This window comes from Musa acuminata, chromosome BXJ3-7 (genome assembly GCF_036884655.1).
Source record: "Musa acuminata AAA Group cultivar baxijiao chromosome BXJ3-7, Cavendish_Baxijiao_AAA, whole genome shotgun sequence".
In the NCBI taxonomy this organism is placed as follows: Eukaryota; Viridiplantae; Streptophyta; class Magnoliopsida; order Zingiberales; family Musaceae; genus Musa; species Musa acuminata.
Genome location: NC_088355.1, coordinates 15,082,394 through 15,154,482, shown reverse-complemented (window position 1 = coordinate 15,154,482; position 72,089 = coordinate 15,082,394). Strand labels below are relative to the sequence as shown.

General features: G+C 38.1%; 2 protein-coding genes across 3 annotated transcripts; both read left to right on the top strand.

Annotated features, from left to right (window-relative positions):
• Positions 1–41,219: 41,219 nt before the first annotated feature.
• Positions 41,220–42,195, top strand: LOC135641988 (protein P21-like). The gene has a single exon (XM_065157718.1). It carries the CDS (start codon positions 41,235–41,237, stop codon positions 41,919–41,921), a length of 687 nt encoding a protein of 228 aa, XP_065013790.1. The 5' UTR covers positions 41,220–41,234; the 3' UTR covers positions 41,922–42,195.
• A 4,894-nt stretch (positions 42,196–47,089) lies between these two features.
• On the top strand, positions 47,090–70,992 carry LOC135643258 (SNARE-interacting protein KEULE-like). Of its 2 annotated transcripts, XM_065159997.1 has the most exons (22): positions 47,091–47,400; positions 49,832–49,890; positions 53,336–53,417; positions 53,829–53,907; positions 56,986–57,036; positions 57,127–57,223; positions 57,387–57,419; positions 57,596–57,724; positions 60,820–61,014; positions 61,107–61,190; positions 61,281–61,379; positions 61,467–61,543; positions 63,332–63,428; positions 65,788–65,913; positions 66,033–66,128; positions 66,459–66,575; positions 66,668–66,742; positions 68,970–69,172; positions 69,360–69,450; positions 69,535–69,624; positions 70,460–70,557; positions 70,635–70,992. In XM_065159997.1, exons 1-21 carry the CDS (start codon positions 47,328–47,330, stop codon positions 70,511–70,513), a joined length of 2,007 nt encoding a protein of 668 aa, XP_065016069.1. In that variant the 5' UTR covers positions 47,091–47,327; the 3' UTR covers positions 70,514–70,557; positions 70,635–70,992. The 2 variants fall into 2 exon arrangements, with proteins under 2 accessions (XP_065016070.1, XP_065016069.1); XM_065159998.1 differs by lacking the exon at positions 57,596–57,724 and having other exon boundaries at positions 47,090–47,400.
• The last annotated feature ends 1,097 nt before the right edge of the window (positions 70,993–72,089 follow it).

The following is a 72,089-nucleotide window of genomic DNA, read 5'->3' as shown; positions in this document are numbered from 1 at the left end:
GATCATCCCTTCCTATAAAAACACTAAAAGTCTAGGCCAGAGCAAGAAATAATATTCTGCTCCTTGACTCTCAATGGTCATAAACCAAGAATCAAAAAGGAACTCGCAACGCTTAAGTAACAAGTGGAAGTTGTGAAATCACAAAAACGATACAACCTTATTAGAAACATATGATATCCAAATTCACATACCCCCCTGATCTTCAAAATCCGTTCATCTACGAATTAATTCTTGTAGAAACTAAATATGTCATGATCTTAAAAGGGATACCAAACAAACATACGTATGCACGTTAAAAGATCTATCTTGATCGTACAAAGAGCTTCTTCCTTAAATAAAAACTCATACGAAATCATGTAACAAACATTAATTGCTCTGAAACTCTCCTCAAGGCAAAGGCTCACTAATCAAATCATCTTAGGTGCTCACCTGCTGCAGGCGGTGGCACCTCTCCAGCTGGCGGTGGCACCTCCAGCTATCACGGGTTGCCAGAGGTTGCACCGCTCCAGCCAGAGGTGCAACCGCCAGCAGCTCTGCCCCTTAAAACCACACTAGGGCCGGCTAAGGAACCGACCCCAACTCACCCCCATTTCCTCCTCTACTCTTCCAAGTCTCCTCCATTCCCATTTCACTCCTCTAAGCCTTCCAAATACCTCCCATTTCGGAGCAAAACATCAAGAATCCTTCCTTCTCTTGAAGATTTCACAAAGGTACTCTCTAAGAAGCTCTTAAAATTCTGTTTTGTTCTTCATTTACTTTAGCTCATCATCATCCCTCTAAACAGCAGTAGTAATGGGATCTAGAAGATCCTCAAGGGACAAGGGAAAGAGGAGAGTAGTAGAAGAGTTTGATCTCACTCTTTTTGATTCCAAAAACCATGCTGAAAAATTTCTCTCCTTCGAACTAAGAAGCATCAATAAGGGAAAATACGTAGATCTGAATGAACTAAGAGATGTAGAGACTATCCATTGGTTTGCAAACCTAAATCTACTTCCCATTTTGCATATCAACGAACCCATTTATCATAGACTAGTTAGATTGTTTTACAACAACATGCAAATAGATGATGAAGAAAGGATATCAACCTATCTCTTAGGACAACACATCTCAATCACTGATAGATTCATTTGTGATATGATAGGTATTCCCATGAAAAGCATAGGACTTTACTTTAAAGGATCATGGGATGAAAAAACTATTGAAACATCCTACGTTGAAGCCTTAGGAACAATCCTTGCCAATCCTAACATAGAATCTATTCCTAAAAGTTGTGAACATCTATTGCCCTTTAACACTAAGATACTTCATCATATCATGACTAGTATAATTCTTCCTAAACAATACCATCATGATGAAGTGAGTCAATTGGAATTAGGAATTATGTACCTAATCATGAAAGGACGTGACATTTGTCTTGGCTATCTGATCCAACAAAACATGTTAGAATTATCTACGAAAGATATGATGCTCCCATATGGTGGAATAATTACTAGAATAATGAAAGCTTACGACATTCAAATACCACTAGAAGAAGAAGTAATGAAAGCAGATAGATTAAGCATAATAAACAAAAATCTACTTCACCGACTAAGATGTCACTATAGAAACGGTAACTGGGTTAGAATGCCTAGAAGAACTGATCCCCCTCAGCCTGAACCTGAACCTGAACCAGAGCCGGAAACCCCAGTCTTTAGGAGTACCCACTCTCTTCCGATCTGTCCCTTTGAGGAAACACATCCGGTTGAGCAAACTCACACATCATCCATCGAAGATATCGGGATTCGGATGGACCGATTTGAACAAAGACAAGAACGGCTTGAACTTCGACAAGATCAAATCCTAACCGAGCTGCAGCAAATCCATCGACAATTTGACTCTTTACTTAGGCACTTTAATCTTCCACCTCATGAATAAGCTTGTATAAACATCTGATGTTTTTGATATGACATGTTGTAAACTCCCTATGTTATTCATGAAGGACTTTGTCTTTATGGTTACCTGATATGCTGTACATATGTTACCCTGATATGGTTATCTTTGCAAACATCTCTTGTTGTTTATCTCGGTTTTTGCACTGAAACTAAAAAGGTTTAAAAGCCTATGCCTTGAAAAATATGAAGCAACATACCAATGTAAGTTGATAAGTCAACAGTATGACATTGATATGGTTGCTATTAATATAATTGCTATGTATCAAGATATCAACAAAAATTTGCATCGTACGAGCTGATATCTTACCATGTGATGCAATGCTACACTTGCTGAAATAAAAATCTTGCTATGCAATATGATACAATGCTACACTTGCTGAAATAAAAATCTTACTATGCAATAGAATACTGCACTTGAAATAATTGTGTTACTACATCAAAAGCTTAACACTCAAGAACAAAACACATTGATATTAGACATCACTTTATACGAGATCATGTCACTAATCATGATGTAACTATAGAGTTTATTGATACCAAACATCAACTGGCTGATATCTTCACAAAACCCCTATGTGAAGAACAATTTGATTACATAAGAAGAGAATTAGGAATGTTGAATTGTCCGAATACTTTAACTAGTTAAAATTATTTTCGGATGTTATTACTATTACATGCCTTGACAACGCTTGATCAAATAACATGTTGCAAATTATGTGACAAATATTTTTAACCAAATGCATGTAAGAAGTTCATGTTTCGGTTTGTATGCTAAAAATGGGATGTTCCTGTACACTCTTATGAAAACTCTTTGAAAAATGACTTTCCTCCATCAAGCAAAAACAATAAAGAGATATATGTGTCATGACTTCCTTTATATGCTTGATAATGCTATCATGCTTTTTGTTGATGACAAAGGGGGAGAAACATATGAATTGATAAACACTGTGTCATAGCTGAACTGCCATAATCATGTCTATGTCATAGTTGCAAATACTTGAGTGATGCTATAAACAATGTTATGCCATCCTTGCATCACCAAGAGATATGTGAACATGTGCTATAGTTTGCATCATATCTTGATTTGATATTCTATAGAAAATGCAAACTTGCTAGAAAATCTCAAATGTGTGCATCATGTAAAAAGTCCTTCGTAGCTTTATATTATTACATGATGAATTGTTACAAACACTATCATACAAACTTGATGATGTATGTCATGCTTTGACATCATTCTTGAAGAGATACATCATGATGGGCATCATGATGAGAGTATTGATAAGTTTAACTGATCTAACTTATCAATACGTCACTTGAATTCTTTGGTCTTGAATTCAAGGTTGACTTATCTCAACTATGGCATATAGATAGGGGGAGTTAAGGACAACTCCTTTATCAATTGATTGTCATCATCAAAAAGGGGGAGATTGTTGAATCTCGGATTTTGATGATGAAGTCAATTGTCATTTGTTATCTAATCTATGTGTTAAGATAAGTGTGCAGGATTAACTACGATGAGAGTAAGACAAGCAGCAGGTGTTGCGCCGGAGTCAAGATCATGATCACGTTGGGAGTTCGAGAGTTCGACGGAAGTTCGGACGGTCATCGGAGGTTCAGCGAGAACAGATCCGAGAAGTCCCGAAGCTTGCCAAGCGAAGCTCGTCGGAACTCGCCAAGTGGATCGTCGCAAAGTCCAGGAGTATGCCGGATGTCCGCAGAAGGATCACCGAGGGTTTATCGGATGATCGACGGAAGTTGGCCGAAAACTCGCCGGAAGAAGCGATTGACGCATCGGAGCAAAGCTGCAGAAGTTGTCTTAGAGTTAATCGTAGTTAGCATGATGATTAAGCATGAAAATGGGAGTTGATCCCATTAGCTTAATCTTGGGGCAATTGGGCCCCTGAAAAGATTCAAATTGGGCCGAATGGAGTGAACCATTCGGACCCTGATTGCACCAGGAGGTGCAACCGCCCCAGCCAGGAGGTGCAACCGCCTGGGCTGTGAGGTTAGGAGGTGCTACCGCCCCAGCCAGGAGGTGCAACCGCCAGGGCTGCGAGGCTGGGAGGTGCAACCGCCCCAGCCAAGAGGTGCAACCGCCCAGAGCTCAGTCTTCGAGCTAGACTGGGCGGTGCAACCTCCTCTGCCAAGAGGTAGCACCGCCAGAGCTCAAGTTTCGAGCTCTGCCAGGCGATGCAACCACCGAGCTCAGTCTTCGAGCTCTGGCAGAGAGGTGCATCAGCCTGAGCTCAGTCTCGAGCTCTGCCAGGTGATGCAATCACCGAGCTCAGTCTTCGAGCTCTGGCAGAGAGGTGCATCAGCCTGAGCTCAGTTTCGAGCTCTGCCAGGTGATGCAACCATCGAGCTCAGTTTCGAGCTCTGCCAGGTGATGCAACCACCAAGCTCAGTCTTCGAGCTCTGCCAGGTGATGCAACCATCGAGCTCAGTCTTCGAGCTCTGGCAGAGAGAAGTAATCGCCTGAGCTCAGTCTTCGAGCTCTGCCAGGCGGTGCCACCTCTCCAGTCAAGAGGTGCAACCGCCTGATCCCAGAATTCTGGGATTTGATCGATTTGATCGTTTTGAGCTCGAATTTTGAATTGGGTTAGGGCCTATAAATACCCCACCCATTCAGCACTGAAAAGATACAGACCTACACCGAAATCTTGATCTTTTCTGTGATTCTAAGAGCTCAAAAGTGTTGTAAAGCCTTTAAGTCTCCTCCTTCTGTTCTTCAAGTTTTCAGTTGTAAAGTGAGGAGAGAAAGGTCTGTAAAGGTTGTCTCCTGAGCCTGTCAAAAGGAGAGAAATTGTAAAAGGGCAGTTTGGCCTTCGCCCATTGAAGGAAGGCACCTAGTTGACGTCGGCAACCTCATCGGTGGAGGAAGCCAAAAGTGGAGTAGGTCAAGGCTGACCGAACCACTCTAAATCTCTGGTTTGCGTTTATTTTCGAGCACTTTATCATTACTACAAACCTCCCTCATTACTACTGCTCTCTGCGCTTTCACGAACAAGTTCTAAGTGCTGTTCTTCCGAATCTGCATTCAGACATAAATTCGTATTTTCATACATTACAGTTTACGTTTACGTTTGATTCTGCAGAACTGTTTTCCGTGCTTTTACGAACGAGCTTCTTTGCAGTTTACACTTACATTTTAATCCTATTGATAACTGCAATCTGTCCTCTACGATTTTACGAACGAGTTTCATCATTTAGACGTAAAACTGCATTCAGACGTAAATCGGCTTTCCTCGCTCAATCATCAGATCTCAGTTCACGTTTATGTCTTGATTTCAACTGCATACTGCCTTCTGCGAGTATACAAACAAGTTTCAAAGTTTAGACGTAAATCTGCGTCTAGACGTAAAACTGCGTTTAGACGTAAATCTGCGTTTAGACGTAAATCTGAGTTTAAGACGTAAATCTGAGTTTAGACGTAAATCTGCGTTCAGACATAAATCTGCGTTTAGACGTAAATCTGCGTTTAGACGTAAAACTGTGTTTAGACGCAATCTGCGCTTAGACGCAAACTGCACTTAGATACAAACTGAGAATTTGCTTTTGCATCATAATAGTTTTTGAACGAACGCAGCTTTTGGTTTTTAATCGCTGTAAGATTTCCGCTGCACTAATTCACCCCCCCCCTCTTAGTGCTCTCGATCCTAACATTTGATGCTTGAATTCAAAAGGCATTGAATTCATTTCTTTCTCAAGTATGACATATAGATAGGGGGAGTTAAGGTTAACTCTGTCATCAATTGATTGTCATCATAAAAACGAAGGAGATTATTGAATCTCAGATTTTGATAATGAAATCAATTAGTAAATTGTTTGATCCAATCTATATGTTAAGAAAAGTGTGCAGGATTAACTACGATAGCGATTAAGGCATAAAGCAAAATGAAGTACTAGAGTCAATTCGAGAATTCTTTGGGAGTTCGAGAGTTCATCGAGGGTCCGGAGGTTCGTCGAAAGTGCCACTAGAATTGGCAGAGAAGAAGCTCGTCGGAACTCGCCAAGAAGATCATCGTGAAATCTAGGAGCTTGTCAGGAGTCTATTAGAAGATTGTCGAGAGATTGTCGGAAGATCGTCGGAAGAAACCTAGATATATTGAACTTGTTTTGTTTAGTGTATGCCTTAAAAATCATAATTAGTACAGGTTGCTAAACCCTGTTAATGTTAGGATCAAGAGCACTAAGAGGGTGAATTAGTGTAGCGGAAAACTTTCAACGTTTAAAACTGCGTTCGTATGACAAAGCCTATTCCAATAGAAAAGTTGATTCGTAAATTTCTTTGACTTAAGATCAGGTAAGAAGCAGTTAAAATAAATCTATAAAGGCAGTTTGCAGTTATGATGGAAATTAGAATGTAAGCGTAAACTGAAATACGATGTTCGTACGGTAAAAGTGATTTCAGTAGAAAAGCCGATTCGTAAATCACTTTAACTTGTGATTAGGCAAGAAGTAGTTAAGGCAGTTTGCTGTTGTGATGGAAATCAGAATGTAAGCGCAAACTGAAATACGATGTTCGTACGAGAAAAGTGATTTACGTCTAAACACGATTCGGAAAATATTGAGCTTGGAAATGCAATCGTAAAAACGCAATCGTTGCACCGCCCAACAAGAGCTCGGAGATCGAGCTCAGAGGCGGTTGCACCGCCGTCAGAGGCGGTTGCACCACCCAGCCAGAACTCGGAGACTGAGCCCTGGGCGATGCCACCGCCGACCCAGGCGGTGCCACCTCTGGGCGAGAGATCTGGGTCCGATTGGGTTGATCTATTCGACCCAATTTGGTTCTTTCAAGGGCCCAATTGCCCCCAGATTAAGTTAATAGGATCACCTCCCAATTCTAACTTAATCATCGTGCTTACTACGACAATTCTTAAGAGTTTTACTACAGCTTTCTCCGGTGCGTCAATCGCTTCTTTCGGCGAGCTTCCGACGAACTTCCGGCGAACATCCGACGGTCCTCCGACGATGCTCCTACGGACTTCCGGCAAACTCCTGGACTTGCGACGATCCACTTGGTGAGTTCTGACGAGCTTCTTTTGGCAAGCTTCTAGACTTCTTGGATTTGTTCCCGCAGAACCTCCGATGACCGTCCGGACTTCCGTCAAGCTCTCGAACTCCCAACGTGATCATAGTCCTGACTCCGGCGCAACTCCTGCTGCATGTCTTACTTTCATCGTAGTTAATCCTGCACACTTATCTCAACATATGGATTAGATAACAAATGACAATTGATGTCATCATCAAAATCCGAGATTTAACAATCTCCCCCTTTTTGATGATGACAATCAATTGATAACGGAGTTGACCTTAACTCCCCCTATCTATGTGCCATAATTGAGATAAGTCATTCTTGAATTCAAAGCCTTTGAATTCAAGAGACATATTGATAAGTTAAAGTCATTTAACCTTATCAATACTCCCATCATGATTCCTATCATGATGTATCTCTATGTATGATGTCAAGACTCGACATCCATTTTCAAAATTCAAATGTGAATTATTGTAATGATAGCAATTCATCATATGGAAAGATATCAACATGTAAAATTACAATGCAAGTTCTTGATATCTTAATATGATGCAAATATGGCAATCATAGCAAACATGGCATAGCATCAATAATCATATGTCTGTTTCTTTCAACATAATATGGCATTTATAGCATCAATTCATATACTTCTCCCCCTTTGTCATCAACAAAAAGGAGAACGATATAAGCATCTTTTGAATATACATGTGATGCCATAAGTAGGTACATGTCATTTATAGGATACAAACATCTCAAGAAGACCATGACATGGAGATTATAGAGTGAAAACTTCTTCATTTTTATTTGTTATTATTTTTTTTGCATGAAGGAGGAAAGCCATTTGTGTAGTTCAAATCGATAGCATGCTTTACAAGGATCAGGATATTTATGTGAGTAAAGTCCTTGCAAAAAAAGATCTTCCTTTTACAAGAAAGAATCATCAATTTATTTCTCAAAGGCAATATTTTTCACATGATAAGTCTAAAAGCCATAAATTTGCTAGATAATTTTTTTTTTTTGTCAAGAATTAATGATGTGAATTAAAATCTAAAAGAGAATAATGAAATCCGATTGGAACCGAAAATTTAATTTAACACTTTCATGCAAAACTATGAGGACATGCTCATCGTTTATGAAATTTTTTGTATTAATTTCCAACATGTTATTTTTGGCATGTAATGGCGATTAAATGATTTAATCATTCAATCAATAAAGTTCAAATAATAATTTTAACAAGTTTATGCATTCGGACACATCATCAGAGCAAGACATCAACATCATGGTAATATATCAATATTATTATGTCACATGACACATCAATTTCAAGGTTATATTAATATTACTTTCACATTCATCATGGAAACCATGACACAAGGTTTTCAAAGTTGGTATTATAGAAACATTTAATATCAATATGAAATCTGATAATGAGTAATGAGAATGAGCAACGTAACCCAGCATATTCTTACATCAAGTAACCATAAAGCATTGTGATCAAGGTAAGTAATATAAAGAGTTTACAACAACATAGTTGTTACAACAAGAGGTTATTCTATCCATATATACAAGTTTTATTCAGGAGGTGGAAAATTAAAGTGTCTAAATAAAGAGTCAAATTGTTGATGAATTAGCTGTAGTTCAGATAGGATTTGATCTTGCCGGTGTTCAAGCCGATCTTGTCTTTGTTCAAATTAGTCCATCCGAATCCCAATGTCTTCAATGGATGATGCATGAGCTTGCTCAAATGGAGCACTCGTTTTGACTGTTGTGTGGTCTATTTTGAATGTTTCTTACTTGAGAAGAGTTTTTATTTATGGAGCAGTCAACTTTACTTTCGTAACTATGTAAGAATTTTCATTTTAAGATAGACATTTACACGATCAAGATAGTGTTGAATCTCGGATTTTGATGATGAAGTCAATTGTCATTTGTTATCTAATCTATGTGTTGAGATAAGTGTGCAGGATTAACTACGATGAGAGTAAGACAAGCAGCAGGAGTTGCGCCGGAGTCAAGATCATGATCACGTTGGGAGTTCGAGAGTTCGACGGAAGTTCGGACGGTCGTCGGAGGTTCAGAGAGAACAGATCCGAGAAGTCCAGAAGCTTGCCAAGCGAAGCTCGTCGGAACTCGCCAAGTGGATCGTCGCAAAGTCCAGGAGTATGCCGGATGTCCGCAGAAGGATCACCGAGGGTCATCGGTTGATCGACGGAAGTTGGCCGGAAACTCACCGGAAGAAGCGATTGACGCATCGGAGCAAAGCTGCAGAAGTTGTCTTAGAGTTAATCGTAGTTAGCATGATGATTAAGCATGAAAATGGGAGGTGATCCCATTAGCTTAATCTTGGGGCAATTGGGCCCCTGAAAAGATTCAAAGTGGGCCGAATGGAGTGAACCATTAGGACCCTGATTGCACCAGGAGGTGCAACCGCCCCAGCCAGGAGGTGCAACCGCCTGGGCTGTGGGGTTGGGAGGTGCAACCGCCCCAGCCAGGAGGTGCAACCGCCTGGGCTGTGGGGTTGGGAGGTGCAACCGCCCCAGCCAGGAGGTGCAACCGCCAGGGCTGCGAGGCTGGGAGGTGCAACCGCTCCAGCCAAGAGGTTGCACCGCCAGAGCTCAAGTTCCGAGCTCTGCCAGGCGATGCAACCACCGAGCTCAGTCTTCGAGCTCTGGCAGATAGGTGCATCAGCCTGAGCTTAGTCTCGAGCTCTGCCAGGTGATGCATTCACCAAGCTCAGTCTTCGAGCTCTGGCAGAGAGGTGGATCAGCCTGAGCTCAGCTTGGAGCTCTGCCAGGTGATGCAACCACCGAGCTCAGTTTCGAGCTCTGCCAGGTGATGCAATCACCAAGCTCAGTCTTCGAGCTCTGCCAGGTGATGCAACCATCGAGCTCAGTCTTCGAGCTCTGGCAGAGAGAAGCAATCGGCAGAGCTCAGTCTTCGAGCTCTGCCAGGCGGTGCCACCTCTCCAGTCGAGAGGTGCAACCGCCTGATCCCAGAATTCTGGGATTTGATTGATTTGATCGTTTTGAGCTCGAATTTTGAATTGGTTTGGGGCCTATAAATACCCCACCCATTCAGCACTGAAAAGAAACAGACCTATACCGAAATCTTGATCTTTTCTGTGATTCTAAGAGCTCAAAAGTGTTGTAAAGCCTTTAAGTCTCCTCCTTCTGTTCTTCAAGTTTTCAATTGTAAAGTGAGGAGAGAAAGGTCTGTAAAGGTTGTCTCCTAAGCCTGTCAAAAGGAGAGAAACTGTAAGAGGGAAGTTTGGCCTTCGCCCATTGAAGGAAGGCACCTAGTTGACGTCGGCAACCTCATCGGTGGAGGAAGCCAAAAGTGGAGTAGGTCAAGGCTGACCGAACCACTCTAAATCTCTGGTTTGCGTTTATTTTCGAGCACTTTATCATTACTGCAAACCTCCCTCATCACTACTGCTCTCTGCACTTTCACGAACAAGTTCTAAGTGCTGCTCTTCCAAATCTGCATTCAGACGTAAATTCGTATTTTCATACATTACAGTTTACGTTTACGTTTGATTCTGCAGAACTGTTTTTTCGTGCTTTTACGAACGAGCTTCTTTGGAGTTTACGCTTACATTTTAATCCAATCTGTCCTCTACGATTTTACGAACGAGTTTCAACATTTAGACGTAAAACTGCATTCAGACGTAAATCGGCTTTCCTCGCTCAATCATCAGATTTCAGTTCACGTTTACGTCTTGTTTTCAACTGCATACTGCCTTCTGCGATTATACAAACGAGTTTCAAAGTTTAGACGTAAATCTGCGTCTAGACGTAAAACTGCGTTTAGACGTAAATCTGCGTTTAGACGTAAAACTGCGTTTAGACGTAAAACTGCGTTTAGACGTAAAACTGCATTTAGACGTAAATCTGCGTTTAGACGTAAATCTGCGTTTAGACGTAAAACTGCGTTTAGACGTAAATCTGCGTTTAGACGTAAAACTGCGTTTAGACGTAAATCTGCGTTTAGACGTAAATCTGCATTTAGACGTAAATCTGAGTTTAGACGCAAAACTGCGCTTAGACGCAAAACTGCGCTTAGACGCAAAACTGCGCTTAAACGCAATCTGCGCTTAGACGCAAACTGCACTTAGATACAAACTGAGAATTAGCTTTTGCATCATAATAGTTTTTGAACGAACGCAGCTTTTGGTTTTTAAATTATTATAAGATTTCCGCTGCACTAATTCACCCCCCCCCCCTCTTAGTGCTCTTGATCCTAACAATTGGTATCAGAGCAAGGTTAACTCTCTAAAGGATTAAAACCCAAGAGAGATGGCATACGCCAGAAACCAAGAGGGGCATTCGATTACACGTCCACCCATGTTCAGTGGAACGGACTACACTTACTGGAAGACCCGAATGAGGATCTTTCTTATTTCTATGGATTTTGAACTGTGGAACCTTGTTGAAAATGGATTTTCAAAATCTTCTCTTCCAATGATTGATTGGAACGATTTAGAAAAAAAGGCTTTCGCTCTTAATGCAAAGGCTATGAATGCCTTATTTTGCGCACTTGATAAAAACGAGTTTAATCGTGTTTCAACTTGCGAAACTGCTTTTGATATTTGGCACACACTTGAAGTGACCCACGAGGGCACAAGTAGAGTGAAGGAGTCAAAAATCAATCTGTTGCTGTATTCTTTTGAACTTTTCCGAATGAAACCGAGTGAAACCATTGGCGACATGTTTACCCGTTTCACGGATGTCGTTAACGGTCTAAAAGGACTCGGAAAGAGCTTTTCGGATTTTGAGCTTGTTAATAAGATACTAAGATCCCTTCCTAAAAGTTGGGATCCTAAAGTCACCGCCATTCAAGAGGCAAAAGATCTGCGAAATTTCCCTCTTGAAGAACTAATCGGGTCATTAATGACCTACGAAATGACCTGCAAAGCTCATGAAGAGCAAGAAGACATCCTTCCAAAGAACAGGAAGGATATGGCACTTAAAACTTCTGAATGCCACTTGAGAGAAAACTCAAGTGATGAGGATTGTGACGATGACTTGGCACTTTTGACAAGAAAGTTTAAGAAATTCTTCAAAAGAAACAAGTTTAAAAACGATGTGAAAAATAAACTTGAACCCAAGAAGGACCAAGTAATCTGCTACGAATGTAAAAAGCCGGGACACTACAAAAGTGATTGTCCCCAAGTCAAGAAAAGAACAACAAAGAAGAAGGCGCTCCAAGCAACATGGGATGATTCGAGCGCATCTGAGGAAGAAGAGTCCAACACCGAGCAAGTTGCTCATTACGCCTTTATGGCCATCGAAGAGGAGGTAACGAATTTATTAGATGCTGATTTATCTTTCGATGAACTATTAAATGCCTTCCATGATTTATTTGATGAATGCAAAGTTATAAATAGAAAATACAAGTTGCTAAAAAAGGTACATGATAATCTTACTTGTGAGTTTGATAAGTTAAAAGTCGAACATCATGATAGTTTAAATTCATGTATCAAATGTCATGATTTAGAAACTATACAAAAAGAAAACTTGCTACTTAAGGACACCTTGAAGAAATTCGAGGTTGGTAGCAAGTCATTAAACATGATCCTTACAAACAAGGGTCATGCTCCCAAAAGAAGTGGGATTGGATTTGTGAGGAGTCCTCACCGAAATCCAACTACCTTTGTAAAAGGCCCCATCTTACATGTTCAACACCAAACCAAGTGCAACTTTTGTTGCAAATCTGGACACAAGACACATTGTTGTCCATTTAAGAAAATAAGTCCAAACAAATTAATTTGGGTTCCTAGAGGAACCATGATAAACTCTATGCAACATGATAGAAAATGTAGATCTATTTATGAGGCACCCAAAAACAAATGGGTACCTAAACATCATCCTTTCTTGTAGAAAACTAAACAATCGCAAGCTAGGAGCAAGAAATGGTACCTTGATAGTGGATGCTCAAGGCATATGACCGGAGATCCATCTCAATTCTCTAAGCTCTCTAGCATAGACGAAGGATATGTCACCTTCGGAGACAACAACAAGGGTAAAATCATTGGCAAAGGAACCATAGGTAACAAATCCAACCTCTCTATTGAAGATGTTTTACTAGTTGATGGTTTAAAACATAACCTCTTGAGCATTAGTCAATTATGTGATAAAGGATATATTATAAGATTTGAATCTAATGCCTGCATCATTGAAAAACCACACAAAAATATATCTATGATTGCATTAAAACAAAACAACGTATACACTATTGACATCAATGACTTATGTAATGAAATGTGCTTTGCCGTTATGAATGAGGATGCTTGGCTATGGCATAGAAGATTAGGTCATGCTAGCATGAAACTAATCAATCAAGTATCATCTAGAGAACTTGTAAGAGGAATTCCTCATATCAAGTTCATCAAAGATAATGTATGTGATGCTTGCCAATTAGGTAAGCAAATTAAGGGTAGCTTCAAAGCTAAGAATCAAATAAGCACCTCTAGGCCCCTACAATTGATCCATATGGACTTGTTCGGACCAATCTCTACTTCGAGTCTAGGAGGTAGCAAATACGCCTTTGTCATTATTGATGACTACAGCAGATATACATGGACCTACTTCTTAAAACAAAAAAATGAATGCTTTAGACATTTTACCAAGTTTTGTAAACTTGTTCAAAATGAGAAGGAATCTATGATTTCGTCAATTAGAAGTGATCACGGTGGAGAATTTCAAAACCATGACTTCCAAGAATTCTGTGAACTCAACGGATACAACCATAACTTCTCTACTCCAAGAAATCCTCAACAAAATGGGGTAGTAGAAAGAAAAAATCGAAATTTACAAGAAATGGCAAGAACCATGTTGAATGAACATAGCCTACCCAAATATTTTTGGGCCGAAGCTGTAAACACTGCATGCTATATTTTAAATAGAGTCCTAGTAAGACCCTTACTCACCAAAACTCCTTATGAGTTATGGAATAACAAAAAACCCAATGTCTCATATTTTAAAGTCTTTGGGTGTAAGTGTTTTATCTTGAATGAAAAGGATAACTTAGGAAAATTCGATGCTAAATCTGATGAAGGAATCTTTCTTGGTTATTCTTCGGTTTCTAAAGCTTTTCGCATCTTCAATAAAAGAACCTTAATTATTGAAGAATCCATCCATGTTGTTTTCAATGAGATTTTAGAAATTAAGAAAAATGATCTTGATGATGATGTTAATTTTGATTCCTTGAATTTAAACGAAACCCCGTCTCCAACCAGCAACTTGGTTGCATCCACTTCCAAAACATCCTTACCCAAGGATTGGAAGTATATAGATGCTCATCCTAAGGAGCTAATCCTAGGAGACACATCAAAGGGGGTTCAAACACGATCTTCTTTTAAAAACTTTTGTGCCAATGCCGCTTTTCTCTCCCAAATTGAACCCAAATGTGTTGATGAAGCCATGAAAGATGATTCATGGTTTATCGCAATGCAAGATGAATTAAATCAATTTGAGAGAAATAAGGTGTGGACGCTTGTTCCTAGGCCAAATGACTATTTAGTAATTGGTACTAAATGGGTCTTTAGAAACAAGCAAGATGAAAATGGTATCGTGGTTAGAAACAAGGCTAGATTAGTGGCCAAAGGTTTCAACCAAGAAGAAGGTATCGATTACGAAGAAACCTTCGCACCTGTGGCTCGATTGGAAGCCATAAGGATGCTCCTTGCCTACGCTAGTTGCAATAATTTTAAGTTATTTCAAATGGATGTTAAAAGCGCTTTTCTAAATGGTTTCATTTCCGAAGAAATTTATGTTGAACAACCTCCTGGATTTGAAAATAATGGCTACCCTAATCATGTGTTTAGATTAACTAAAGCTCTCTATGGTTTAAAACAAGCCCCAAGGGCTTGGTATGAGAGACTTAGCTCTTTTCTCATTGAAAATAATTTCATAAAAGGCAAGGTTGATACTACATTGTTTATCAAAAATTTTGAAAATGATTTTCTCATTATTCAGATTTATGTTGATGATATTATCTTTGGTTCTACAAATGAATCTCTTTGTGAATCCTTTGCGAAAACTATGAGTCATGAATTCGAAATGAGTCTAATGGGAGAGTTAACATTCTTCTTAGGCCTACAAATTAAACAACTAAGCAATGGCATCTTTATTAGTCAAACCAAATATGCTGTGAGTTTGCTAAAGAAGTTCAAAATGAATAATTCAAAAGCCATTGACACTCCTATGAGCACCTCCACTAAGTTAGAAATTGATGAGAATGGAGAAAGCTTCGATCAAAAAACCTATAGGGGTATGATAGGAAGTTTACTTTACCTCACTGCCACCAGACCAGACATCATGTTCAGTGTAGGACTTTGTGCTAGATTTCAATCAGACCCTAAGATATCTCATCTCAAAGCAGTAAAAAGAATACTCAGATATCTTAATGGAACTACCAATCTAGGATTATGGTACCCAAAATCAGAAAATTTTGAATTAACAGCCTATGCTGATGCGGACTTCGCTGGCTGTAAACTAGACAGAAAAAGCACATCAGGATCATGTCAATTTTTAGGACATGCCCTTGTATCCTGGTCATCTAAGAAACAAAACTCGGTTGCCCTATCAACAACCGAAGCTGAATACATTGCAGCAAGTGCATGCTGTGCACAAGTTATATGGATGAAAAACACTTTAGAAGATTACAAAGTGAATCTTAAAGATATTCCCATTAAATGTGATAACACGAGTGCAATATGCTTAACTAAAAATCCTATACAACACTCAAGAACAAAACACATTGATATTAGACATCACTTTATACGAGATCATGTCTCTAATCATGATGTAACCATAGAGTTTATTGATACCAAACATCAACTGGCTGATATCTTCACAAAACCCCTATGTGAAGAACAATTTGATTACATAAGAAGAGAATTAGGAATGTTGAATTGTCCGAATACTTTAACTAGTTAAAATTATTTTTCGGATGTTATTACTATTACATGCCTTGACAAACGCTTGATCAAATAACATGTTGCAAATTATGTGACAAATATTTTTAACCAAATGCATGTAAAAAGTTCATTTTTCGGGTTGTATGCTAAAAATGGGATGTTCCCGTACACTCTTATGAAAACTCTTTGGAAAATGACTTTCCTCCGTCAAGCAAAAACAATAAAGAGATATATGTGTCATGACTTCCTTTATATGCTTGATAATGCTATCATGCTTTTTGTTGATGACAAAGGGGGAGAAAAATATGAATTGATAAACACTATGTCATAGCTGAACTGCCATAATCATATCTATGTCATAGTTGCAAATACTTGAGTGATGCTATAAACAATGTTATGCCATCCTTGCATCACCAAGAGATATGTGAACATGTACTATAGTTTGCATCATATCTTGATTTGATATTGTGAAGAAAATGCAAACTTACTAGAAAATCTCAAATGTGAGCATCATGTAAAAAAGTCCTTCGTAGCTTTATATGATTACATGATGAATGGTTACAAACACTATCATACAAACTTGATGATGTATGTCATGCCTTGACATAATTCTTGAAGAGATACATCATGATAGGCATCATGATGGGAGCATTGATAAGTTTAACTGATCTAACTTATCAATACGTCACTTGAATTCTTAGGTCTTGAATTCAAGGTTGACTTATCTCAACTATGGCATATAGATAGGGGGAGTTAAGGACAACTCCTTTATCAATTGATTGTCATCATCAAAAAGGGGGAGATTGTTGAATCTCGGATTTTGATGATGAAGTCAATTGTCATTTGTTATCTAATCTATGTGTTGAGATAAGTGTGCAGGATTAACTACGATGAGAGTAAGACAAGCAGCAGGAGTTGCGCCGGAGTCAAGATCATGATCACGTTGGGAGTTCGAGAGTTCGACGGAAGTTCGGACGGTCGTCGGTGTTAGGATCGAGAGCACTAAGAGGGGGGGGGGGTGAATTAGTGCAGCGGAAATCTTACAATAATTTAAAAACCAAAAGCTGCGTTTGTTCAAAAACTATTATGATGCAAACTAAAATTCTCAGTTTGTATGTAAGTGCAGTTTGCGTCTAAGCGCAGATTGCGTTTAAGCGCAGTTTTGCGTCTAAGCGCAGTTTTGCGTCTAAACTCAGATTTACGTCTAAACGCAGATTTACGTCTAAACGCAGATTTACGTCTAAACGCAGTTTTACGTCTAAACGCAGATTTACGTCTAAACGCAGTTTTACGTCTAAACGCAGATTTACGTCTAAACGCAGTTTTACGTCTAGACGCAGATTTACGTCTAAACTTTGAAACTCGTTTGTATAATCGCAGAAGGCAGTATGCAGTTGAAAACAAGACGTAAACGTGAACTGAAATCTGATGATTGAGCGAGGAAAGCCGATTTACGTCTGAATGCAGTTTTACGTCTAAATGTTGAAACTTGTTCGTAAAATCGTAGAGAACAGATTGCAGTTATTAATAGGATTAAAATGTAAGCATAAACTGCAAAGAAACTCATTCGTAAAAGCACGGAAAACAGTTCTGCAGAATCAAACGTAAACGTAAACTGTAATGTATGAAAATACGAATTTACGTCTGAATGCAGATTTGGAAGAACAGCACTTAGAACTTGTACGTGAAAGCACAGAGAGCAGTAGTGATGAGGGAGGTTTGCAGTAATGATAAAGTGCTCGAAAATAAACGCAAACCAGAGATTTAGAGTGGTTCGGTCAGCCTTGACCTACTCCACTTTTGGCTTCCTCCACCGATGAGGTTGCCGACGTCAACTAGGTGCCTTCCTTCAATGGGCGAAGGCCAAACTTCCCTCTTACAGTTTCTCTCCTTTTGACAGGCTTAGGAGACAACCTTTACAGACCTTTCTCTCCTCACTTTACAATTGAAAACTTGAAGAACAGAAGGAGGAGACTTAAAGGCTTTACAACACTTTTGAGCTCTTAGAATCACAGAAAAGATCAAGATTTCGGTATAGGTCTGTATCTTTTCAGTGCTGAATGGGTGGGGTATTTATAGGCCCCAAACCAATTCAAAATTCGAGCTCAAAACGATCAAATCGATCAAATCCCAGAATTCTGGGATCAGGCGGTTGCACCTCTCGACTGGAGAGGTGGCACCGCCTGGCAGAGCTCGAAGACTGAGCTCTGCCGATTGCTTCTCTCTGCCAGAGCTCGAAGACTGAGCTCGATGGTTGCATCACCTGGCAGAGCTCGAAGACTGAGCTTGGTGATTGCATCACCTGGCAGAGCTCGAAACTGAGCTCGGTGGTTGCATCACCTGGCAGAGCTCCAAGCTGAGCTCAGGCTGATCCACCTCTCTGCCAAAGCTCGAAGACTGAGCTTGGTGAATGCATCACCTGGCAGAGCTCGAGACTGAGCTCAGGCTGATGCACCTCTCTGCCAGAGCTCGAAGACTGAGCTCGGTGGTTGCATCGCCTGGCAGAGCTCGGAACTTGAGCTCTGGCGGTGCAACCTCTTGGCTGGGGCGGTTGCACCTCCCAGCCTCGCAGCCCTGGCGGTTGCACCTCCTGGCTGGGGCGGTTGCACCTCCCAACCCCACAGCCCAGGCGGTTGCACCTCCTGGCTGGGGCGGTTGCACCTCCCAACCCCACAGCCCAGGCGGTTGCACCTCCTGGCTGGGGCGGTTGCACCTCCCAACCCCACAACCCAGGCGGTTGCACCTCCTGGCTGGGGCGGTTGCACCTCCTGGTGCAATCAGGGTCCGAATGGTTCACTCCATTCGGCCCACTTTGAATCTTTTCAGGGGCCCAATTGCCCCAAGATTAAGCTAATGGGATCACCTCCCATTTTCATGCTTAATCATCATGCTAACTACGATTAACTCTAAGACAACTTCTGCAGCTTTGCTCCGATGCGTCAATCGCTTCTTCCGGCGAGTTTTCGGCCAACTTTCGTCGATCAACCGATGACCCTCGGTGATCCTTCTGCGGACATCCGGCATACTCCTGGACTTTGCGACGATCCACTTGGCGAGTTCCGACGAGCTTCGCTTGGCAAGCTTCTGGACTTCTCGGATCTGTTCTCTCTGAACCTCCGACGACCGTCCGAACTTCCGTCGAACTCTCGAACTCCCAACGTGATCATGATCTTGACTCCGGCGCAACTCCTGCTGCTTGTCTTACTCTCATCGTAGTTAATCCTGCACAACAAAACAAAACTTCGATCGAGACAATTAATCCTAAGCAATTAACCAAGTTGTCCGACATGTCATTGGTCCCTCGACGCTTCGTCCGATTCTTCGGCGCATCGTCCTCTTCTGCAGCCTATTGCCCAATCGGCCAGTTGACTCCGCAACTCCGATATCCTTGGCACAATACCCGCTCTTCTTGGCCCGATGCCCGAGTCCATGGCCCGAAGCCTTCTGTCGATACGTCGACCGATCCACCGGCCCGACGTCCAATCTTCTGACATGTTCCTCCGGCACAACATGATTTTCCTGCTTTAATTGTCTCATCCTGATCAAGGCATCCTGCGTCACTCAAAACGCAGATTAAATCATAAACATATATCAAGTAGTTTCATCATCAAAATACGAGATTCAACAATCTCCCCCTTTTTGATGATGACAACCACTTGATGACGGAGTTAAACTTAACTCCCGGAGTTTAAACAAACTCCCCCTATCAATATGCCATATTGATAGAACCTCTTAGATTCAAAAATCTAAGCAACATGTCATCATAAACGGAGTTAACCTTAACTCCCGGAGTTTAAACAAACTCCCCCTATCAATATGCCATATTGATAGAACCTTGAATTCACACTGAATTCAAGTCATTGCAATATTCATCATGAATACTTGCAACACGTCAACATGAACTTATGCATAAACTTATGCATCACATGTCATGTCATCAACATACTTCTCCCCCTTTGTCATCAACAAAAAGGAGAAGTATCACAATCAAGTGTTTGTGTGTGATATTGGTTCAACTCATTGCATGAAAAAGATAGTATCAAGTTTTATCATCATGCAAGTTTGCTAATATCAACATGAAAAATTACGATGTAAGCTTTTGATATCATAACGCAAACATTTCAAGTGTTTATCAATTGTAGCATTTCATCACATGGTAAGATATCAATGCGTAAAATTACGATACAAGCTCTTGATATCTTAACGCATGATGCAAACATGGCATAATGCAAGTTTGGCAATCATAGCATCAATTCATATATTTCTCACCCTTTGTTATCAACAAAACGGAGAACGATATAAGCAAATTTTAAGCATAAGTGCTTGTTGTTATGTATGTGAAATAAATCCTTGCAAGTAAAAACACTTTCATCCATATTCATCAAATCCATTTCTCAAAAAATATTTTTCACATGATGTGTGTATGAGAGATGTATTTGCTAGTCAATTACATATGTCAAAAATCAATGATATGAACTAAACTTGATATGGCATATGCTTGTTAAGTTTGGAAGAGAGTGAACTTGATATGTTAGACTCAAGAGAATCCGAAAATGAAATTTGAGTCTTTCTTCCATTCGAACAAGGTTTTGCTATAGATATTCAATTACAATCATGAAGGTAAAGCATGCTTGTTATCATGGAAGTTTTGTATTCAAGCACATAATTTTCAACATGTAATTGTGTAAAATCATTATGCCAGTCAAGTGATTCAATCATTCAATCAAGAAGGTTCGAAAAATAATTTTAACACGTTCAATCATTAAGACGTATTTTTGCCATTGTTTTTCAAATTCAATCATAAAGATAAGACATACTCATCATCATGATAGCATGATAGCAGGTTTACCATATACAAGCTAGCAAAAAATTTGTACATTTTAAGGCCCGCAAGCTAGCAATTTTGAGATGTTCAAGAAAGCAACTCTTGCTTCTTGATATATGCAAATTTGTCAAGTTTTGCTAGATGTGCAAGTTAGCATTTTTGCCTCTTGAGATAGGCAAGCTAGCAATCAAGTTTTTTCATTTTCTTGACTTGTACAAGCTAGCTATCTCCCCCTTTGTCATTGTCAACAAGGGAAAAACCCTTTACATCAATTTCTAAATCATGACAAAGGTAAGTAATCATTCTTATTTGTGCATCATTATAGTTTCAATGCACAAATTTATTAACATTACATTTCAAAAAATTTATGCATGATACCGAAAAATCAATCATCATCATGAGCATATCAAACATGATATTCAAGCATTCATGATACATCATTTTGGCAGCATGATCATAGATATTCAAATGATGGTATCTAGAATTCATTACATCCTATTATGCATGATCATTAACTCCTCATTTGTATTTCATGCATTATTTCATTTCATCTCATAAGGAATATCAAGAAGAGTTATTGGATGATGAGATAAATATTTTATGAATACACAGAATATCATAAGTGTTTCATGTATTCATATTATCACATGAAGCATATTATCATTTTTAAGATTCATAACATGAATAACGTTATTACTATTTCATCAAAATTAGTTTCGAGATTCACATAATATCATGAAATCATTAATCTCGATAAAATGGGAAAAACATTTTCTTTTTAAGTGATTCTTTTAACACACCATAAAAAAGAAAAACTCATTCATAATTCAAGTGATTTACAAGATATCATAAATGAATTTATCACTTGTATTTCACCAAAATCGAGAACTCTAGAGTTAGAAAAATGATTGAAGCATTTAATCTGATTGAAGAATGATTCATATTTAAAGTGTAGCATTTGTCAAATCTGAAATCATCAAGTATAACTTTAATATTTTCATTGCAACATTAAGCAAGGTTTCATTGAACATAATTTTGAATGATTCTTATAGATGCCTAAAACTTCTTTAATTTTAATTTATGATTGACTTTATAATAGCATGCTCAAATCTTTATTCTTATGTCAAAACCATACATTATATTTAATAAACAAAGACAATGAAAAATATCAAGCCTTCCAGACAAAAGCCATGTATCGTCATTGAAAAGCAATATGAAAATCATCAAAATATACATTCTTGCTTCTCAAGCACATAAGATTAATCTCACTAGGTGTAAAATCATTAGATTTCTATCTTGCATTAACATAAGACATGCAATTTTCATTATCATTTTCAAGATTACAAGCATGATCATATTTTTGCATTTTCATTGTTAAATTATTAAAAATATAATTTTCAACAAAATTTAAAGAAAAAGAAAAGTGCATCATGAAAAGCATCATGTAATTTCGAAGTAAATTAGGGGGATTTCGATTACCTCATCATTGTAGGCTGTTAAGGCGTAGTTTGCCGCCTTGCTTTTGTTGACTTTCTCTTCTTCGGAGGAGCTCGATTCATCCCAATTTTTGTTCTTCTTCTTGCGTTTAAAGCAAGTAGTTCCATTCTTTTTGCTTTTTAATTTTCGTTTCATTTTAAGTTCACCATCACTTGAGCTTATGCTCGAGTGGTCTTCAAATGTTCTATGTCCCAAATCCTTCCTGTTCTTTGGAAGGTTGGTTTGTTCATCATTGTCCTCATCACTTGAGTCATCGCTCAAGTGGCATTCATTTGTCCAGAGTTCCAAATCCTTCCTGTTCTTTGGAAGGTGGTTCTCAAGTTCTTCACGTGCATTGCACGTCATTTCATATGTGATCAATGAACCAATTAGTTCTTCAAGTGGAAAATGGTTCAAGTTTTTCGATTCTTGAATAGCAGTTACTTTTGAATCCCAAGTTTTAGAAAGTGAGCGCAAAACTTTGTTAACGAGTTCAAAATCCGAAAAGCTTTTACCAAGTGATTTTAAACCATTGACGACATCCGTAAAACGGGTGTACATGTCAACAACGGTTTCGCTTGGTTTCATATGAAAAAGCTCGAAATCAAGCAGTAGAATATTAACTTTCGAGTCTTTGACTCTACTAGTTCCCTCGTGCGTGATTTCAAGAGTGCGCCAAATATCGAAAGCCGTTTCACACGTAGAAATCCGATTGAACTCATTTTTGTCCAATGCGCAAAATAAGGCATTCATAGCCTTTGCGTTTAAAGAAAAATTCTTCTTCTCCAAAACCGACCATTCGTTCATCGGTTTGGAGGGAAGTTGAAAACCGTTTTCAATGATATTCCATAAATCCAGATTTAGAGAAATTAAGAAAACTCTCATTCGAGTTTTCCAATAAGTGTAGTCCAATCCGTTAAAGAACGGTGGACGAAAGACCGAACAGCCCTCTTGAAAAGTCATTTCTCTCGGGTGTAAATCCGAAATGAGAAATACCCCGCTCTGATACCAATTGTTAGGATCGAGAGCACTAAGAGGGGGGGGGGGTGAATTAGTGCAGCGGAAATCTTACAATAATTTAAAAACCAAAAGCTGCGTTTGTTCAAAAACTATTATGATGCAAACTAAAATTCTCAGTTTGTATGTAAGTGCAGTTTGCGTCTAAGCGCAGATTGCGTTTAAGCGCTTAAACGCAGTTTTGCGTCTAAGCGCAGTTTTGCGTCTAAACTCAGATTTACGTCTAAACGCAGATTTACGTCTAAACGCAGATTTACGTCTAAACGCAGATTTACGTCTAAACGTAGATTTACGTCTAAACGCAGTTTTACGTCTAAACGCAGATTTACGTCTAAACGCAGTTTTACGTCTAAACGCAGTTTTACGTCTAAACGCAGATTTACGTCTAAACGCAGTTTTACGTCTAGACGCAGATTTACGTCTAAACTTTGAAACTCGTTTGTATAATCGCAGAAGGCAGTATGCAGTTGAAAACAAGACGTAAACATGAACTGAAATCTGATGATTGAGCGAGGAAAGCCGATTTACGTCTGAATGCAGTTTTACGTCTAAATGTTGAAACTTGTTCGTAAAATCGTAGAGAACAGATTGCAGTTATTAATAGGATTAAAATGTAAGCATAAACTGCAAAGAAACTCGTTCGTAAAAGCACGGAAAACAGTTCTGCAGAATCAAACGTAAACGTAAACTGTAATGTATGAAAATACGAATTTACGTCTGAATGCAGATTTGGAAGAACAGCACTTAGAACTTGTACGTGAAAGCACAGAGAGCAGTAGTGATGAGGGAGGTTTGCAGTAATGATAAAGTGCTCGAAAATAAACGCAAACCAGAGATTTAGAGTGGTTCGGTCAGCCTTGACCTACTCCACTTTTGGCTTCCTCCACCGATGAGGTTGCCGACGTCAACTAGGTGCCTTCCTTCAATGGGCGAAGGCCAAACTTCCCTCTTACAGTTTCTCTCCTTTTGACAGGCTTAGGAGACAACCTTTACAGACCTTTCTCTCCTCACTTTACAATTGAAAACTTGAAGAACAGAAGGAGGAGACTTAAAGGCTTTACAACACTTTTGAGCTCTTAGAATCACAGAAAAGATCAAGATTTCGGTATAGGTCTGTATCTTTTCAGTGCTGAATGGGTGGGGTATTTATAGGCCCCAAACCAATTCAAAATTCGAGCTCAAAACGATCAAATCGATCAAATCCCAGAATTCTGGGATCAGGCGGTTGCACCTCTCGACTGGAGAGGTGGCACCGCCTGGCAGAGCTCGAAGACTGAGCTCTGCCGATTGCTTCTCTCTGCCAGAGCTCGAAGACTGAGCTCGATGGTTGCATCACCTGGCAGAGCTCGAAGACTGAGCTTGGTGATTGCATCACCTGGCAGAGCTCGAAACTGAGCTCAGTGGTTGCATCACCTGGCAGAGCTCCAAGCTGAGCTCAGGCTGATCCACCTCTCTGCCAAAGCTCGAAGACTGAGCTTGGTGAATGCATCACCTGGCAGAGCTCGAGACTGAGCTCAGGCTGATGCACCTCTCTGCCAGAGCTCGAAGACTGAGCTCGGTGGTTGCATCGCCTGGCAGAGCTCGGAACTTGAGCTCTGGCGGTGCAACCTCTTGGCTGGGGCGGTTGCACCTCCCAGCCTCGCAGCCCTGGCGGTTGCACCTCCTGGCTGGGGCGGTTGCACCTCCCAACCCCACAGCCCAGGCGGTTGCACCTCCTAGCTGGGGCGGTTGCACCTCCCAACCCCACAGCCCAGGCGGTTGCACCTCCTGGCTGGGGCGGTTGCACCTCCTGGTGCAATCAGGGTCCGAATGGTTCACTCCATTCGGCCCACTTTGAATCTTTTCAGGGGCCCAATTGCCCCAAGATTAAGCTAATGGGATCACCTCCCATTTTCATGCTTAATCATCATGCTAACTACGATTAACTCTAAGACAACTTCTGCAGCTTTGCTCCGATGCGTCAATCGCTTCTTCCGGCGAGTTTCCGGCCAACTTCCGTCGATCAACCGATGACCCTCGGTGATCCTTCTGCGGACATCCGGCATACTCCTGGACTTTGCGACGATCCACTTGGCGAGTTCCGACGAGCTTCGCTTGGCAAGCTTCTGGACTTCTCGGATCTGTTCTCTCTGAACCTCCGACGACCGTCCGAACTTCCGTCGAACTCTCGAACTCCCAACGTGATCATGATCTTGACTCCGGCGCAACTCCTGCTGCTTGTCTTACTCTCATCGTAGTTAATCCTGCACAACAAAACAAAACTTCGATCGAGACAATTAATCCTAAGCAATTAACCAAGTTGTCCGACATGTCATTGGTCCCTCGATGCTTCGTCCGATTCTTCGGCGCATCGTCCTCTTCTGCAGCCTATTGCCCAATCGGCCAGTTGACTCCGCAACTCCGATATCCTTGGCACAATACCCGCTCTTCTTGGCCCGATGCCCGAGTCCACGGCCCGAAGCCTTCTGTCGATACGTCGACCGATCCACCGGCCCGACGTCCAATCTTCTGACATGTTCCTCCGGCACAACATGATTTTCCTGCTTTAATTGTCTCATCCTGATCAAGGCATCCTGCGTCACTCAAAACGCAGATTAAATCATAAACATATATCAAGTAGTTTCATCATCAAAATACGAGATTCAACAGTCGGAGGTTCAGAGAGAACAGATCCGAGAAGTCCAGAAGCTTGCCAAGCGAAGCTCGTCGGAACTCGCCAAGTGGATCGTCGCAAAGTCCAGGAGTATGCCGGATGTCCGCAGAAGGATCACCGAGGGTCATCGGTTGATCGACGGAAGTTGGCCGGAAACTCGCCGGAAGAAGCGATTGACGCATCGGAGCAAAGCTGCAGAAGTTGTCTTAGAGTTAATCGTAGTTAGCATGATGATTAAGCATGAAAATGGGAGGTGATCCCATTAGCTTAATCTTGGGGCAATTGGGCCCCTGAAAAGATTCAAAGTGGGCCGAATGGAGTGAACCATTCGGACCCTGATTGCACCAGGAGGTGCAACCGCCCCAGCCAGGAGGTGCAACCGCCTGGGCTGTGGGGTTGGGAGGTGCAACCGCCCCAGCCAGGAGGTGCAACCGCCTGGGCTGTGGGGTTGGGAGGTGCAACCGCCCCAGCCAGGAGGTGCAACCGCCAGGGCTGCGAGGCTGGGAGGTGCAACCGCTCCAGCCAAGAGGTTGCACCGCCAGAGCTCAAGTTCCGAGCTCTGCCAGGCGATGCAACCACCGAGCTCAGTCTTCGAGCTCTGGCAGATAGGTGCATCAGCCTGAGCTCAGTCTCGAGCTCTGCCAAGTGATGCATTCACCAAGCTCAGTCTTCGAGCTCTGGCAGAGAGGTGGATCAGCCTGAGCTCAGCTTGGAGCTATGCCAGGTGATGCAACCACCGAGCTCAGTTTCGAGCTCTGCCAGGTGATGCAATCACCAAGCTCAGTCTTCGAGCTCTGCCAGGTGATGCAACCATCGAGCTCAGTCTTCGAGCTCTGGCAGAGAGAAGCAATCGGCAGAGCTCAGTCTTCGAGCTCTGCCAGGCGGTGCCACCTCTCCAGTCGAGAGGTGCAACCGCCTGATCCCAGAATTCTGGGATTTGATCGATTTGATCGTTTTGAGCTCGAATTTTGAATTGGTTTGGGGCCTATAAATACCCCACCCATTCAGCACTGAAAAGAAACAGACCTATACCGAAATCTTGATCTTTTCTGTGATTCTAAGAGCTCAAAAGTGTTGTAAAGCCTTTAAGTCTCCTCCTTCTGTTCTTCAAGTTTTCAATTGTAAAGTGAGGAGAGAAAGGTCTGTAAAGGTTGTCTCCTAAGCCTGTCAAAAGGAGAGAAACTGTAAGAGGGAAGTTTGGCCTTCGCCCATTGAAGGAAGGCACCTAGTTGACGTCGGCAACCTCATCGGTGGAGGAAGCCAAAAGTGGAGTAGGTCAAGGCTGACCGAACCACTCTAAATCTCTGGTTTGCGTTTATTTTCGAGCACTTTATCATTACTGCAAACCTCCCTCATCACTACTGCTCTCTGCGCTTTCACGAACAAGTTCTAAGTGCTGCTCTTCCAAATCTGCATTCAGACGTAAATTCGTATTTTCATACATTACAGTTTACGTTTACGTTTGATTCTGCAGAACTGTTTTTTCGTGCTTTTACGAACGAGCTTCTTTGGAGTTTACGCTTACATTTTAATCCAATCTGTCCTCTACGATTTTACGAACGAGTTTCAACATTTAGACGTAAAACTGCATTCAGACGTAAATCGGCTTTCCTCGCTCAATCATCAGATTTCAGTTCACGTTTACGTCTTGTTTTCAACTGCATACTGCCTTCTGCGATTATACAAACGAGTTTCAAAGTTTAGACGTAAATCTGCGTCTAGACGTAAAACTGCGTTTAGACGTAAATCTGCGTTTAGACGTAAAACTGCGTTTCGACGTAAAACTGCGTTTAGACGTAAAACTGCATTTAGACGTAAATCTGCGTTTAGACGTAAATCTGCGTTTAGACGTAAAACTGCGTTTAGACGTAAATCTGTGTTTAGACGTAAAACTGCGTTTAGACGTAAATCTGCGTTTAGACGTAAATCTGCATTTAGACGTAAATCTGAGTTTAGACGCAAAACTACGCTTAGACGCAAAACTGCGCTTAGACGCAAAATTGCGCTTAAACGCAATCTGCGCTTAGACGCAAACTGCACTTAGATACAAACTGAGAATTTGCTTTTGCATCATAATAGTTTTTGAACGAACGCAGCTTTTGGTTTTTAAATTATTATAAGATTTCCGCTGCACTAATTCACCCCCCCCCCTCTTAGTGCTCTTGATCCTAACAGATAGATCTAGTGACGCGCATATTCTTCTTCAAATGTCGTATTCATGTTTGTGATAGTTTGTCCACGTTGGTAAGCTTTGCAAGTTCATGACAAACTTTGCTTACAAAACGTAAGTTCATGATATAGTTGAATTTAAAAGTAACGAACTTATCAGCTTGATGGGATCGGAAATCTAAAGGATGTGTGAAGGTACATATGGGTTTCCAATTCTAAGGGATAAAATAGGTTTGTATTGCTTTTGTAATTTTAGTTTTCTAATCTTCTTTTTATTTACGCTTAGGGAGCATCATGTGTTCTTTTTGGATCTCGGGTTCCAAATAGCAGGATATTATTTCTTGCTCCCAGCTTGTGATGGTGTATGTCTCTACAAGAAAGGATAATTTTTAGGTACCCATTTACTTTTGGGTGCCTCAAAGGTTGATCTATATTGTTCATCATGTTGTATAGAGTTTATCATGGTTCCTTTAGGAACCCAAATTAATTTGTTTGGACTAATTTTCTTGAATGAACAATAATGTGTTTTGTGTCCATGCTTGCAACAAAAGTTGCATTTACTTTGGTGTCGAATATGTAAGATTGGGCCTTTTATGAAGGTTGTTGGATTTTGGTGAGAATTTCTCACAAATCTGATTCCACTTCTTTTGGGAACGTGACCCTTGTTTGTAAGGATCATGTTCAAAGACTTGCTACCAACCTCAAATTTCTTCAAGGTGTCCATGAGTAGCAAGTTTTGCTTTTGGATAGTTTCTAGATCATGGCATTTGATACAAGAGCCTAAACTATCATGATATTCAGTCTTTAACTTATTGAAATCACAATTAAGACTATCATGCTCCTTTTTTAGCAATTTGTATTTTCTACTAATAATCTTGCATTCATCAAATAAATCATGGAAAGCATTTAATAATTCATCAAATGATAAATCTGCATCAATTAAATTTGTTACCTCCTCTCCGATGGCCATTAAGGCATAATGAGCAACTTGCTCGGTGTTGGACTCCTCTTCTTCGGATGAGCTCGAATCATCCCATGTTGCTTTGAGTGCCTTCTTCTTTGATGTTCTCTTCTTGGCTTGGGGACAATCACTCTTGTAGTGTCCCGGCTTTTTGCACTCATAGCAAATAACTTGGTCCCTTTTGGGTTCAAGTTTATTTTTTGCATCATTTTTAAACTTGTTTCTTTTAATGAATTTTTTGAATTTTCTTGTTAGAAGTACCAATTCATCGTCACAGTCCTCATCACTTGAGTTTTCTCTCAAGTGGTCATCTAAAGTTTTAAGTGTCATATCCTTCCTATTCTTTGGAAGGATGTCTTCTTGCTCTTCATGAGCCTTGCATGTCATTTTATAGGTCATTAATGACCCGATTAGTTCTCCAAACGGGAAGTTGCTTAAATCTTCCGCCTCTTGAATAGTAGTGACTTTAGGGTCCCAACTCTTAGGAAGGGATCTTAGAATCTTATTTATGAGCTCAAAGTCTGAAAAGCTTTTGCCGAGTCCTTTTAGACCATTGACGACATCCGTGAAACGGGTGTACATGTCGCCAATAGTCTCGCTCGATTTCATTCGGAAAAGTTCGAAAGAGTGTATCAAAAGATTGATTTTTGACTCTTTTACTCTACTTATGCCTTCATGAGTCACTTCGAGTGTATGCCAAATATCAAATGCGGTTTCACAAACCGAAACACGATTAAACTCATTTTTATCAAGCGCACAAAATAAGGCATTCATAGCCTTTACATTAAGAGCAAAAGTCTTCTTCTCCAATTCATTCTAATCGATCATTGGAAGAGAAGATATCGAAAAACCATTTTCGACAAGATTCCAAAGTTTAAAATCCATCGAAATAAGGAAGATCCTCATTCGGGTCTTCCAATAGGTGTAGTCCGTCCCATTGAACATGGGTGGCCGTGTAATAGAATGGCCCTCTTGGTTTCCGGCATATGCCATCTCTCTTGGGTTTTAATCCGTTGGAGAGTGAACCCGCTCTGATACCAATTGTTAGGATCAAGAGCACTAAGAGGGGGGGGGGGGGGGGGGGGTGAATTAGTGCAGCGAAAAACTTTCAATGTTTAAAACTGCGTTCCTACGACAAAGCCAATTCCAATAGAAAAGTTTATTCGTAAATTTCTTTGACTTAAGATCAGGTAAGAAGCAATTAAAACAAATATATAAAGGCAGTTTGCAGTTATGATGGAAATCATAATGTAAGCGCAAACCGAAATACGATGTTCGTACAATAAAAGCGATTTCAGTAGAAAAGTCGATTTGTAAATCACTTTAACTTGTGATTAGGAAAGAAGCAGTTAAAACGAATCTGTTAAGGCAGTTTGTTGTTGTGATGGAAATCAGAATGTAAGCGCAAACTGAAATACGATGTTCGTACGAGAAAAGCGATTTACGTCTAAACACGATTCGAAAAATATTGAGCTTGGAAATGCAATCGTAAAAGTGCAGAAGGTAGTAAGCTATGAAGGAGGTTTGCAGTAAGGATAATAAGCTCAAAGTAAATGCAAACCAGAGAGCAGCGCGATTTAGAGTGGTTCGGTCAATCTTGACCTACATCCACTTCTGGCTTCCTCCACTGATGAGGTCGCCGACGTCCACTAGAGGCCTTCCTTTAATAGGCGAAGGCCAACCACCCTTTTACAGATTCACTCCTTTTGACGGGCTTAGGAGACAACCCTTACAAACTTTTCTCTCCTCTCTTGAAAGATCTGAACTTGGAAGAAAAGAGGGAGAAGAACCTTTAGCTTATTACAACACTTTTGAGCTCAAAAATCTCATAGTAAGATCAGGATTTTAGTGGTTTTTCGTTGCTCTTTCATTGCTGAAAGAGTGGGGTATTTATAGGCCCCAAACCAGTTTGAATTCCGAGCTCAAAACTGTCAATTCCCGAAATTCCAAGGTCTGGCGGTTGCACCGCCTGACAGGGCTCGAAGACACAGCCTTTGGGCGGTGCCACCGCTTGTCAGGGGCGGTTGCACCACCTGGCATAGCTCGGAGACCGAGCTCAGGCGGTTGCACCGTTGTTAGAGGCGGTTGCACCACCCAGCCAAAACTTGGAGACTAAGCCCTGGGTGGTGCCACCGCCGACCCAGGCGGTGCCACCTCTGGGCGAGAGATCTAGGTCCGAATGGGTTGATCCATTCGGCCCAATTTGGTTCTTTCAAGGGCCCAATTGCCGCCAGATTAAGTTACTGGGATCACCTCCCAATTCTAACTTAATCATCATGCTTACTATGACAATTCATAAGACTTTTACTATAGCTTGCTCCGGTGCGTCAATCGCTTCTTCCGGCGAACTTCCGGCGAACATCCGACGGTCCTCCGACGATGCTCCTATGGACTTCCGACAAACTCCTGGACTTGCAACGATCCACTTGGCGAGTTCTGACGAGCTTCTTTTGGCAAGCTCCTGGACTTCTCATATTTGTTCACGTAGAACCTCCGACGACCGTCCGGACTTCCGTCAAGCTCTCGAACTCCCAACGTGATCGTAGTCCTGACTCTGGCGCAACTCCTACTGCATGTCTTACTTTCATCGTAGTTAATCCTACACACTTATCTCAACATATGAATTAGATAACAAATGACAATTGATGTCATCATCAAAATCCGAGATTCAATAGTTAAGAGCCAACTAGGTCCATAATTGGATTTGTTTGGGTTGGATTCAAGGGCCAACCAGGTTGTTGAACCCTGTTTGGCGATGGTACCGCCAGACTAGGATGGTGGAACCGCCTAGGGCTCAGTCACTAAGAAGCCTGGGTGGTGGTACCGCCTAGACTGGGCGATGGTACCGTCGGTAGTTATTACTACCAGGCAGTGGTACCGTCGGTAGTTATTACTGCCATGCAGTGATACCGCCGATAGTTATTACTGTCAATGGTACTGTTAGAGCCTAGTCTCCGAGGCTCTATCAGGTGGTAGTATCATCAGACTGGGCAATACCGCCTAGTGTCAGTGCTGTAGGCGATGGTACCACTAGTACCTTGGAAACCCGAGATAAGACACCTTTTGGCTCCAATTTTAAAGCCATTGGAGCTTATAAATACCCCACCATTTTCTGCATGAAAGGGCAATCAAAGTGTGAAAAAAAATCTTTAAGTGTTGAGGTGTAAAAGTGTTGTAAAAGTACAAAGAGCTTCCTCCTCTCTCTCTCTTTATTTTTACAATCATCCAAAAAAAGGTGTGAGGATTGTAAGGGTTGTCTCTAAACTCATGAAAAGGAGAAAGCGCTGTAAAGAGGTGGTTGGTCTTCGCCTATTGAAAGAAGGTCATTAGTGGATGCTAGTGACCTTGACGGAGGAGAAATTGGGAGTGGACGTAGGTTGGACGATTGAACCACTATAAAATTGGCGTGTTCTTTTCTTGGTGCGTACTTTACTTTTACTGCATTCCACTTTAATTTATTGTAAACTGTTCAATCCCCACTTCTCTACTCACTTACAAACTTATTCAAGTCAAATAACATTTCAATACGATTTTCATCACACTAAGAGTTTCATTGTACGAAGTTTTTCGAAAGCGATTAAATTTGTTATTTTTATCCGCTGTACTAATTAACCCCCCCCCCTCTTAGTATTGTTCTTGATCCTAATAATAAAGACCTAACTATGATAATTAAGATAAATAATTATAATTCACGAAATCTTAGTTGTCCGATATATCATTTATTCATCTGAACTTCCGACGAACTTTCGGTGAATTTCCAGCACATCATCCGAACCTTCGGCGTATCGCTCGATCCATCGGAATGTTGACTCCCGCAACATCCGATCTTGGCACAACATTCGATTCTTCCAACCCGATGCTCATTTTCTGACTCTAGCCCAACGTCTGATTTTTTTGCTTCAATTGTTTTGTCTTTTCATGATTATGATTAGTTCTGTATCACTTTTCTCAAAACATGGATTAGATTGTAAACTTATCAATTAATTTCATCATTAAAATATGAGATTCAAAAGACATCAAATTAATAAATTAATTAGAAAAATAAATTTATCAAGAGCAGTTATGATTGTAGTCCAAAGAAAGCCAATCTTAAGCCTTCCCAAGGCCAATGTTAATAATGACATAAGCCTTCTTAGATCTAAATAAGGAGTATGCAACTTCATGAGCAATAATAATATCATCCTAAATACTATGACCCTTCACAAGTGCTTACTATTATTTGAAAATTATATTATGCAGTAGATATTTCATGTGATTCATAAAAAGATACGATAATTTAAATTACATAAGGAAATAGGTCGAAAGTCTAAAATGGTAGACGAATTCAAGCTGGAATGAAATATATGAATGTTTTGATCTAATCCTCATGCAAAATCGATAAGTTATGAAATTAATTAAATCAAATCAAAGATTATGTTCTAATAGTCATGATCAAATTCAACCGTCAAATCATATAATAATTCACTGAATCAGAAGGAGTTCTGACAGGTATGACTCACGGACAACTCGATATTGGGCCTAGAGGATCCATTAGGGTTAAGTTGACAAGAGACCTCTATAAATAGAAGGGAACCAAAAGTTCATAGGTTCGAGTTTTTCTAGGTCACCTTCTCCTATTCTCTTCTTCCCTTCTCCTCCTCAAATAACATGTCTAAAGATTTAAGGAGCATCATCCTAGCTCTACTGTGTGATTTATTTTCTTTAATTGTTTTACTGTTTCATAATCATGATTAATCCTGCATCACTTTTCTCAAAACATAAATTAGATTGTAAACTCATCAATTGATTTTATTATCAAAATATGAGATTCAACGGACATCAAATTAATAAATCAATTAGAAAAATAAATTTCTTTATGATTGTATTCCAAGGAAAGCCAATCGTAAGCCTTCTCAATGCCAACCTTAATAATGACAGAGGCCTCCTTAGACCTAAATAAGGTGTGTGCAATTTTTTTTAGTAATAAGAATATCATTCTAAATACTACGACCCTTGAGAAATGTTGAGTATTATTTGAAAATTATATTATGCAGTAGAGATTTCATGCAATTTGTAAGCAACTCGAAAAAAGATATGATAATTTAAATTAGATAAGGAAATAGGTAGAAAGTCTAAAATGGTAGACGAATTCAAGCTGAAATGAAATCTACGAGACTAAATCCTCACACAAAACCAATAAATTATTAAATTAATTAAACGTCACCCAAAGTAAATCATTCAACCGTGAAACCATATGATCGAGGACTCTTACCATTGCCTATAGATCAAATAGAATCCCAAATCTCCATGCTCAAAAGGCCGAATCAAGGATGTATGGGAAGTTGTATCAATATCGGGCATGGTAGAGTAAGCACTAGATGGGGTAATAGTAGTGGCAAGCTGTCACGCCCCTCAAAATATCCATGATTTTTAAAATTTTCATCACAGACCAATCCAGGATCCAAACTAACATTTGAGGACACTGAAAAACATTCTATCAAATTCACATATATAAAACCTGTGCAGTTTATAATCATATATCACATCACTCGATAATTCACATTTATGGCAACCCAAGCCAACTTGACAAACATGAACAACACTTATAAATCCACAAGCTAAATAAATTATACAATCAGAACTCCAACTATTCACAACAAGTTCATATCATCATAAATTAGGCTTAACATTTCGAAATTCCAAATAAGAGAGATCTTCTAACACTTTTACACGGTATATCCATTTCGATTCGTCAACAACATTTCATTACATACAAAATATGCTTATACAGCAATAACATAACAACCAACAAGACTTGCCCATAATTCTGAATAGCTATCCACTGCCTCAGCCCAAATCAAACATCTCGAAGAGTGACACGCTGACCTGAAAGATTTATATAACAACGGAGTGAGCCAAAAACGGCTCAGCAAGTGACAAAACATATTCAGAACAAAAGGAACGATATCAAACGAGTAAGGTATCATAATGTAAGGCAGAATACAAGAATTCTCAAGGATACCATCTCATTAGATACAAAATCATATGTATCATGTCATTCAAAACATATTTGATTCATAACAAATGGAGCATAGAGTAATTGGAGCATATCAATGGCAGATAGGACATTTCAGAACATATCAGTTCATAGCAAATGGAGCACAGAGTAATTGGAGCATATCAATGGCAGATAGGACATTTCAGAATATATCAGTTCATAGCAAATGGAGCACAGAGTAATTGGAGCATATCAATGGCAGATAGGACAATTCAGAACATATCGGTTCATAGCAAATGGAGCACAGAGTAATTGGAGCATATCAATGGCGGATAGGACATTTCAGAACATATCAGTTCATAGCAAATGGAGCACAGAGTAATTGGAGCATATCAATGGCAGATAGGACATTTCAGAATATATCAGTTCATAGCAAATGGAGCACAGAGTAATTGGAGCATATCAATGGCGTATGAAATGTTCCGGAGCATATCAACGACATATGGAACATTTTGAAACATATCAACAGTGGATGAAACATTTCAGAGCATATCAATAACAAATGTCGTACAGAAGCTCAAACGTCGTCTTTGACGTTGCAAACATATCAATCTTATCCAAAGCATGTACAAAAACACATAACCAAAGCTCTGGATATCATATCAAACATACAGAAGGTGTAGTGGGATCTCAGTCAGAATGTGATTCATCCATTTCTGAATGACCACCTGACAAAAGTCTACAATATCCCACAGAGCGGGACCCCACAGAGCGGGCAATAAGCGCATACCCTTTACCATTTCTGGCAAAGGTCCAGAATATCTCACATAACGGGACCCCACATAGCGGGCAAATAGCGCATACCCTTTACCATTTCTGGCAAAGGTCCAGACAATCCCACACACCAGAGTACAAAAGGGCAGTTTCAACAATAAGTAGCATATATCGGAAGCACACGCGGAACAACAAAACGTACATGTGCCTTTTCAAGACAATATGCTACAAGGAACAAATCTCTCACAAATGTATTCATATTAGGAATGAAATGGAAGCAAGAGTATATAGGGAATCTAAGCAATCATATTCAGCTCAATTCAAATAAGAAGGTTAGAAGAATTCAATATCCAAAGGAATGAAACTAGAATAGGCACACATCGAAGCAAATGCGGAATCATGGGTTATACATGTGCCTATAGAAGTCAATACGATATAGCTTAAACGTTACACAATAATTTTCAAGAATGCAAATAACTTTAAGGACAAGAGCATACAAGAATTCAGAGCAGTATTATAAAGCTCAATTGAATAAGAAAGATAAAGGATATCAATTTCCAAAGGAATGAAACAAGAATATTAGAAATCGACCAAAGCTCGATTTCTGGCAGAATACAAGAGGCACATTGAACAATTGATTAAACTATCAATCGTGCTCCAATTGACTCAGAAATATATCATTGGATTATACTTTCAGATAAGACAAGCTTCATATGAATTGAACTATCCAATAGAGAGAGTTACAAATAATTTGGTAAACAAGGGTCGTAGAACAAAATCTCTGTTTGGCAGAATTCATAATGTCAGATTCAACAGATAACTAGGCAGGTGTTTGGATTCCAAATCTTTCAATCCATATATCAAAAGAAAGATCTATGAGTCTGGTTTCCAATGAAATAAGCTTTGAGTAAATCAATGTTTGCAACAGGGACTTATAAGCAGTTCAGTATCGAAAGGTCAGAAATTACGATCCCTGTTTCGCAAAATCAGTAGGCTCATTTGAAACAGAAGTTTGGGCAGACAAACTTACTCCGAATTCTTAAAATAAGCTATCAAAACAAAGGTTTATGAGTCTATATTCTGATCAAATAAGTTTTGTCCAAATCAGATGTCAATACATGAAGTTATAGCCATAACAAAGTAGAAGGGTCAGAATATCAGAAGTTGCATAGATTCGGATCGATATGTCTAAACAAGAGATATATCAAATGCAAGGCTAGAATAATTCAAGTTCCACATATTCAAATCAAATGTAGAGATCAAATTACAGTAAGGAAAGATCAGGATACTTGCAATAGGAAAGATTAGAACAATTACAGGAGGAACGAATCGGGAACTTGCAATAAGAAATATCAAAGCAATTATAGGAGAAACGATCAGGGAACTTGCCTTTCAAAGATTTCGATCCGAAGATCCAAAGAAGGTGCTAGCCTAAATCCTTCTACTTTTCCTCCGTGTCCTCTCTCTGTTTCGTTTTGTGCTCCCGTTTTCTTCCTTTCTTCGCAACTACACCACGTGTCGAACATCGAGGCACAGTCACCTGCTCTCTCTTACTCTCATTCCTTCTTTTTCTTTCCCAAACGCAACTGCCACAACCGCCGCCACTACCGCTGCCACAATCGCAGCCCCTTCCACCGTACTACCTTCCTTCCTCCCTTCTCTTGCAGACAATAACCTCTGCATACGCAGTCGCTGCCGCTGCGTCCGCAATCCCGTCTGCAGCCCCTTTTTCCCCCTTTCTTTTCTTTCCCAGCTGCAACTGCCACAGTCGCAGTCGCAGTCGCAACCATGGCCACAGCCACCACAACCGCAGCCTCTTCTTCCTCCGCTACTCTATTTCCTCTCCTTCTTCTCTTCCAACTGCAGCTACCACTGCCGCAGCTGCCACCCCTTCTCCTCTTCCTCTCCTCCCCTTTCTCTTCTTCTTCCTTTCCTTCTCTTCTTTCCCAGCTGCACTACTGCAGTCGCAGCCTCAGCCACGGCCGCAGCCTCTTCTTCCTCCCCTGCACATCTTCCTCTCCTTCCCTCTTCCAACTGCAGCTGCCATCGTAGCAACCGCAGCCCCTTCTCTTCCCCTTCTCTTCTTCCTCCCCTTCCCTTCTTCCTTCCTCTTCCTCTTTCCCTGCCACAGCTGCAGCTGCCACAGCCGCAGCCGCAACTACTTCTTTCCCTTCTCCTCTTCCTCCTCCTTCCTTTCTTCTTCTTCTCTTCTTCTCCTTCCTCCCCTTCTTCTCCCCGACGAACAGCTCCTCCTTTCCTCTGTTTCCTCCTGCAGGAAACAGAGGTGCCGCCTCTTCACCTGCTTCTACTTCTTCTCTTCTTCCTCACCATCTCTTCCTCTCCTTCTCTTCCAGCTGTAGCTTCCACTGCCGCAGCCGCAGCTCCTCCTTCCCCTTCTCTTCTTCTCCTCTTCTTCTTCCCTCCTCCTCCCCGGCGTCACACACACCCTCTCCTCTGTTTCCTCTGCAGGAAACAGAGGTATCACAACCTCTTCTCCTGCTTCCTCTTCTTCTTCTCTTCCTCTTCTCCTTCCTCTCCTCTTCGAACGCCCCACACCTCACCTCTATTTCCACCTGCTGGAAACAGAGGTGCTGCAGCCCAAGCTGCTTCCACCTCTCGCTCCTCTCCCTCTTCCCTCTCTTTTCCCTCTTCTTCTCCTTCTCTTCTTCTCCTCTTCCCTTTTCCTCCCCAACCCCACACACCTCCTCGCTGCAGCCCTGCTACAGCTATCCTCCTCTCTTCTTCTTCTTCTTCTTCTTCTCCTTCTTCTTCTTCTTCTTCTTCTTCTTCTTCTTCTTCTTCTCTTCTCCTCCCCAACGCCCCACACATACTCTCCTCTGTTTCCACCTGCGGGAAACAGAGGTGCAGCAGCCCTAGCTGCTGCTGCTGCCTCTCCCTCTCCTCTCCATCTTCCCTCTCTTCTTCTTCTTCTTCTTTTCTTCTCTTCTCCCTCTTCCTCCTCTCTTCTTTTCCCTCTTCTTCTTCTTTCTTCTCTCCTCACGCCCCACCGCTCCTCTATGTTTCTCGAAGAAACAGAGAGTGCGTGGGAGGCGGTGGGATAAAACCGAAATTTTCGGTTTTCTTTATTTTCTTTTCATTTTACAACTTAGCAGTTTAGTCCTTGAAATTTTTATATTTACATATAGGTCCTCAAATTTACATATAGTTTCTTATTAATAATTTTCAAAAGTGAGGGATATTACACAAGCTGGTTCACAAATGCCTATAAAAATCAACAAAATGAGACCTGATTTATGGATGTTGGGCGATAACTTTAGAACCAACCTTAATAGAGTCGATGAGATTTTGCATGCTTCTAAAAAAAAAAAAGATTATGATAGTACCATATGCTACGATCACAATCATCGATCGATCCAATGGCCTTTGGCCAAAACCCACCACTTGAGATTAATTTGTTTGAGAATAAAATTCAATCTTTTATGAATGACATGAAAGATAAATGGCTTCGACATTAGTAAGGTAGATTGGGAGTTTTTAAATTTAAAGTTAGATATTAGAAGACTCTCGACCTCAATAGCTTGCTGGTCCAAATTCCTAAACTGCTATCAAAATAGGCAAGACGGTTAAGGGAAGTTCAATTGGCACTTAAGACCTCATGGAACCCATAGTTTTCAATTCATAAGTTATGGAAACGAAAAGGATGCCTCTTATTCTGTTGACTCGAAACAATCAAGAACATAAAAGGAGCATGATCAAAACAACACCAACTAAGATGTTTAACAGAAGAAAGATTAGACAGATTAAGCCAACTGACATTAGCAAACACACGATCTAATGTTCGATTGGAACCGAGACAACGCTAGCAACTGAGGTAGACGCACGTGCCTTACACCCTCTGGGATTCTTTGTTCCTGACAGCCGAGGCTACCGTCATCACGCTTACCTCCGCCGCACCCTTGTTACGAGAAAGTTGATTGTGAACAGTGGAGCGGAACATCCACAATAGCCTCATCTGGATTGCCAACCACTGAAGGCAACTCCTCGCTCGCAGCGTTTCACCGAGCAAAGAAGAAAAGTGCTTAGCTATGAAATTAATTTTCGAATAAATCAAGAATCAAAACTTGATCCTTAAAGTACAAAGACTCTCTTTACATCATTGATACCTCGAGATCTGTGTATGCTGCCCTGCACCATAGTACCACTTTTGCTATCCTATTTTACATCTCATTACTATCTTTCCTGTCCCGTTCACAAAAAAAATACCCTAAAAGAAGTTTGAAACGCTAATTAATTACAACTTACCATTAGGATTTTGACGCAGTCAACACAGAACTGGATGAAGGTGCCTTTGGAGACCCAATTATTTTGACTAGAGATTCAAAGCCCGAGGATTGAAACATTATTCAGTAAATTTCATATAAACTTCAAAGAAGTTTGATTGTTAAAATCCATTTATTCTTAGGAAACCAAACATTAATATAATAAATAAAGAGACAGAGATGCTCTTTTAACAATCGAAAAAGGACAACAAAAGGTTCCAATATGGGTGGCCAATTGTTAGATTAATTAGAACTTTTAACCTGACTTTCCAATTTCAATGTGTAACATGATTTAATCTACTTCATTATTTGGCTCAATTATGTAACTCAGTTTACATAGAAATGATAAACCATTAATGACCAATTCGTAGATTACTCGCAATCAACTTCTATGCTAAACGATACTTAATATTGATGATCATAATATAAATATTCTATAATGTAAATTGATAAATTAATTACGTACGAAGGCAACAAACATAAAACATTTTATATAAGTAGTAAAATTTATTATTTTTGAAAAAATAAAATAAAATAAATTAATTAACACAATAATAATAATAACAAAATCGTACGAAGGCTCTACTTTTCACAATAATAATAAAGTATTACTCGATCCTAATACTCATGTATACATCCATCATCGTGGTTAATCTCAAGCTAACTTTACCGTCTATCAAACTAACTTTCTAGAGGAGAATTGTATAGAATTTAGGGTCAAACTTTTGGCCAACTATTTCTCATGTGATCCGACCCCATCATCCACACAGGTCGAACCTGTAGTCAATGTGAAGCTTGGAAACAAACTTTTGGCCTAACCGGTGGAAACACTGTGCAGCTTGGAAACAAATGCCTAACCGGTGGAGATAGCTTCAATGATGCCAAAGAGACTTGACCGCCAGTATATACCCCACATCAACTCGTCTTTGTCTATTGCACCTCTTTTCTATTCTATTTCCTTGGCCGTATCGTGCCAACGCTTTTACGTCCACAGTCCATTGTGTCATTTGGTTCTTAGCTCCTGTCGTGGCATCTAAGCGATACTTCCTTCCACCATGCATGGCACGGACAAGAGATAGACTTCCACATATGATGTCATCAGCATACAACCGTAAGCTTCATCTTTGTCAAGTAGTCACTTCCATGCCAACTGCTCGAAGCTTCGTCTACCTCTCCTTGCACTCTATATATACTCCCTCCTCCTACCGGTGCAGCAATGGCCTTCTCTGGTGCAGCAATGGCATCGCTCGGCGGCCTCTCCTTCCTCCTCCTCCCCCTGCTCTTCGTCGTCTCCCATGCAGCTACCTTCGACATCGTCAACCAATGCTCCTTCACTGTCTGGGCCGCCGCCGTCCCCGGAGGCGGCCGCCAGCTCGACCCGAGCCAGACCTGGACCATCAACGTCAATCCCGGCACCACAGGCGGCCGCGTCTGGGCCCGCACCGACTGCTCCTTCGATGGAAGCGGCAGCGGTAGCTGCCAGACAGGCGACTGCGGCGGCCTCCTGGAGTGCCAAGGCTACGGCACGCCGCCCAATACGCTGGCCGAGTTCGCCCTCAACCAGTTCCAGAACTTGGACTTCGTCGACATCTCCCTCGTCGACGGCTTCAACGTGCCCATGGACTTCAGCCCCACCTCGGGGGACTGCCGGGGCATACGGTGCTCCGCCGACATCAACGGGCAGTGCCCCGCGGATCTGAGGGCGCCGGGCGGCTGCAACAACCCTTGCACCGTGTTCAAAACTGATGAGTACTGCTGCACCTCCGGCAGCTGCGGGCCGACAAACTACTCCATGTTCTTCAAGAACAACTGCCCCGATGCTTACAGCTACCCCAAGGACGACGCAACCAGCACCTTCACCTGCCCCGGTGGGACTAATTACAGGGTTGTCTTCTGCCCTTAATTATCACGTGGGAGGAGAAGGAGGTGACGGCGGACGTACAAAGAATCTACTCGTAGATAAAAGAATAATAAGCCAATTACCCAGTAATAACAACGAATAAGAGGGTGTCTGTATTGACATCCGAATTGATGAGTGCTTTGTTGCACAAGTGATATATCTCATATCCCTATGTTGTACGTCATTTGATGTTATGAAAGTTTCTATAGAAGTCGACAATAGGATCTCTTGTTGGCATCAGACTCGAGAAAAAAATAATATCACAACATTTAGATCTTGTCATATGGTCTTTTTGGATCTCTCTCGATGATTTGAATTTGTGTTAGATGGATTACCAGTTCTAAAATAATGTGGCCATCAAGTCAAATATATTATAGTACTTCAGGTCATCTAACTCAGGACTTCCAAGAGATCTCGAGGTCCTATTTTGACAAGTTAGGCAGATAGAAAATATGAAGTCATGGATTTTTCATTTAAAGATCTGGATATGATTTTTTATCAACACCAATTAAGCTTTAACATACTCTCTCCAAATGTTCTGCTTGTTTTTGGGTGAAAGAAAATTCCTGTCATACGTAACAGGAAATTAATTAGATTGAAGCAGGATCTGAACACTTCCATTTGTTCCATGACATATTTCACCACCCAAGAAAATTTGTGGTTGTCTTGAAGAGTGGTGTCAATTTCCACTAGTTATGAAGCCTTCTCATCAAAAGGACTAGAAATGACTTTGGTAATTTAGATATTGGATTAAGTTTTAGTTTGTGTTTAACAGCCTTTGAAAAAGCCAACGTCAACCGTTTGAGAAGTCCATCAGTATCTAGAAAAAATAATCGAAGGTTTTTTTTTTTGTTCTTGGGTTGATCACTAATATTCACAATCATTTTGTATTTATCTTTTATAGTTTAATATAATAGTCAAGTTATTATAAATCTATGTGATCTCAATAACATTAGAACCGATAAAAAAAAAGAAAAATTTAGATCTCGAAGATATCAAAAAAAGATAAAAAAAATAATCAATTATTCGAAGGAAAAGTTGTGATTGGCGTATCAAACTTATGACTTTCCAACAAAAGAGATTTAAATCATGATACTGACATCAAACAACACATGCTATCATTGTCTTACTTTACCAAAACACAAAAAAGACCAACAAAAAGAAAAATCTAATATTACAAAATCATTGTCTTCTTCTAATACTTTAATTGAAATGGAATATTATAGAGAGTTTAAGGGTTTTAATGTATAGTTAAAATTCCTTCAAATTTGGCTCGTATTTATATAAGTTTTGAGAAATTTTTTTTAATCATATACTAAAATTACATGATCAAATTAATTATTTAAATATATGACTTATCCTCAAATCATATATTGATTAACGATGTAAGAAATATAAAATTATTATTTTATATTTATCTCTATTGTAATCTTCTATCAATAATAATAATATTTGTTTAGAATTTTCATCGACTCCCTCCATCATCATCATCATCATCATCATATTCCTTAGTCCTAATTTCATTTCGTGATAACTATACTTCCTTTGTTATGATATATTTTATTAGATCGGGAATATTGTTGTGGACTCACATCAATAGAAACTTTGGTACTAATACCAATAATTTAATTAATTTAGATGGATAATATATTTTTATTTTCCTTTGGGGTTCGAGGATCATTTTAACTCTTTCAATATAGTTTTTCTTACTTTGAAGAAAAAAATAAAAACCTTTTAATTCATTTGTGAGGTTCCTTTTTATGCTGGTCAACACAATAGGTACTTGGATGGTTTGACTGAAAAGATGGTTAATTTTAGGGTGATTTTTTTACACAAATATTTTTATTTTAAGTTTTTATCGAACGACATCCTCTTATTGATTTTTCTCAAATAATAATATTTAAAATTTAAAATTTTAAAATTATCTCTCTTTTATTCACCTCGTCATGTCATTCACTCTATATTTATTGATACATTTTGCTTCCATAAAGGGAAGAAAGGAAGAGAAATGGAAAAAGATGGAGACATAGAAAAAGAGAGTGGAGCATAGTGAAAAGGGAAACCATGAGGAGGAGAAGGAGGTGATGGAAAAAAATAGATGATGGGAGAAGAGAAGAGTAATGGAAAGGGGTGATGACAGCAATAAGAGGGTGTACAAGAATAAAGAAGTGATCATTCAAGAATTTTTTAGATTTAAAGATACTTCTGGAAAAAAAATTTAAGAGGGATATAAGAAAAATTATCCTAAAGTTTATGATTAATAATAAATTAAATTAAAAATAATTTTATGAATAATTATAATATAATTTAATGTGATTAATATCTAAAGTGACCTATTCTTACTCTCTCATTTCCAAGTCAAGTCAACGGTTTGAGAAGTCCATCGATATCTAGAAAAATTAATGGAAGTTTCCTTTGTTCACTAATGTTCACAATCAGTTGTATTATCTTTTATAGTTTAATATAATAATCATGTTATTATAAATCTATGTGACCTCAATAAGGTTAGAACTGATTAAAAAAAAAATTAGATCCCAAAATATGAAGATATCAAAAGGGATAAAAATAACCAATTATTCAAAGGAAAAGTTGTGATTGGCACATTAAACTTATGACCTTCTAACAAGAGAGATTTAAATCATGATACCTACTTTAAACAAAACATGTTAACATTGTTTTACTTTGTCAAACACGAAAGAGACAAGCAAAAAAACAAAAGAAAATTTTCAATATTACAAAGTCATTGTCCGCTTCTAATACTTTAATTGAAATGGAGTATGATAGAGAGTTTAAGGGTTTTAGATGTGTAGTTAAAAGTCCTTCAAAATTTGGGTCATATTTATATAAGTTTTGTGAAATTTTTTTTAATTATATACTAAAATTACATAATCAAATTAATTATTTAAGTATATGATTTATCCTGAAATCATATATTGATTAAGTATGTAAGAAATATAAAAATATAATTTTATATTTACCTCTATTGTAATCTTCTATCAATAATAATATTTTTTAAAATTTTTTATCGACTCCCTCATTATCATCATCATATTCCTTAGTCCTAATTTCATTTGGTGACAACTTTACTTCCTTTAGCATGATATTTTTTATTAGATCAAGAATATTACTATCAACAATGGATGCATATCAATAGAACATCGGTACTAATGCCAATAATTTAATTTATTTGGATGGATAATTTTATTTTTCCTTTGGGGTTCGAGGATCATTTTAACCTTTTCAATAAATTTTTTCTTGCTTTAAAGAAAAAAATAAAAGCCCTTTACTTCATTTGGGAGGTTCCCTTGAAGTTGATTGTATGTATCAACAATAGGTACTTAAATGGTATGATTGAAAATAGGGTTAATTTTAGGGATAATTTTTTACAAAAATATTCTTATTTTAAGTTTTTGTCGAACCATGTCCTCCCTTTGATTTTTCTCAAATAATAATCTTTAAAATTTAATTTTTTAAAATTACCCCTCTTTCTCTCACTTCATCATGTCATCCATCGTCTTTATACCTATTGATATCTTTTGCTTCCATGAAAGAAAATAAAGAGGAACGGAGAACGAGACGATAGAAATAGAAAGTGAAGGAGAGTAAAACGGGAAAGGGGATGGAGGTTATGAAAAAGAATAGATGATGGAGAAGAGAATAGCAATGGGAAATGGTGATGACATAAACAAGAGGAGGTACGAGAGCGATCATTTTAGTATTTTTTTGGATTTAAAGATACTTTTGAAAAAAAAAGGGTGTAGGAAAAATTATCCTAAAGTTTATGATTAATAATAAATTAAATTAGAAAACCATTTTATGAATAATTATAATATATTTTAATGTGATTAATATATAGAGCTACCTATTCTTACACTCTCATTTCCAAGTCAAGTCAACAGTTTGAGAAGTCAATAATTAATCGAAGTTTAATTTATTCTTTGGTTGATCAGTAATGTTCATAATCGGTTGTATTTATCTTTTATAGTTTAATATAATAGTCATATTATTATAAATCTATGTGATCTCAATAAGGTTAGAATTTATAAAAAACATTTTAGATCCGAAAGATTTCAAAAGGGATAAAAATAATCAATTATTCAAAGGAAAAGCTGTGATTGACACATCAAACTTATAATCTTCCAACAAGAGAGATTTAAATCATGATACCGATATCAAACAACACATGTTATCATAGTCTTACTTTGTCAAACACAAAAGCGACAAGTAAAAAAATGAAAGAAAAATCCAATATTACAAAGTCATTATCTTCTTCTAATACTTAATTTGTTATTGAAAAGGAATATGATAGAGAGTTTAAGAGTTATAGATGTATAGTTAAAAGTCCATCAAATTTGGCTCATATTTATATAAGTTTTGAGAAAATAATTTTCTTTAATCACATACATAAATTACATAATCAAATTAATTATGTAAATATATGATTTATCCTCAAATCATATATTGATTAACGATGTAAGAAATATAAAAATATTATTTTATATTTATCTCTATCGTAATCTTCTATCAATAATAATATTTTTTAGAATTTTCATCAACTCCAAGAGCATAATCATCATCATCATATTCCTTAGTCCTAATTCCATTTGATGACAACTACACTTCCTTTTTTATTAGATCAAGAATATTACTGTTATAGGATGGACTCACATCAATATAAACATTAGTGCTAGTGCTAATAATTTAATTAATTTGGATGGATAATATTTTTTTATTTTTCTTTGGGGTTCGATTATCATTTTAATATTTTCAATAAAGTTTTTCTTGCTTTGAAAAAAAAAAAGAAAAAAGAAAAAAAAAAACCCTTTACTTCATTTGGGAGGTTCCCTCGTCGAAGTTGATTGTAACAAAGGTTTATGTCGACAATAGGTACTTACTTGAATGGTTTGATTGAAAAGAGGGTTAATTTTAAGGTGATATAATAAGCGGTGAAGATGGATTTTGATTTACGATCATCTTTTCGAGACATAAAAAAAGAATTTTCTTGAAAATTCACATTCAGATGACATTTCATTTTAGTAAGGACTGTATGTAAAATTAAATGATAATGGTTTATAATAGGGCAGGAATTAAATTGGAAATAAATTAAATGAAAGGGGTTATAATAGAAAGCCATCGTAAATTACAAGAAATTGGCATTTATAATAATTATTAGTTTTCCTACCTGTTTGACGGCGGCGACGTCGTCTCGACCTCTGCGGCATTCGCCCGTCCGCCCCCTTCCTTTCTATAAGTTTCCGAATCCCCGGGGGATAGCGGCTCGGACTCCTCGGCCGCCGGTCAACCCCACTGCCCTCGGCTGCCGCGTGACGTCCTCCCCTAGCCGCCTACCCCTCGAGTTCGTTGGCGGCCGATAGATCCCAGATCTAGGAAGAGATCGGCGAGAATACCATGTCGATGTCCGATTCCGACTCGTCCTCCCACGGCGGAGATCAGAAGACCTTCCGCCAGATCAGCCGAGACCGTACGATCTTCGTCTTTGCCCCCTTCTTTACCGTTTGTTGTATTTGGCCTCTTTTCTCCTTATTTGTGACTCCGGGAAATTGATTTCAAATGTTTCGATTTTATGGAAACAAAGGCGTAGATCGCCTCCAGTAGTAGAACGGATTAAACGGTGGAAAGCTAGGATCTCGCATAGAAACTGATGACCTTCGTCAAGTTGGTCAGAATGTGTGGCCGGTCTTGCAGTGGAAGATAAATTTATGCACCTTCTTCTGGCAAAGATTTGGTGATGTTCATTACAGAGAAATTAACGCCTGTTTTCTTGTGACGATAAGATAATTATACCAATTTGAGATTCTTCTGATCTCCCTAGGAAAATTAGCTAGCAAAACATTGGTGATGAGTTTGTGAACTTCTGATGGGTGTAGTTTCTGGGACAATCTGGCTGGTAGTAGACTCAATAATGTGAGAGAAAACACGGGATTTGGTGAATCCCTTCCTCCAAATTGGCTTTTTGTTTGGATACTGTACAATTACCCGAAAACTGTCACTTGCTTGTATTGCTATCGGTAGCTCTTCACTTGAATGGAACGTTGCAAAAAGTGCCAAGTAGATCTACAAGAGAAAAGGAAGTGCACTTTTAAGTTTTAATAATCAGTGCTATTGGGCAATCTTTATAGGGGATGCATTGACTAGACGTCCGACTTATATCATTGCCTCAAACATTGTTCTTGAGCAGTTGCTTGAGGCTAAACAATCTTAGGGATAAAAGAGCATCGGGATGACTAAGGTGTTATCACCTAGACAATAATGAGTACAAACATGCTAGTGTTGTCCTTACTTGCATCTGATTCATAGTTCACTATACTTATGATTCTTATAGCATAGTGTTAGATAAGGTCGATTCTATGGTTTAAAATATTGCTTATACTGGTTGGTATGGGCTGGTATCTGTCAATTTGACTGCCAATGGGGACATCGACCACGTGATTTTCCCTGCTTCTATTAGGTATGGATTCTTCTGTTTGACATGTTCATTGTGTCGGGCTTGTTGAGCATGAAAATAGACCGGCTAGTGTATATTTTTTTTAAATAATGACAGTTTTTACACAGTTGTCTTTTTCTTTCTGTTTGTTTCTCTCTCTTTTTCCCTTGTCTAACTTCTATGCACAGCCACTGCTTCCTCCTCTTTCCTGCTGCATCGCTGGGCTTCCTTCTTCCAGCTATGACACTGTTGCCTATTTCCCTTTCCTCTTCCTCCACCATTTCGTCTTCCATCCTCCTCATGTTCCTCCCTCACCTTCTCTTTCTTCTCCTCCATTTTCTTGTCTTTCTTCAGTTGAACCTATACCAATCATCACGAGGGCATATAAGTAACAAGATTGAGTGGACACGATTGGTAAAACTGAGATTGACCTACCAAAGGTTGTGCATGTGACAAATAGGATTATAAACTTGTGCTTTAGTTAAATAGCAATAGGATCTGGGTCTGTTATTTAGGACAAAGATTTTATATACTAGTCTGATTGGTATATATAGTCCATATACGCCGCTTCGACCAAGTACCAATTCCAAAAAGTATAACTTGATATTTCTGTATATACAATTTATTATATATATTTTAATTGATTTAATGGTACTGGGTAATATAGGTAGGTGTACTAGTATCATATTCGTACTAGTATAAATCCACTGTTTTAAATGTAAAAAGAAAGAGAAAGAGAGGTAAAGTCGAGATGATACAGTGAAAAATGTGAAAAGAGGAAAAAGGAATCAAAGAAAGTGGAGAAAGGCCATTAGCGACTACTAATCTGATGAAAAGACTTTTCTTTCACTGACAAAATTTTGATAAAACTCTCTAGATTTTCTGCAGCTCTTCATTATATGCTGATTTGCCCCTACTTTTACTATACACGAATTAGATCAGTTGTAAAATTATGTTTGTTTCTCTTGTATAATTCCCTTTTATGGTTGCCTTTTCATCGTCAACTGATGGGCAATGATATTAGAATATGACATGCTTTCGTAACTTCTATAGCTTACCATTTGGAAAAATTGTAACCTATATAAGTATGGTTGCATGTAAACTGTTTTCCTTGAATACTATAATAGTATAATGATCGTTGTACTATTTGCTTCTCTACTTTATTTTATAGAAAAACTGGACCTGTGTTTCTTCTGCCCACTTAGCTGATAGGCCACTGGATAAGATCCAGCATGGATTTAGGAAGACTGTGTACTTTCACAATTCTTCATTTCCAATGAGTGATAAATTCATCTCCAACTTTATTTCTTTTCTGTTTTATGGATAAAACAAAACTGTCACTTTTTTTGGTTATTTTCATTTAATAAAGTTTATGTGGCCACAATAGAATGCCTACTTCATATGTGTGCCTTCCATTTTGTATTGCTTTATTGCTTCTTATGATCATTCCTTAACTCAATTCTATTAGGGTTATTGTATGAAATGCTACGGACAACCAAAGTAAAGGACTCAAAATCGACATGGAAGGTATTTATTGGCATGGGGTTTCCATTTCTTTCTTCTGCTTATTTATGTTTTGTACTTCATATACAGAGGCTAAAACGGTCCATGCATTTTCTGGGTATCAGAGGCTTATCTTTACCATTAGGACCTTGAAATAATTTGATGCAAACTCTTCAGCTTTTGATTCATCTTTTATATACTTGTGTATCCATGTATTCAAATGTCTGTGCTTATTATGCATGCATGTTTGCTGAATTGTTAAGACTTAAGACATCTTGATTTTATACTTGTTTGGAGGGGCTGAAGCACATTGAATTCAGAATGCCCCATTTCTGACTTATCTGTTCATTACATGAAAAATTCTAGAGAGGCATCTCATCTCTTTTGCCTTTTTTCTTTTTCCTTTGTGGAGAAAATTTTGTTGTTACTTAAACCTAGGTTTTTATTAAAACTAAAGTTATTAATCGTGTCAAATACAATCCATTAATTTGATTGTGAGAGAAAAGACATCGAAAGATTCTTTTGGTGAAAACGAAGGATTGGATAAGCTTGTCAAATTAGGCAGAATTGAAGTATGCTTGACAAAATGCCATTGATCAATCTATTAAAAAGTAATTCTATATAATATTAAAATGGTTGCAAAACGTTTAACAATTTGGTCCAATGGCAAATTTAGCATGCAGTATTAATTTGGTTGCTTCGTTTCTGGTTTCAAGTGTTAATTCTCCAGTTACTATTAGAATATTAGAATTGCATTTTTTCATACTGTTCAAAATAAGAACTGCTGTGGCCAATTGAATATAGCGCTAATGGGGGGAAGTATTAGAAAACAGAGAAAAAATAGATAGAAGATTGATAAAAGAATGCAGATTTGGAGAAAAGAGTGGGAGAAGGATGCCTCTTTGCCAATTAGATAACCTCATATCTGTCCCAATTCGTATCAGAGAAAGTTTTTGATCCTAGACAAAAATGTGTTTTTTGTATCCCCTTCTATCTTTTCTCTACTTTATCTTGTCTTTCTCTTCTAATTTTTTTTTAAATGGGGATGACCTTTTTAATTTTGAACTACCATAACTGCTGAATAGTGCAAATTTATGGGCAAGGCAAACAACAAGGTCCATGTCCGTTTTTGTGTTGAGGCTATTTCAAAACAATAGAAATTATGTAAGGTTTGAGATATGCTCTGATCACTAAATTCTGAAGACGAATTTGAGAAACAATGACTCTCAAATAACATATATTAAAGTGTGGATGATCAAATTAGGATCAAATTAGTTTATTCGTATAAATGTACTGGTTGAGTTGTAGGTCTAAGGTTAGATCATCTTTAGTGTTTTCCTATTTGAGTTTGATTGAGTTGTAATTCAGGATTATCTGAATCATTAATATATATGCTTGATTATTTGCATTTTGTGCTGATTAGAGAAATGATAGTTTCATGTTTTTTTAAAAGTGAATTGATTTAGGAGTCAACATAGGATAAAGTGGCTTTTTAATCAGTACTCTATTATTTCGGCAATTATAGATCTCAATCTTTCCCCATAAAACCTAGTTTCTTTTGGTAAAAGGTAAAAATGTTAGATCACTCATATTTTATTAAGATATCTTAAGGATGCTTCATTTAAGAAAAAAGTTATAACAAGGATGCTTTTTGAAGTATAAAGGTTGTTTAAGGTTTTCACCAATGCAGGATCATGGGGAAGTCAAATAGACTTGGCCTTACCCATGCAAGCAGAGAGGTCCTGAAGTAGTCAATATTTACCATAAACAAATTCAATGTTAGTTTACCACTTTCATAATAATAGTCGCTGACAGTGGGTCCTGCCACCTAGTTATTCTAATAGGGTTCTGCCGCCTAGTTATTCCAAGTAACATTATTTATAATGCAAGTGATATTGTTCTGGAAAAAGCTACAGAAACAGTGATTTAAAAAACACTAAGCGCTAAAATATAAAAATATATAATATAATTAATAAATATAATTATTTAAATAAAAATATGATATTAAAATAAAAAATCTTACAGAATCACAATATCATATTAACAAAAAATCTCAAAATTTTAAAAAATAACAATAATTTCAAATAAATAAAAATTAGCAGTATTAAAATCAAAATAAAATATTATTAATCTAATAAATAAAAAAATATTGTTACTAGTATACAGTTAACAGTATACTGTTAATATACTGTTAATAGTATACTATCGAGTCAATGTGAGAAGAGGGAGTAAGAGTAATAGTAGTGGCAGTGAGAGCGGGAGCGACGATAGTGGCGAGCAGCGATAGCGGCAGCAGCGAGCAACGATAGTGGTAGCGAGGGCGCAGTGTAAGAGTAAGACTGAGGCTACTGACTGAGAGAAGCAGCAGTGGTAGCAGCGAGTATCGGTAGTAGGAGCGGGAGCGGTGATAGTGGTAGCAGCAGTAGCAGCAGCAGCGGCGACGAGCAGCGACAGCAATGACAAGAAGTGATAGTGGCAGCGGAGAGCAGCGACAGCGAAGAGAGGCAACGACAGCGGCAACAGAGAGGAAATGTCAGCGGCAGAATCGTGAGTAGGGTTAGGGTTGGGGAAGTCGCGAGAGGGATGCTGATATCGGTGTTTTAGTTGGTTCGATTGAACCAACTAAAACACCGGAGACCGAACCAAATGTAAAACATTGGTTTGGTCGCTTGGTTTAACCTGGGCGCTCGCCCGAAGTGCCCGACACCTGGGCTCGGGCGAGCGCCTAGGCGGCGCCTCTTTGAAGTGAGGCGCTTGGACATGAAGCAAGGCGCTCGAGCCTCGCCTCGCCTGAGCGCCTAGGCGAGCGCCCGAGCGCCTATTGAAATCACTGTATAGAAAAAGCTTCATCCTCTTCCTCTTCTATCTTCCTCGGTCCTAAAAGAATCTATTTCATCCCCACTCCTTTGTCTGATACTCCACTTCCACAATAATAGTCCCTAGCAAGTGGGTCCTGCCACCTAGTTATTTTAAATACTATTGTTCATAATACCAATGAGATTGCCTGAAAATGAAAAATGTGACAGAAGAATCTTAATCCACTTCCTCTTCTATTTCCCATCCTAAAGAAATCTATTTCGTATCCATTCCTTTCTCTGAGACCACTAACATTTCAGTTTACTATGAGTTCCACCAGAGATAACCCTTGTGGCATATGTCTTGCAAGGTTGATGAACAATATGCTACCTAGAATTAGGCATAGAGTACCATGTAGCTTCGTTGTCAGAATATGAGAATATGTGGTTCCACTGAACGGGAATATGGTTCCTAAGATTATCAATCAGAGTTTAGTCAGGACAACCATGATATTCACTTACCAAACATTGACAGTTAGATTCATCTTCATGCATAGTCAACAGGGGGCTTGGCATAACAAAATATTATATTTTTCCTCTCTGTTTCTCCTCTATATTTATTTATTTATTACAAAATCTTAACACTATGGTTGATTGAAGTTAATATTTTGTAGGTACTCATCATGGATAAAATTACAGTTAAAGTAATGTCATATTCTTGCAAGATGGCAGATATCACAGAACAAGGAGTTTCATGTAAGTTTTAGCTACCCTTGAAATTATAAATTATGCTCTTTATCCTTTATCCTTTTACTAGATAGTTCGTCTTTCTTTATGGATGTCTTAAACTTTTATATTTCTCCCATTACATAATGGGCATTTGGGAAAATATCATCTTTCCATTTTTTCATGGGTCTTGTTTCTGTTTGCACCTCTTGTTTTAAACTTGGATTTATATGGTGGTATTTTCTCAGTCTGGAAAGCATACATAAGCATATGCTGCAGTAGTTGCCAAGGAATGATCTGCAACTGAGCTTTTGATCTTAAACATCACTATTTGTACCTGTGTGCTTTTTTAATTTTTTTGAAAGACATTGATCGCCTCTCCTTTATAGGATCTTGTATTCAACTGATTTATGAAACTTATTACTACAAATTTTCTTTCAGTGGTTGAAGACCTATACAAACGACGACAGCCTTTACCATCAATGGATGCTATATATTTTATTCAGCCAACAAAAGAGAAGTAATGTCATTCTATATTTCTTTTGTTTTTGTTTTCCTCATACACAAAAAGAAACATTCATGCTCTCTCCCTCGCTTTGGTATTTAAATTTTGTTTAAACCATTGATCTTCTTTCACTATTGATGCACTGAGTTGTATGCACGGATGTATGTCTTTATTAAGTGTTTTACGTCCGACTTGATTTTATGTGAAAAAGAAGGTCTTTCTCCATTTCACGAGAGTCACTCCCTCCCATAGGAGAGAAAGTGCTTGCTCATTTTCATTCACTTGTGAGGTAGATTAATTACTATCAATTTGAAATCAAGAGGAGGCCTTCTGAAACTGCTTCTACTGCTGAAAGATCGTCTTCTTTTCAGCCTTCCTTTTCTTTATCTGACTCAGAAGCCTATGCTTGTAGCTAGGAACTGTGAATATGAGCACTTCAAATGATGTATGTTAGATTATCCACCCCAGATGTTTCTTGTATGATTATCATTCACAAAATGTTTTCCATGCTTTTCAGTTAATGTTAGGATATATTAACAGAAATTATAGCATCAATTCTCCAAAAGTGCCAATCTCCAAAGTACTTTTTCACAGAACTTTGGTGCACCTAATATCTGATTACCAAGTTTGGAAATCACATTTGAGATTATGTACTAGAAATTTGTACTTAAAAAGTTTTTATCTACATTGCTTGGCATCAACCAAGAAGAAAGCTTCAAGGTGGTGATGAGAAAAGTTAAATCATTTAGCTACAACAACAAGAACAACAAGTTATAATATCCTAACTATTTGGGGTCAGCTACACGGATTATTTCTCACCACTGAGTCTTGTATAAAGCAATATCTTTACTTATTGTCATATAATGGGAAGTAGCCCAGTCGCTCAACATGACCATTGTGTTATGTCTGGTTTTCTTTTGATGTATGGACACTAAGAATATGGTGGCAAATCTAGTGTCACTTGACTGTAGAAGTTTCGGATATGTGATTTTTGTACCAATGCATGTATTAAAAGATGATTATACATGACAATGGCTTATTCATTTGGCACCGCCTGTTTTTATCAGTGCACTATTATCAATGCCTGTCTATATGGTGGGCTGCATATGGTGTTTAGAAAAGACATCCTCTGTTGTCCATCAACTTGTAACCAGCCTTCTTGAAGTTAGCTCCATTATTAGTGGTTGGTTGCACTGAAAACTGCTTCAAAACTCATTTACATGATTTCCATCAGATGTTGAATGCACCAAGCACTGTGAAAAGAATGACAGAAGTGAATCAGGTACATCTCACCTGATAAGGCTGTGTGCCCCGGCTAGTTACTGCCTGGTATGCATACTGCATGCCACAACCTCTACCGGACCAAACAAGATGAAACTGCTCTATCTATACTGGTAAACATTAGATCATACCTATCTCTGCTGGTGGTATTTTAATCCATGATCCTAACATTTGTCATGAGGTGGCTGCTAAAGACCTGTATTTGCAAGCTACCATCTAATACACCTGAAACAGTAAGCAGTGGCGGACAGGGGCTGCAATCACTTGTTCTGCATAACAGTTGGACATCTTTTCAGTAAATATGTGTGCATATCAGCTGAAATGGTTGGCTTCCAAAGTTCCAAGTAGTAATACCGACTCTTTACCTAGATTTATATGTTCAAATTCCAAAAATATAAGGAGGTTTTAAAGAGTTTTCTTTTTGTTTTCCTGGTAAAGTTGGAAAATAAGAAGCTTCAATCTTACCTTGAATGGAAATAACAGTTTTAAAAAATTGTTAAAATTTTCATTAAACAGAAATAAGGGAAAAGATTTTCCAAGAATTTAGTTTTAATATTTTCCTCAGGGATTCAATTTTCTGTAATGTTTCCATTGCATTGAAACATACTTTAAAGGCTTAAACAATCATACAATTTGTTATGCCCCTTCTGAAATTATGTTGCTTTTACCATATCCGAAGTTTGAAACTACTTATTTAAGAGTATATACTAGGGTATTGTAGCTTGATCAGCTGATCATTTATGTGGAAAATTTCTATTTTAGAGCTGCCATAACTCATAGGCGTATGACCACAATTGGAAATCAGTCTAATTTTTTATCAAAATCATTTGTGAAGGATGTATTACAAATGCTAAACAATTAGAACAAGGTGTAGGACTTGTCTTAGTATAGTGGCAATGATGAGATTGCTTGATTGACCTAGCATCATAGTTTGCATTGTGGAAACAGATTCCCTGCATGCTGGGATAAGGCTATGCACATCAAACCCTCCTTGGAATCCATTTCTGTAGTTGCTGGATCTTCATGCACTATTAATGCCTTTAATAAGGAGTTAATGGTATATTAAATCAATAGGAAAAACTTTATTTGTTGTTTTGTAATATGGCTGAGAAAATTTGACAGTGAATGGGTTATATCTCTTCTTGTTTCCATGGTTTAACCTGTTGAACATTATTCAATTTTTGTGGGTATAACATTCATGATTTATTTACTGATGATGCCTGAAATTACATTTTTAACATGGTATTGATTTGACATGCGAACTGTCTTCATTTGTATGTGCACTCATGTTCATGATTTGCTGAACATTGGTTAGTAAATAAATCATTTCATATTATCTTTAGACCTTTGTGATATTCAACAACAAAAAAAAAGAAATGTTACTTTGCCGCTACTGTCCCTTGTGCCTCATAATAGATGCTAAAAGATTAGAAAAAATTGTCTTCAGAAAACCAAAAGATATTAGAAGCTTGGTTTATTTACCATAAGGCTAATGGCGAGGTCCTCTTGAAGTTCTCTGAGTTTACCCCTTATCCATGTTCTGACCTCAGGTTGTTTGCTGTCTTTTTACTGAATTTTTTGTTTGAAATTTTGACATTTTGAAATATGTAAACATCTAAATAGCATCCTAAACTTCTACTTGTATAAATTCCAATTTCCAAGATTTTATATTGTTCAAAACCATGACTTTAACAACATTGCATATTCTGATAGCTTCTATGGTCTACTACATGCTGAATGCTTGGTTTCTTGTGCATACATATGTATATGCATATATATGATACTTCTAATATGCTACATTCATTTATACAGTGTGGTCAGGTTCCTAGCTGACATGTCAGGAAGGTCTCCGTTGTACAGAAAGTATGCTTTAAGCTAACATAATTGTATTTTTCAAACTTCAACTTGAATTTCTCAAGGTTCTAATGTGAATTTTTATCCATTTTGTTCTAGGGCATTTGTTTTCTTCAGTTCACCTGTTAATAAAGAATTAGTGACACTTATAAAGAAGGATGCTAGTGTCTTACCTCGCATAGGTGCACTGAGTGAGGTCAAAGTTATTTCCTGTTTCTCTATTTTTTGAACATATAAAGATCACCTTACTTGCTGGACATTTTAATTTATTCATCTTCATGAATTTGATTGGTGAATTTGTTGTTCCTTCCTGAAACATCTTTTTAGTTAATTTCATTTTCTTGTGATGGAATTTGCAGATGAATTTGGAATATTTTGCTATTGATAGCCAGGTATTTTTGTCACTTCATGTTCTAATTGCTTCATGTGTTACTCCCTCAGTACATTCTGATTATTGGTTATTTGGAACAATTTAGGAAATGGATCAACTGAATTTTTTATTCTTAAGATAATGTCATTGTTAAGGATGTACACACCCAATTGCCATATTTTGTGATGTGACATTTAGGGTTTTGTAACCGACCATGAGAGGGCTTTGGAGGAATTATTTGGGGAAAATGCAGAAGGTTCTCACAAGTACAATGCCTGTTTGAATACAATGGCCATTCGTGTTGCTACAGTACTTGCATCCTTGAGGGTATGGTTATTGATGACTTGATGACACTGATTAATATTTAGTGAAATGTTGTTTATAGCTGCTAGGAAAATATGAAAAGTTTGTTCAACTTCAATTGTTAATTAACAGATGTTTGTGGTAAATAAAGTGATGAAACATCTACTTCACTGATACAACATTCTGCAGCTTCGTCTTGAATTTCTGCTGATTTGTGACTAAAATGTAACTGTCTTTCCTGTATTTTGAAGTATGATTGAGTGACATGTTGGTTCCAAACTGTAACTGATGCAGTGACCCACATATTATTGAGATGGAATCTTAGAACTGTCTGTCCGGCTTTCATCATAATAACACCAATCTTGGAGTTGATGCACCTCATAGCAAACATAATTTACAAGTCTCTTAGAATTTAATGAATGAATGACAAGTTTAGGGAGTAAAGACTGATCACAGGTAGATTACCTTGGATAGCAGAGACAGGTTAGATGCAGGATAAGTCACAAAAAGTAAGGTAACATGGGCATCTGGCCTAAGAAAACATGATGTTTCCATTTGTAAAATAAATAATCAGCTCTCTTTCTATCTACTCTCTAACAAAATAAACCAAACTGTTGTGGGATATAAAGCTGTTTACATCAGCAAGAATGATATCATTTAGTCATACAACTTAAATTAATATAAAACACAAATGGTGAAGATCCGATGAACTATACTATTTAGGTGATACCTGTCCCATTTCTTTTCCTCCTGGATTCGTGTCAAGCAGATAAGACTCTTACAGATTAAAGGTCTTAAAGTCATGTAGTATTACCAATGGCAGTCAAGTGGGACTCTTAGAAGTTAAAGGGCTGAAAGTAGCGTAGTATTACTGCAGTGATCACTGTTCAGCTATCAAATATTGAAAAAACTGTTGTCTTTCTTTAATTGAATTTTGACCAACTTTAAACAGGACTACTAATACCCTATTATGTTGCAACAACAGCTACATGCCACAATACCTCAATATTTTTGTGCTTGGCTACATGGGCTTTCTTTTGTTATTAAGCTTGGTGTCAGGAAATATTCATTTAAATTAATAGAAGGTAGATCTCACTATATTTTCTCTAGAAAATTTTATTGGATTTTGCTCTGCCCCTGGGTCCACTAATCCTATTTGATTTTCCTCATCTAGCTAGAACATCTATATGTCTACTGTGTATATGTCCACTATCTTCAACAATCTTGCTTCATTTTATTCTCTTCTGGGGCTACCTTTGGTTGTTTATAAATAAAAACAGTTGTGTTGTCTTGTCTTCTCCTGCAACTTCTCATATTTACCTCGACTTTATCATCTCAGCTACATTTACTTGTACAAGTTTCTCAGCTCAGTTACATTTTGGTTCTCAATGTTTTACAACAAAATGACCTTACAATTGTCTTATAAACTTTTCTTTTAATTGTCTTATACAATGGTCTTATTATGTTAAATTTCTAATATGTGATATAATTCTGTGAAAACTGAAGCAAAACTTCACTTTATTCAGAAAAAAATACAGTATTACTCTGTATAACCCTAATCAAATAACATCCAAGTAGGTCGAATTGCACTAAGAAAAACTGAACATATATAGGATCAAAATATATGATAATATTATTTTGAAATACAGAAAAAATAGATATAAAAAACTAATGTTCTCTTATTGGACTTAGTCTGAACTCTAATTAGCCTTATAAATAGAATCAAGCTTAAACCCCGACGTCCATTATAAACAAAGCTTGTCTACAGGAGTTGTTCATGGGTTTATTATTGGTCTGTCTGTAATTGTCGTTACCAAATCTACTAAGTTATTAACAATTCCTTTTGGGTCGACCTAAATCTTCTCTTGCTTTCTTCGACATTGTAGAAATATAGTACAGAAACTAATTTTAGATTTTTTTAGTCGCCTGTTATGTTCTGTTTGTCCTTCATTTGGCACATGGTATTGGTCCTAGTCTGTTGGTGTATGTATGCCTGTCCTTGTATGTAAAATTTGGGAACAATCTCTTTGGCCTTTAAATTATGAGTTCCCAAAATTTGAATGGAATAGAGACATTTGAACTGGTTCTTTTGGAGACATTGAATCAATGCTATCCCAAATTCTGAATGTAGTTGATTGATGTTCATTAAATTATACGCAAACTAGAACTTGTTTTCTGCCAGTTTTAGAACCTGAAGTAATTCGTGTTTTTTTTTCCCAAAGAAAACTGATTTTTTTAAACTATTAAAGAAGGTAACATTATCAACAAGCTCGTCAGAGCTTAGTATACAGGATAGGAATGGGGGCCATCGAGACTTCCACACTCTATTTTCTCTCATAAGTTTAGCATGCATTGCAAGGGAATGAGCAACCTTATTACCATCCCTGGGTGTATGAGACAATACGATTAGTTGAAACTTCGACATAAGAGGCAATATATTATTGATGCAATTTCTAATAGGCCAAGGGGTAGTAGCCTCTTTCTTTAGTATCTTTATGAGACGTAGATTATCTGATTCCACCGCCAGATAGGTGATTCTTTCTTGTAAAGCCATCTGCAGTCCATTTTTAATTGCCGGCACCTCATTATACTCAGCTTCCATCTCCATGGTAGTTTTCCACCCTGCAACAGTACACTGTCAATTAATATTCCGTAATAGAAAACCAATCTCACCATTACCCGTAGATGCATCATAAGCTCCATCTGTAATTAACTTTACATAACCTGTAGCCGGTTTAATCCATTTAACCTGAAAGGAAACAGGTTGGATCTCACCCATAGGTCCTTCAGACAATTGTTTTGAATTCATCATGTACGAAATTGCTTTACAACCTGAAGTAATTAGTGTTATGGGCATATTTTTTTAATGTGGATATTTGGTGTAATATGGTCTTTGATAATTTTTTGGGTTAGGGATAATAAATTTCTTTATTGCCTTTGACCCTTTGTAACTAGGTTATGTTTCTTTATTGAACTACTTGGTTTCTCCTTTTCCTGTTGCAAATCTATATATATCTTGTATGCATAATATTTCACACATTTATAGATGTCGATATTCTTATATTTGTAAATACAGACAGAGAGGTTTCATCTCACTTATGATACTACATACTTCCCAGGAATTTCCTAATGTGCGCTACCGTGCTGCTAAGTCATCTTTAGATGTTTCCATGTTGACGACACTTCGTGATCTAGTCCCAACTAAACTTGCTGCTGCAGTTTGGAATTATCTTGCCAAGTATAAGGCTACGATTCCTGATTTTCCCCAAAGGGAGACATGCGAGTTACTTATTGTTGATCGTTCCATAGATCAGGTACTAGCTTTTCACAATCTCTAATATGCTTTCTAGCTTTAAATGGTATGGACTATGATTTAACCAACACATATATGTTACTGAATAAATAGATTGCTCCCATCATACATGAATGGACCTATGATGCCATGTGTCATGATTTACTAAACATGGATGGTAACAAATACACACACGAGGTAAGTCTGTCAATGTAGAACTATGCAGATGTAGTGGCTATCAGTTCTGTTTTGTGGGCTGTTATTGAAACTTTTTCTATTAATGTGAAGGTTCCTAGCAAAACAGGATCAACAACTGAAAAGAAAGAGGTCCTTTTGGAAGATCATGATCCAATTTGGCTTGAACTTCGTGATGCACATATAGCGGATGTTAGTTTTTGATGATTTAAATCTATTCTATAAATATTTGTTGGATGAGAGTACATAAAATTGCTACTCAATTTAATTCTCTGGCAGGCTAGTGAGAGATTGCATGAGAAGATGACAAATTTCATAACAAAGAATAAAGCTGCTCAAATTCACCATAGCTCAAGGTAAACACTTTATCTCTTGAACCTTCAGCTACTATAATTATAAATATGCTAGCTTCTTGGAAATAAGCAGATATTTCAAGGCTAAGACCTGTTTAGCTTGTTGATTTCTACAAAAGCTAACTGCTAAGCCAACTTATCAAATGATGAACATATTAGGTATGTGCAAAATGGACTACCATGATTTGTTTATAATATTACGTTATAGGGCATTACCAGCATACATATTTTGATAAGTAGTTATTTTATTTGTCTAGTTAGATTAGTTTTGCAATTCAACTAAAGTTTTATTATGAATAATGCCATCATATATGAAGTTTAAAGTCTACCTATATCTGCATAGATGTTTGAGTTAGTCAAGGATTTAATTTTTGTTGGCATGTCTCGTGTCAATACTATTTTTCCTTGGTTCCTGCTAGGATACATGTTATGCCATCGGATTTATATAGACTGGTGCAAGCCAACTATATCCAGATCGGTGTGTTGGCACGGTCTAGACATGGCATATATTGTTAGTATCATATTGACATGGTATCATATAGTCATAGACTCATAACTAACCTAAACTTCCTGAATCTTGAACCCATGAATGCTTTTGTATTGTTTATGAAAGCTATGAAGTTAAGATTGTCAATTCAAGCATGTTCATAGTTGTATTAACTATTAACTATTAACTATTAAGTGTTAACTTAGATGCAGTGAGTAACTCAGACTATTGTATACAACGAATGCCCAGATAGTTGGATCAATAGATTTTAATCTTGGTTTACGGCACTATGTACTAAATCTGTATCATGCATTGACAATGTCTTTTTCACCATGTTTGGTGCTGATGAGCTATTGTCATTGTGCTCCCTTAGCATGAAGCATCTGTTTCTGGCACAACAATTCTATTTGTTGGTATAAGCCTATTGTTGTGAAGCTGGCACATCGCTGCTTTGCGTTGGCATGTTGCCTATATGCTCCTACTAGTGAAACTTAAAAATTGTAGTTTAATGCAATGTTCATTCATTGTTAATTTGTGATACAGCGGAAATTGGCTGTTGAACACTTAAATTTGATGGCCTTGATAATTGGTTTTATGCTGGAAGTATGAAATAATTTTCTAAGGGAATGAAGCATTCAACATAGGGATCAAGAGGAAGGAAGGTGAATTATTCTGCTTAAATATAATTTTAGTCGAAAAATATGATTAGTTGTTCTTCTGCTCAAGAACAAGGAAGCTGAATTCTTCTGCTTAAAATCACGTGTAATGTGAGATAATTTTGATTTATTTTTCTCTTGAATAAATTTTGTTAGTATAGGGTGTCTTTTGAATTTTATTGAACATTTTGTTGAACTTCCTTTGCTGTTAATGAATAAACAAGGAAGAGAGCCTATCAATCAAATATTTTACCCAGAAAGATTGTTTGCCAAGAATAAGTATGAATATATACCTTCTCTGAATAAGGAAAGAAGACATGATCGATTTGTGTTTATTTATGGAATGTAAATTTCTTTATTTGCCATACCATGCCACCTTGTGATTCAAACTAAAATGGCATGTTATGCGATATATTGATTTTGCTCCATAGACTTATTACGATATTTGTAAGTCTAGTGATTGCCTTCATTTCTAAGAGGGTAGCTAATTTTTTACTGAAATCTTTGATACTGTGATTAGATCTATGCTATTTGTATGTTGATCTTACCTGTGACATTGTGAAACTGTTTCCTGGCAATTTATAGGATCTCAGTGTCATTATGGGGACACCATATCTGATCCTGTTTTTTCTTCTCATTTGTAATTAGAGATGGTGGTGAGCTGTCCACTAGAGATTTGCAAAAGATGGTTCAAGCTTTGCCACAGTATAGTGAGCAAATTGACAAGCTTTCCCTCCATGTAGAGGTTAATCTTATCTCCTAAGACCTCCAAGTGATTTGTCTTTCCAGCTAACAAATATGATTTTACTTTTTCGAACAATGTTTGATATGTAATTTACTATTTCTGATTAAATAGGAAACAGTGCCAGTGAGAAATACACTGGATAATAATCATATTTCAGTGGTTTTGCTTGTCTACTTTTCTGTATGTTTAGTTTCAGAGATATTTCCTATTTTTATCCTCATTATATTTCACTGTGGTCTTTGCTCTTTGAACAAAAGATCGAGCATCTCAAATCCTGTGATAAGTGTAGCCTTTCTGTCTCTCATAGGGGTAGCTGAATTGATGTAGATAGTGAACTGGCTTTTCACTTTTTCATTCAAGTTAGTGTAACTTCTGTTGTTGAGTTTCATATTCTCGTCCTTCAGCACTTTATGAGACACAAAATTATCCTTTTAGCAAATTTTGTCCTAATTTTTGTGTACATATCTAATCCCTCTTCTCTGGTCATTTGGCTGAAATTTAGCTTTAGTTGTGACACAATTAATAGTGCTGTTATTTGGAGCATATTGCTAATTTCTAACATATTTTGTTCTACCACATTCGCAAATTTGTTACATTTCCGATAAAGGCTTAAAGTTTATCGAATCATATGCATGCTGGTTAGGACAGTTTCATGGCAGAGATCCATTAATCTATAGAACTGCTAACATTTAAATTTTTTTTTTTTTTTCATTTGACATGGTTAGCTGTGTGACTGCTTCATGCATGTTCTTTCTACTAAAGATATCTTCGACCAAACTCAAGTGCCCATTGTCTTTCCTTTCCGATCAAAAGTTTTGGCAGATCTCAAGTCATGCCTGGCGGTAGTGATAACATCGCCTAAGAACCTTGATTTCCTGACACTAGGTTGCAAAGCCTACAGCAAAAGAAATATGTAATTGCTAAATGCACCAAATCTATAAGACAACTATGGTAATAATATCTTTCATTTCCAACTAGATCTTTTTGTTGCAAATTGTCCATTCAGTGTATTAAGTAACATATTTGACTAGTGGTGCAATACAGAAGAACTTTCTAGTTTGTCCATAGAAGGCATGCCAGCAGGGTCTACAAGGATTTGTACAAATCTTAAACGCTTTGACTGTTAAAGTGGGTCTTGGGATACTTTTGGCATGGCATTGAGCTCTATGCATATGCCTTACTAGCATGGTGCAATTAACATTTATATACTTGGTTATTACCTGTATATTATGGTTTATATACTGTGTTGGGATATTGCTTCTTTGCTATTTGAGAGGCCAGGGTTTGAGTCAAGGAAACAATCTCTTTATATTTATAGGGATGGCTCCAATAAGAAGGGTTTTAATTTAACGATTTGAACACCTATTGATTTTAACAATTGATTGTAGAGTTGATCATTCGGATCTTTCAATTCATAGATGTAGATTTCGGACCTATGAATGAGGATATTTCTGACCCAGTACTTGCAAAGAAAAAGAGAAGTGACTTGGACAAGACCCACCTTAGACCTCATATTGGCAGGAGCTTCATGCACTGGATATGCCCTTTTTATATTGGTTTATCATCATTTTTGGAACCCATAGGACCATTATAGTACCAATGAATAAAGTGGTATATCGACCAGTAAAAAAACTAAGTAATAAATATGATGATGAGATTTGAATTTACCTTGACTTGAAGAAATCACACTCTCTCACAAGAAATCCATCCCATTGCAATTTGATGGTAAGAGTACGGGCAATAGGCTGTCAGCTCACTTTTTGGTGCAATTTGGTAAGATGAGAATAATGAGTAGTATACCCAGTAAGGTAAATCTACTGGCTTACCAATGGTATGGAATTAGACTGGATGAGATTGATGTATCCATGTGTTGGCCTGCAGTCGGACTGGTAAATATCAATTGGCATGAACTGATCTGATAGAATCCTTGAACTGTGGTGTCACCAGAAGGTCCAGAACCATGATGAAACTACTCTTTAAGAGTTTATTAATCAACTTGATCAAGTTCAAAAATTTCAAATGATGATGGGAGAACTGTAAGCTGAGACTTTCTCTCTGCCCAGGCTGATACAGCATTGTAAATTCACTCCAAAGAATTTTCTCTTCCTATGCTGTCAAAATTGTGGTTGGGATTCTAAAATAGGGTGCCACATCAACCTTCAGCAGTTTAGGCATTACTGACCCCACAAGGATTTCTTAATTTATGCTATTTCAGTATCATTTACACTTATTTCTTGTTTTTCAATAGATGTATGTTTCTGGATAATAACAACTGAGATTCCTGTGGACCATATATTGTAAAGTTACAAGAATAATCAGATGGAAAATTGCCTTTACATAATCTTATATACGTTTGCAGATTGCAGGGAAAATTAATAGAGTAATAAGAGAACAGGGGCTTCGAGAAGTTGGACAGCTGGAGCAGGATCTTGTCTTTGGTGATGCTGGGACCAAGGAACTAATAAATTTTTTTAGGACAAAGCAGGTTTATTATTATCAATCATTATGTGTGTGTGTGTGTATATATATATATATATATATATATATATATATATATATATGCAAGTTTCTCTAATTTGATGTCTAAAAAATGGCCATCTGCAGGATGTCAGTCGTGAAAATAAATTGCGTTTAATGATGCTCTATGCATCAATCTATCCAGAGAAGTTTGAAGGTGAAAAAGGATCAAAGTTAATGGAAGTAAGTGATACTCAATCTTTTGCATATACAATCTGCTTTCCTATGTTATCACATATTGTAGTCAAGTATTTGTCAAACTCCATATATCAAAATTTAGAATAACTTTAAAGAATAATGATGATATTTACAATGCTGAGCTATTTATGAGATAAAATGTTTATGATCTAAGCATTCAACAGTATATGAGAAACAAATGATATTGATGAGATCATGGAATTCTATGTTTCTAATTTCCTAATAAATTGAAGGATGAGAGTTTATGGGATCTATTTCTTATATGCATATAATGGTGAGCTAAATTTGTTGATATTCAATTTATTTATTTTCCAGCTTGCACAATTGTCATCTGATGATATGATTGCTGTAAACAATATGCGCTATTTGGGAGGGTCTGATACTAAGAAGGCATCAGGAAGTGGTTTCTCCCTCAAGTTTGATATAAGCAAGGTAACCCCGCCTGTGCTCCTAAGTTAATGATTATAGATTTATCCATGCAGGTGATTTCTGGTAATAACTTCTTTCAATCTATCTTCTGTCAGAAGAAGCATGCTGTAAGAAAAGAACGGAACTCAGAGGAAACCTGGCAGCTGTCACGTTTTTATCCTCTGATAGAGGTTAATTTTATCATGCTTGAACATATTAAGTTTATATTTCTGTACTTCTATGGGTTATCTTGGTTGTTTTCTCTTGTCTCTTCTCTTTTCTTTCCCTGCCTACTACCTTATATGATTTGCTGGCTGAAAGAAAATGAAACTGGTTATTTATTTATTTTCTTACTCATGAGGTGTTTTACCCAAGGACTGTGGTATCACCTGAAATGGTACAAAGATGGGTGGGACTTACCAGTCCTGATGTGGATCACTACATGTATCACCATCCATTTTGGGTGGTTGGTCCAACTCAGGGAAAAAAATAAAATAACTAAAACAGTGATAAAACAGCGATGGGTCTCGTCCAACTCAGTATTGAAAAAGGAAAAACCTAAATTAGCAACTAGGGCTAGCGAATGCGAGCCCACTTCTTGCAGTGCTGCTGCCGCTGCTTCATGAGCATTCTTCTTGTTGCTACCATCTTCTTGCAATGCTGCTGTCGCAACCGTTGTCGTTCGACATCACGCCAGCCTTCTTCTCGCCGCAGCCACATCTTCTCATGACACCGCTACGGCTGTTGCTGCCACTCGACATTGTCGCTGCTGCCATTCGCTAGTGTATCTCCAAGTATACTCCCACCTCTTCTCTTCTTCTCCACTATCTCTCATTCCTTTCTCTTCCTTCTTTCTTCCTCCTCTTCCTCCACTATCTCTCCTTCCTTCCTCTTCCTCCACCCACTTTTCCACTTCTCCTTTTTCTTCCTCTTCGAAATGCCAGTATGTACTGGTGTATTAACACATGGTACATCGGTAGTGGTCGGTATTGTACCTATTCGACAAGATTATCGAAATGGGTCTAGTGCCTGAAACGGTGATCCTTGGTTTTACCCAGTGTTTTTATTAAATTTTGAATAAAGTGATGTAGAAGCTACATACAAGGGAACTGTTACAGAAATGGGACACATCTTCGCATGTTATAGATTAGTTGAAATTATGAAGTCAGAAAAAATTCAATTGACTTACCAAGTTATCCCCTAATATGTTTCTAATATAGAATATTCTCTTTATTGTAATTTTCTTTTTTCATATTGAAGGCATTCAAATCAGAAATATAGAAAGATGTTCTGGTACTTCTGAAAATTGAAAGGAAAAACTATCAGGAGTGACAATATCATCTTTGGGACTGATCTTTTGATTTACAAGATTGCAAGATAAAGAAAGGTGTACATAGCAGTTATTATAAAATTCTTTATTGCTTGCAATTTTGTAAGAAGATCTTAAAGGACTATCAAATGGAGTAGCTGGTTGGACTGTGAAGAGACAGCGAACTTGCAAAGTATATATGCCTTAAATTGAAGATTGAATCATACATGATGTTCGTATTATGTTGTTCATCTTCATCTATTTTGCTCTTCATCTTCACTCTTGATCAGAAAATGAATTGAGCTACAAAATATAAATAGCCTTATCTGACTGGTGATGCAAGTCCCTTTTGCAGATCATACTGTTTGGCTGTGCACCAAATATTTTATATGAGGGTTAGTAATACTCACATAATAATCTCATTCATCTAGCTCTTGCATGTTGATCTAAAATGCACATGTATTATTATGATAAGGCTTATGTGTGCTTAAGCCAGTCATGAGTTTGGAAAAAAGGGAGTGCTTTAGGCAGCTAACAACCAATTCAAAGCTTTTTTCAGATCTTATAAGTGAATTTGTACTGATTCCAGAAGAGGATTAGCACATTATTGACAGTGATGTGAGACATCTTTATTAGCCAAATAACATAGGGTAGACCAATAGAACATCTGGAAGCGACCCCAACATATCATAACTCAAGTGTACTGTAAAATAAGGGATCTTGTACTGTTTTGAACCAATATGATAGTCCAGGTAAAGAATATAGTTCAGATAACAGGATTAGATGAGATAGCGGAATATAGGAACATTTGTAGACAATTGGTGGGCAGGATGATCAGGAGTGAACAATTATAATTTGTTTATGGAAAGTGAATGTGTGGATGATAATTGATTGAATGTAGACTGTGGTTCATGTTATAGATGAAAATTGCTCTGGTTGATAGTCCAAATTAGACATGGTTTGCTTATCATCTTGTGCAAGTTACAATGAATTGATAATTATCATTCCCACACTATTTTTTATTTAGTCTGGCTCAGATATACTTGCTCATCTTTGATCTTTTATTGGTCATTATCTTTTTCTGATGTTCATTCCTGTTTAAATTTTAGGAGTTGCTTGAGAAGCTTAGCAGCGGTAATTTGCCAAAGGATGAGTACCCTTGTATGAATGACCCAAGTCCAACTTTCCATGGAACTTCACAGAACACGTCTGTTCGGACAACCCATGCTCAGCCCACGCAGGCACACTCTGTCAGATCCAGGCCAACTGCGACATGGGCTAGGCCTCGCAACTCTGATGATGGCTATTCAAGGTATGAAGACAAGTGACTTAATTGCTTAGCCCATTGTCCATATTGTAGCCCTGAATGAGGCTGTGCTACATTTCGAATCCAAATGGCAGATCTGATTAGTGCTATTTGATGTTTGATCAATCTAGTTGTTAGTATGAGGGCAATGTATGTTTTATTTATTAACTGATCAGAATTTTTTCATCTGTAGTGATTCCATATTGAGGCATTCTTCAAGTGATCTTAGAAAGATGGGCCAGCGGATATTCATCTTCATCATTGGTGGGGCCACAAGATCCGAGGTAGCTCAGTGTTTACCATTTTGTGTGTCCTGAATTTACTTGTTGGATCTTGTTTTAAATTATTCTTTTCAAATGCTACTTCAGCTACGTGTAGTTCACAAACTTACTTCAAAGCTGAATAGAGAAATCATCCTTGGCTCATCCAGTCTGGATGATCCTCCCCAGTTTATCACGGTGAGTTTCTACTCGAGAAAATCTTTGTTTTGCATTTAACAAAGTAATATGATCTGAAGATATTATTGTGGTCTTGTATCTGAACTTCTAACGTGAATTCACCTTCCCTACGTGTTATTCCTAATCATACTCTTGCATGATAAAATTTATAATGCTCAAGTACAGAGAGGTAACATGTTTTCTTAGAGATACTAACTCTGCCATTAGTCAACTTCACTTGTGAATTTGTGGAGCAATTGACTCTTTTCTATGAAATCATTGCAAGACCTAATTAGGTTAGTGAACCATGTATCTCAAATTCAACAGTTCTCATTCTACCGAAGGTAACAAATTACATGGCAGTATAGGCAATGGTCGCCAACTTCTAAGAGTGCTTTTACTCTTTCTTGATCAAAGGATTTACGATACAATAACACCAAGGCATTAATGTCCCAATTATTTGAAATTGGCTACATGAATCAGTCACCACTGAGTTATATAAAAAGTCATCCTTAGGTCTTGCTCTACCTCTCAATTTAATATAGGTCACCATTGAACTATATTAAATTGAGAGTATTTAAACGTTTATTTATAGTTTTTAGTAAAATCCTTTTAGGTCATGCTCTACCTCATTATTTATGTTAATCCTCCGTCAAAGGATAAACTAAAACATTTGGAAATTGCATTGACTCTTTTCTTGGTACCTTGTATGCACTGTAAAACTTAAGACTTCTTGCAGTAACTACATCTTTGTTCCTAAGCCTTATGCCCGTGCAACTGATTCCCTGCTTGTTGAATCTATGAATTCACTGCTGATAATATGCCTGACTATATTTCTCTGAAATTGTTACTGCAGAAATTGAAACTGATGTCAGCTCAAGAAATTTCGCTGGATGATCTTCAAATATAAACCATTCACACATATTGGTTCTTCTGCTCACTGGCTGATTTTAGGTTGATCTCTTTGTTTTTTTGTTATTTATTTCACATTTTGGATTTCAGCTTCTGAAATATTATCATACGCCATGTAGCCTGCTCCAGTTGAGACTCATGGTCTGGTGAAGCAGATCAAGTTACCGACATGCATCATGTTGATGATGATACCTAATCACTGTTTATACTTCAAACTGTACACTGTATTGTCAGCACCAGCTATGCTCCAAGTGTATCATAAACATTTACTGTTTCAGACATGATTATTCTGAATGAGGTTACCTTAGTTATCATCAAACTTTTCCCATATAAATCTTGTGGAAATCCAGTGTGTTGGTTCTACTCGGAGTTCAAACTGTTTAAAAGCTGTCGGACCAGAATTAAAAACTGTATCACCAGTATGCTGCTTTTTATTTCTGGATTTAATAGAAATGATTCGGCTCTTTGGTTTGTTAACTTGAAAGTTCTCTGAGTACACGCTATAATCGATGCAGCATAACATTATGTGTTTACCTGTGGCAGATTTCTAATTCTAGTAATGTAATTGTACTTTCACGGTTTCACCAGTCATCAAATTTGAAGTGGCTTGCTTTTAGTCTGTGGTGATAATTGTATTTTTAGTATAATCATGTCTTTTGATTTTTTAATGAATCTATTAGCAAATCATAGTGGAAATCGAAGTTGCTTTCAAGAAATCGTCTTTGCTTCTTTAATAATATGCTGCTTGAATATTACATTCAAAGTGATATTGCTATTGAATGCCTCCTCTATCTTCGGTTGGACAGCGTAATCATCTTTGCATATATACAACCTCGTCTTCGTCCTACTAACAGATATTTGGTAACTAATTGGATGATATGGATCACTTCTGTGGGCGTATAATACAACTTTTGTAGGCGTTTAACAATATGGAAATTAGCCATTACCAAATCCAACCCAAATTTTAGTGTAGACCTTTAACGGGTTATTATATTATGAGGCCCGCATGCTGAGTCGAGCCAGGTGGACCAATTACAGGATGCTGGTAAAAGGTGAGGCCCACAGGCAACCAGATCGAGTGTAGGTGTCACGTTTTCTCGCTAGAAGGTTGTTAGGGACGGCAAAGCATTTCTCGCTCGCCGTCTTTTCCTGCTTGCATCGGCCGGCAGACACGGCCCTTTCCCAGCGTGCACCTACAGAGATGGAGCAACGGTCGGATCTCAAGGCGTTGGTGAAGGTGGCGGTGTGGGTGGCCATGTCTATGACCTACGCTCGCTTCGCCGCCTCCCGCTTTAAGCCCAGCAAGACCCGCTTCCTCTCCCTCCTCCCTTACCTCCCGCTCCACTTCTTCGTGCTCCACGGGGCGTGCATGGCCATGGCCATGGATTCCTTGGAGGCGGTCGGCCGGGCCGTTCTCGCCCGTGTCACACTATACTATTGTAGACTCCGCCAACACCAGATTCAGATGGTAGGTAGCGAGGTAATAAAGGGAATTTTCTTTTTCCAAATGAAGAGAAAAACAATATTAACGAACCATAAAAGTCAAATTGGAAGATAGATTTTCTTCCCGACAA

Coding starts and splice junctions, on each gene's coding strand:
- LOC135641988 (XM_065157718.1), top strand. CDS start 41,235: ATGGCCTTCTCTGGTGCAGCAATGGCATCGCTCGGCGGCCTCTCCTTC.
- LOC135643258 (XM_065159997.1), top strand. CDS start 47,328: ATGTCGATGTCCGATTCCGACTCGTCCTCCCACGGCGGAGATCAGAAG. Junction 57,725..60,819: donor CAGTACTTGCATCCTTGAGG/GTATGGTTATTG, acceptor CATACTTCCCAG/GAATTTCCTAATGTGCGCTA. Junction 65,914..66,032: donor ATTTTTTTAGGACAAAGCAG/GTTTATTATTAT, acceptor GGCCATCTGCAG/GATGTCAGTCGTGAAAATAA.